At 39.0% G+C, this 72,089-nt stretch overlaps 1 protein-coding gene and 1 long non-coding RNA gene across 3 annotated transcripts; one reads left to right on the forward strand and one right to left on the reverse strand.

Annotated features, from left to right (window-relative positions):
• The first annotated feature begins 7,663 nt into the window (after positions 1 to 7,663).
• LOC143756942 (uncharacterized) lies at positions 7,664 to 24,958 on the forward strand. Its single transcript, XR_013210357.1, has 4 exons — positions 7,664 to 8,088; positions 23,335 to 23,514; positions 23,761 to 23,957; positions 24,790 to 24,958. It is a non-coding gene; the product is annotated as an uncharacterized LOC143756942 (long non-coding RNA).
• Positions 22,543 to 28,532, reverse strand: pcdh18b (protocadherin 18b). Of its 2 annotated transcripts, none has more exons than XM_077247821.1 (4): positions 25,789 to 28,532; positions 25,358 to 25,413; positions 24,880 to 25,040; positions 22,543 to 23,916 (listed from the first exon to the last, which is right to left on the reverse strand). In XM_077247821.1, exons 1-4 carry the CDS (start codon positions 28,279 to 28,281, stop codon positions 23,174 to 23,176), a joined length of 3,453 nt encoding a protein of 1,150 aa, XP_077103936.1. In that variant the 5' UTR covers positions 28,282 to 28,532; the 3' UTR covers positions 22,543 to 23,173. The 2 variants fall into 2 exon arrangements, with proteins under 2 accessions (XP_077103936.1, XP_077103935.1); XM_077247820.1 differs by having other exon boundaries at positions 23,102 to 23,916; positions 25,358 to 25,446; positions 25,789 to 28,531.
• Positions 28,533 to 72,089: the final 43,557 nt, after the last annotated feature.

A 72,089-nucleotide genomic window follows, 5' to 3' on the forward strand; every position in this document is an offset into this window, starting at 1 on the left:
AGGGACACATTGGTGTCTCGCAGTGGATTCGAACCCGGGTCTCTCAGACCAAAGGCACGTGTCTTATCCACTGCGCCATCACCACCCCAGTTAATATTTTTGTAGTTTTAATATAGACTTCATTGCCACAAATTTCAAAATATATTTATTGTTTGAATTGGGCTGCAAATTTTGCAATGCTAATACATTGTAATCCTTTTTAAATGTTGTCATTGTGGTGTATGCAGGGGCTTATTGCACCTCAGATTTTGGACAACCAGTAATTAACATTTTTACCCAGGAATAAAAGATAAGCCTACAGTTCATTTAACACATTCTGCATGTGTTCTATCATTATTTATGAAAAATTCAGTTACATGACAGCACATTTGCAACAATCATTTTATTCTTTTAATCAGTGCTTTTGCTTGTCCTGTTTTTCACAGTCATCTAGACATCACACTTGCAGCCTAAATCAAAATTTAATGACAGCATCAGTCAATCAACCAATCAATGAAGCAAAAGATTAACCAATCACTTATTTTCTCCGTAATGGGACAGGCTCAAAGCAGGAGTACAGGGGATCAGTTCTTCGTAACGAGGCTTTAATGTTAGTCTTAATGAAACCAGGTAATTAATTGCCTCACGCAGATCACACATACACCCCAATACCCCTTGTCACATGTTCAAACGAGATGGATTCCTCTTTAGGCTGCACTGCTCTCACTTAGGGGGAATCAATGGCCTGTTTTCATTTTAATTAAAAAATTGAAACAAATGTTTGCCTCGCCAGCTGTCTTTACCTCCCTCGAGTCTCTGCTCTTCTTCTTCTGTCTCGCAGATTCGAGCACATAATAAAAAGACTCGACAGTCGAAGAAATACTTTGTGTCCTGTTGCCAGTTTCCTAAACTGAAACAAAGCACCCAAGAAGGGAGACGATGAAACTGTGATTTTTTTAGTATTACAGTCTGATGTGAATCAACGATGCAGCACTCAAGAACAGGAATTCTATTAATGGCATTATAATGAATCTGTTAGTTCTGCAATCTCAGGACACAGCAACATTTTTTTTTTTTTATGTAAAGACAATCCTTAGAGAGATGCTTTAGTCATTAAATATTGCTTCCTGAACGGGCTTCCCTGTAACATTGATGACCACCGGTTACCCTTACTGGTATAGACAATAAATACTGATGAAAACTTTTATTTTATTTTACATTGTCAATAATAATGAAGACAAGACAAAAAAGTACACATCAAGAATGATTTTTAATTAAAACATTCTGTTGACTAAAATATAAACTAAAACTTGGATAATGAATAAATCATAATGAAATTTTAAATTAAAAATGTTTGAATGTTCGGACATCAATTTTGCACTTTCAAATATAATTTCCGTCAACTAAAACTAGATGTCATTTTAGTCCAAGTAAAACTTTTTTATCATAAGAAAAAAAATGGATAAAAAAAAAATCTGCAATTATAAACAAAAAAAGTACAAGAGATATTTGTAAGTAACTGAATTCCTCCTCAGTAGTCAGTAATTTTCGGTTATTTGCCATCTTGCCACACAATTCGCAGATATATTTTACATTCCAAGTAAAAAAATCTGAGTGATCGCAGCCGGGTGCCCCCAGATTGAAATGACTGGCTTGAACTGAGGCGGTTGTAACACAGTGAGTGTAATTAAATGATGGCTGGCTGCATCAATGGCCAGGAGAGGCTATTAGATGCACTGCTTAATGCGAGTGGGCAAATCCAATTGGCGTATTGATCCGGCACTTACAGATCTCAGCAGCTTCACATCCTGACCTTCCTTTCATTCTCGGACCATTACAGTCGCCAGGAAAAGATTTAGTACTGAGAGAGAGAGAGAGAGAGAGAGAGAGAGAGAGAGAGAGAGAGAGAGAGAGAGAGAGAGAGAGAGAGAGAGAGAGAGAGAGAGAGAGAGAGAGAGAGAGAGAGAGAGAGAGAGAGAGAGAGAGAGAGAGAGAGAGAGAGAGACTGGAGGACAGGAGGGAAAAATGACAGGTATTGGGGACGGGTAGAGAGATTAGTGGCGCAAGATTAGAAAAAGAACCCATGAGAGTGAGAAAGCGGCAAACAAACAAGAATAGTGAAACCGAATGAGTGATTCAACCCCCTCTCACCCCGGTCTGGAAATCAATGAGCATTTCGGATTGGAGAATCACTAAATGTAGCAGTGCCACACTCTCGCAGGTCGTTGAGCCAAATGAGCCCCAGGCTTTGAAGATGGAGGGCCGTGTCCTGAAACCAGCAGATAGGAGCCAGAGAAGGGACTTATCAATACCGTGCATTTTGGGACTTTCCGAGGGTGGTCAGGGTCAGGAGAGAAGAAGGGACCAGAGCAAATGTTCCTCATCGATTTCAGACACACTCACTGGAATAACAGCAGGGCCCCAGTCAGGCATAATTATACTAGCTCATTTTCTCCTTTCATGCTGAGCATTTTGTTTGGTCCTGTCTGTTGTTTTCTTTAACCTGTCATCTCTGTCGCAGAGATTGGGTTTCCTGAGGGCAGATGGGTAGATCGAGGTTATCTATATCAGAGCGGAGTGTCTGCTTAGGGGTAGCTGTTATTCCCCAAGGACAATGCCAGACACAGGCACTTATCAGATTTTTTTTTTAAAAAGTAAATGGTTCCATTTTAATAGAAACAGTTTAAAGATATATTTTTCTAATGGAATGATAAAGTTTCTTTATAGTATTCTGTGTCATTTTTGCCTTTCTAAAGGGTTATCCAAACATAAAAATAAATTGTTTCCAAACAGGTTTCCTAAACACTTTTTCCCATCTACCATTGGTCAGGTCCCAAACTCACACCATTGGTTGAAATACTTTTGCTATTTTTGGTGGATCAGGATGTTCAAACAAATAAACAGTAAATTTGAATAATGTATACACTCTCTTGTTTAAACTTTTGAGTGGAATAATTTGGCTTACTGAAGAAAAAAAGTATTTTAACATTTACAATTCAAAGGGATGCATGCATTTAACTGGTTTGTTTAATATTTTACTGCATTAGCTGTGTTTGACAGATGATTATCAAAGAAGCCACATTTTTATTTGTCAGAGTACAATGGCCACATATTCCTCAGCTTACTCTGGGAATTGAAATTTTGACCTGCACTTCTTGAAGACCAGGAGCCTGACAGTTTAGAAAGAAAGATAGCGAAGATACTTCTTTATTCTCTTCTCTCTCAATGTTCCCTCAATCATTGTGAAATGTGTAAGGAGGGCAGCAGAAGTCGACAGAGGTCAAAACGAGAAGCAAAAGAGGAAAAAATTGAAGGGAGGGAGGCAGAGCAGTGCATGACTAAATTAATAAGGAATAAGAAAGAGAGAGCACTTCTCATCACGCCTTTCTCTTCTCTCTTTTTTACTCAACCACATAGAGTGTTCCTCACAGCAACTTGACACATACTCCCTTTGATTCTTTTCTCACCCTTCCATGCCATAGACAACCTTTCATGGAGTGGAAAAAGATGAAAAGAGAAACAGATAAAGGAATAAAAAAATGGCTGGTATGAAGATAAGCTGATCTAGAGACGAAAGAGCACAGAGGAGTTCAATCACCATCTCCTCTAGTCTGAATTGGCAGAACATAGATGGACGTGTGCGTGTGTGTGTTTGTGTGTGTGTGTGTGTGTGTGTGTGTGTGTGTGTGTGTGTGTGTGTGTGTGTGTGTGTGTGTGTGTGTGTGTGTGTGTGTGTGTGTGTGTGTGTGTGTGTGTGTGTGTGTGTGTGTGTGTGTGTGTGTGAGAGCATATTTTGCTTTCATCGCTAAATTCATCTCATGAATGTAAGTGTAAAGAGAAACCTCACCATGATCAGTTTACATTTATTCCTCAGCAGATGCCTTTACCCAAAACAATTTACAAATGAAAAGTGCACAAAGGGTAGTTAGGCAATCAAGTATGGAAGTCTGTTCCCACCTTAGAGTTTAAAAAAGTAATTGTGACTACATTTCACTATTGTGATTTTAATGCTCGCAATTGTGACTTTTTTCCTCATACTTGTAACTTTATTTCTTACAACTGTAACTGTGTATCTCACAGTGGGACTTTAAATCTCACCGATTTGACTTTACCTCTACAATGTGTCTTTATTTTACACTTTGACTCACAATTACCTTTATTGTTTTTGTTTCTCTGAGGTGAAAATAGGGCTGCTGGAAGAGGTGTGTCTTAAGTCATTTTATTTTGAAGAGTGCAGTGTTTGTTCGGGTGAAGGTTGGGTGAGTTCCACCACAAAGGAATAGTGAGTGTGAAGGTTTCGGAAAGTGTCCTTGTACCAGGCTGCCACAGTAAGCATGTGTTTTCAGGTCTTACATAAGTCGTGGTTGAACCATGGGAAAAGAAAGTGACCTCACTTTTCCACCTTGTGTTTTTCACAGTGTGTCTTACACATTCAGTCAAATGCAATGTACTACACATTACCCATTACCCCCTGTGTCTACACAACCTCAGAAATCATCTTTCACATTACTGAAAGCATGCAAGATTAATGTGTCATCTCCTGGCCTTCATATAAAACCATATGAATGAACTTTAATATTAAATAGGTTTGCCTTAGGGAGATGAACCTCTCGCTGCTTAGTTTTTCTTATATTCTCTCTCTCTCTCTCTCTCTCTCTCTCTCTCTCTCTCTCTCTCTCTCTCTCTCTCTCTCTCTCTCTCTCTCTCTCTCTCTCTCTCTCTCTCTCTCTCTCTCTCTCTCTCTCTCTCTCTCTCTCTCTCTCTCTCTCTCTCTCTCTCTCTCCCCCTCCCTCCCTTTCTGATGACTTATAGCTGTTACAATGTGAGAGCCACTTTAATTTGTCCAGTGTTCATGGTGCCATACATTCAGAAATATGGCTTCTCAAAGAGGGGAAAAGCATTGTGGGAACATCATGCACAACACAATGGTGACAGTTAATTTGTAACCCCCTTTGCCTCATGCTATTAAATGCAGACAGTGTGCCTCCTTCCAATAAGGCTTTTGTTTAATTAGTTCTTCAGGTTATCTGAAATTGTATGAATTTAAGATTCAGAGGATACTCATGAATTAGGTCACCTCTCAGCACAAAGGCCTGCAGGACTTTCTGCCCTCTGAAAGCAAAGATCAGGCTCTGTATGGAGGTCACTTATTGTACCCTGTCAGATGACAGAATGATTTATTGTAGTAGCCATTCATTTAACCAAATATGAGAAAATGTTATATTATTTGTTGGATTAGAGTGCTTTGTACCGTTTGACACTCATTTAGCTACTATTGATTATGAATAAAACGTATAGTTCACCCAAAAATGAACATTCAAAAATTAACACATCATCATGAAACTTAAAATCCATATATCACAAGGAAAGAAAGTCATGTTTGGAATGACATGAGGGACTAAAACTATTAAAAATAATTTCTGTTAATTGAAATAAAATAAAATAAAATATCAATATTAGATGAAAAACTTAGAAAACTTAGAAGAAATGTGCTGTTAAAGAGTTTGAGAATTGCCATGAACAAAAAAACAATAATAATAATCAAATTGAATTATATACTAGTGGTGGTGTGTGGATATGTAGATATGTAGGGCAATTAACATGTGCAATACAAAACACTATATATGTATTTAGCACACCATAACACTAATTTACATTCCCTTACATTTGTATATAACATACCTGTACATACCTGTACATATATTTTGTATTTTTATATTTGTATGATCTGTGTCTTGTCGCTGTCATTCTGCCTGTGCTATGGAAGCTTCTGTCAACAAAACAAATTCCTTGTATAAAATACTAAACATACTTGGTGATAAAGCTCATTCTGATTCTGATTCTGATTTTGAAACACACAAGGTCATTGCGTTTGGGAAATACAGATGTAGTGCCTTACTAGAAAATTTACCTGGCAACTTTATAGCAATTCTCACAGTCAAAAATAGTGGTATATTTTTCTGGTCATATGATTTTGTTGAGCAATGAGGTGACCCGATCCACATAAAAAAAGAAAAAGAAAAGAATTTTTGATGGGTTAATAAAATGAAAGGAGTTTTAATCTCATGTGAGTGTGCATATTTAAACACATTATTTATTAAGGTGTAAATGAAGGGGGAAAAGATTGAATGCAACTTTAAAACACAACAGTGATAAATTAATAGATACCATCATATTTTCTAAGTTGATTAATCACAGTAAATTAAGACATTTGTTTTGTATTACAAGTTTTCTAAAATATGTTTAAAATTTGCAAATGAGGTATTATCCAGTTAAATATGCACTATTTTGCATGAATGTTCCAAAAAAAGAGAATATGAATACTGGATAAAGTAAGGTTAAAAAATTATTGTTTTATTTTGCTGACAAAGTTTGTATAGGCTTTTACACAGGGAATTTGGGATATCTCGTTTTTACACGCCATAAATCAAAAATATTGTCAGCAACCAGAAGAATATACATTTTAACCATATTTTCATGAAATAAATCTAAAATGTATATCAGGTGAATGTGTTAAATGAACCTCTGTAAAAACCTGAAATAAAACTGGAAAGTTTGCTGTATGTAAGTGCTATACTGAAGGATTTCTGCAGGACAAAAAGTTCATTTTGAGAAATAAATATGTGTATTGTGAATGAAATCTAAATAATCACTTAAAAGTGTATTTTGGATGTTTTCTCTCCACTAGTCTATGGAAGCACAATAGCCCAACATTTCAAAATTGACCTGTGACCAGAAAAGAAAAAACGGTCTCGGTTACGTATGTAAACAAAGTTTTGCCTGTAGTGCCTTGCCCTAAGAATATTTTGAACATATAGTATGACATGTAGATTTCTAGCATCATTTGTCAAAGGCTGAAATTTAATATTAATTCCTCTCAAAACATGAAAACTTTATTGATGAACAAATGAATAATTTGAATTTTACAGGAAATAACAAGTGAAACTTACGGATGGCTTTGAGTTATTGTGGCAACTGTGTTTGTTTTAGAAACTTTGTTCTTTGTCATTCCTCTGTAGTTGAATATTAGGTGACAGATAAGTCATTCATTCTGACATAACTAGACCACACGCCAGACTGACACATTCAGCACTGAAGAGAGAGAAAGAGAAAGAGAAAGAGAGAGAACACACAATTCCATAATCCATACATAATTAACATGCTGCCTGTAGAAATATTTGAATATTTGTATTATATTTGAAGATAAGTTTGTACAGCCAAATCAAAGCAATCTGTACAATATTACCTTGCCAAATTGCACCGTGCAATATTTGATATTACATATTTTTGTTCATGCTGCATGTCGAGACACTATCACTAATCCAAATGTCATTTTCATGAATACAGATGACTAAAATTAAACCTTGCACACGTATATCCCCACAAAAGCCTAATATTCTCCTCACGGTCTGAATCAGTAACTGTTATACCAGGTAGGCTACAGTATACAAGCAATTCTCTAAACCCTTCTAGAAAATGTGATGTAGCCTCTTGAGGGGGTCGGTTTATCCTGTGTGCAAAAAAACTGTGAATAAATACATGTGAATGCACTAAAAATATGCAGTCCATGTCCATGGAGAGAGACATGGCTGGCTGACATATCGGGCAGCTAGCATTAACTGTCTGGTCTGAGAGAAGAGGGAATATATCTGAAACATAGGGGTTTGGGTTTAACCACGCTTTAGTTCCCACAAACACCGTAGGCTATGTCCTTTCCACTACGCTGTGATTAACGGTTACTACTCCTGGCTCGGGTTAAAAGTGTGTTAAATGTGCCGTTCGATTGCTCTGTTGTTATCCGCAGGTTAAAGCACATCTGCGTTCCGACTCTGGAAACCTTGTAGTGTGCCGTAGGCTAACGGCTCTATGGAGACGCTCACTGAGCAGAATTATCACAGTAAATACAGACGCTGAATTTTTATTGTCTCATTATGATGAGTCACCGCCTCGACTGAATAACGGACGATCCGCGTAGCGTGAATGGGCAGTTTAAGGACACACTTTAATAATGCTAGCGTCATTATGAAGCGAATGTTCTACAGATCATCACTTTTACTGAATTACAGATAAAAATCACCTAACCTGAGGAAATAAAATATCAGTTGCAAGGTGAGTAGCGTTACACAATCTTTTTGTTTTTAGCTCTATTGATCACACTGTATTTTTCTAGGTCAGCAGTGGCCAGGGTTTCAGAAATAAATACAATTAAAATCAAAAGGATTGTTAATGGACACACTTGCAAACAAGACCGTTGCTGTCAACAAAGATAAGTGTTCATTTTCACTTCAAAAAGGGATTCTGATGCCAAAAGTACACATTGGGACCTTAAGCTTTCCCTTATTCATTTGTTAAGACAGATTTGAAGCAGCTGAATATGTTAGCTTGCTAATGCGACGTGAGGAGAAAAGGTAAATACAAGTGAACAAAGAGCAGGGCCCTGTGAGGCCTCCGCAACCTTCATTCGCCTTCTTTGTAGTGGTAGTTTGAAGCGAATATTCTTTAAAATGGGTAATAGAAAGTTTGCAAAGGCACTCATTGTTTGGGTTGTGTGTCATTTCTAAATAAATGTTTACCCACGCAGCATAAATATATCTAAATAAATGTGGTGGTTCTAAATTTCACTCCATGGTGCCAGTTTCTTTGTTTTGTAGCATAAATATTCAACAGAAAGGCATTTTTAGATAAATAAATTGCTAAATTGTTGCAATTAAAAGAAAAAGGTTTATTCTCACCTGAAATACTCCTGAAAATATGACATTTTAGGCTCAATGTGTTAATTTAAAATCAAGAAAACATTTACAGCAAGGCGTTAACAATCTAAATGTATATTCAATCTCATGACAATTTCCAATGCACTGCATTTTGTATATAAATTTAAGATTTTAAATGCTAAATCTCATCATGTATGTTGTTCTGAACATAATTTTTCAACTTGTGATGTGAACTCATATTGCCAGGTCTAATTATTCTGTAATTGCGTTTGTTCAAATGAGCTGCCGATAACCAGTCACTAGGACTGATGGGAAACATCCTTTTTTTCTATCATTACTCATTTGCCTTCCTCCCAGTTATTTGACTGAGGCGATGCATGAAGGTGAAACAAATACACACACGCAGACTTACAAAGCCCACCTCAGCACATTTAGCTCCCAGTCAGATTTCCTTTGATGCGGTTACAATTCTGAGATTTATACATGCTGAATTTCACTTTAGGGATCGATGAACTATGTCTCTCTCTATTTTTCTATCTGCCTGTCTATCTATGTACATGCACTCCACAGTCAGCCATGTGAAGAGCTTTGCTGTACAGGATACGAGTGCAAATTCATTTCCCTCAATGTCTCTGCTTTTGCCAGATCGCTCAGGGGCCACTGCCTCGCGAAAGGCTGTTGTGGCCCATCAATCGCCATTGCTGATCAGGGTCACTGCGGTCAGCAAATTTGTTAATTTTGTACGAGACTAGAATGTGATGTGTGTTACATTACATTTGAGGAGAACCGCAAAAGTGCTAAGCTACACTTCATCTCTTCTAGGGCTAGGACTAGGGCTGGCCACAATACTTCGTCCACATCACAAGATACTTTTTTCTCTTGCCAAACATCGAGGGAAGTATCTCCTCGCATGGCGTATCCTACCTTGGACATAGGTAACCTCAATGCCCCCACATGCGTCCTCCATTGCCTGGAGAAGCGGCATGCGGGCATAGGGTTGGTGATCATAAACTTAACAGCACCAGGCTGAGAAGACTCAACGCTATCTCACGACCAATTCGTATGAATTTGTACGAGTGATTAAAAAGTGGCTAATTCGTATGAATTCGTACGATCTCACTCATACGAATTTGTACGATTTGTCTAAACCCACGTGATGGGTAGGTTTAGGGGCGGGGTCAGGGGTAGGTCATTCGTACAAATTCATACGAATTGGGCAACGCGTAAAATATGTACGATTTAGCAAAAATCGTACTAATTCGTACGAGTGAGGTCGTATGAATTCGTACGAATTAGCCACCTCGTAAAATTCGTACGAATTGCCGTGAGATCAGGCTGGACGAATTCCTCTATAGGATTTAGAAAAGGTGAATATGGGGGTAGGTACAAAACTTCAAATTGTGGATGAGTTGCAAACCAGTTTTGGACCAGAACAGCCTGCTGAAAACTAACATTGTCCCATATACTGTAACCATAAATCCAGCAGGCTCCTGATCTGGATCAGGGACGAGCATTGTGTAAATTAATTGCATCCAGAAAAGTGAGCATATGGCCAGTGTTGTACGGACCCAGTGTGGCATTGTGATGGAGGACCCCGTTTTGAGTGATGGCAGCACCAGTGTTAAATTTGGCAGCCATTTTTGATTTAGTCTTAGTCTTCATCTTTAGGCGTAAATGCTTATTGGTCTTAGTCACATTTTAGTCATTTTGTCTTTCCTAGTTTTAGTCTAGTTTTAGTTGACGAAAAGTCTTTTGCATTTTTTGTCAAATTTACGACATTACTTTAAGTCAAACTGCAGGTACCGACTTGAATTTTGGATGTTATTTTATATGTAGTATTTAGACAGAAAATGACATTATAAATATTCTCGCTAGGTCAATTCAATTAAGCTTATGAGAAATTTGAGTCAAGGTAACAGGCTGTATTGACATTGCACTCTTTAGATGTAGCACTTGTGCAATTCTATATATCCCTTTTCCTACACAGGGACAATTGTGTAGGAATTCTCCCATCTAGCGGTGAAATTGTATTTTGCATTCAAACGAATTGTGCTATTCAGCGCCTCACTTTTTCAAATGCGTGTTGCATCTACGGTAGCTGTAATGTACCAAAAAGCTATGACAGGATGTCTTCTGGTGCGTTCATGTGCTATGGTAATTATGGTAAATACCAAAAGCCGACGTGGAAAATGCACATGAACACCCCCCCATGTGGTATTTTCCACTGGGCACCACGTAGAATATTTTGATGCACGAGTTGCCGAGATGAGGTAACCTTTGACCTTTTCAAAATGGCGGAGGGCAACGCGAGAGTCGTGAATGTTAAAAATATGTACTATTCATGATCTAGAAAATATACAGCATATTTACCGTTTGAGTTTTGATAAATCATCTTCTTGCTGTAGCAGATGACTTAAGCATCTTTGCATCTGATATCAATAATTTTCCAAGTGTACCTGCTTGTTGTTCACCTGATGAATTAGTTTCTTACTATAACAAAAATCTTCACACTCTCTTGGACACCCATGCTCCTATGAATCTCAGATCAGTCTCCTTCACCCGCTCAGCACCCTGGTTCACTCCCGCCTTACGCCTTCTGAAATCTCAGGGCCGTCAGCTGGAGCGTCTTGCTAATAGAACTGGACTCACCATTCATAAAAATATGTACATGGAACATGTCAATTTGTATAAGGATTCCCTCTCTTCAGCTAAATCTGCATATTACTCTCACTTAATCCACTCTAATCATCATAATTCTAAAACCCTATTCTCCCTCCTCACCTCCATTACAAAACCTCCTGACTCTCTTCCCTACCTTATGCAATCCCAAGATTTTTCAATAAACTTATGTCTTTTTTTGTTTCCAAAATTACAGACATCCATAAACACCTGACCTCCTCTGGAGCTGCAGCTTCTGGAGGCAACTATAACACCCCTTATCCATCCCCAACTACTACTTTTTCAAGTTTTGACCTTCCCTCTGTTCAAGCCATTTCGGACATTATTCATAAATCTAAACCCTCTACATGTCAGCTCGATCCACTTCCCTCCACCCTGGTTAAATTCTGCTGCTCTTCACTTGCCCCTCTCATCACTGAGATTATCCACTCCTCCCTAAGCTCCGGTTCAGTCCCCCCTTCACTCAAAATTGCCTCGGTCACACCTATTTTGAAAAAACCTGGTCTGGACCCCACTAATTTTAGCAATCTCCGTCCTATATCTAACTTACCCTTCATATCCAAAATTCTGGAAAAAACAGTCGCTTCTCAACTTCATAATCACCTCATGTCGAATAGCATCTACGAGCAGTTTCAGTCTGGCTTCCGTCCCCTTCATAGCACTGAAACCGCACTCATTAAAATTTCAGATGACCTTCTCATGGCTTCTGATTCTGGGTTACTTTCAATTCTCATTCTTCTGGACCTCACAGCAGCTTTTGATACTATTTCTCATCCCACCCTCCTCAGTCGATTATCATCTATTGGTATCACCCACACTCCCATAGCCTGGTTCACTTCATACATTTCTGATCGCACACAGTTCATACAACTAAAAACCCAGAAATCCGTTACCTTCCCCGTTTCCACTGGAGTGCCCCAAGGCTCTGTATTGGGGCCTCTCCTTTTTATTATATACATCCTCCCTCTTGGCCACATCCTCCGTAAACATAACATTAAATTTCATTGCTACGCGGACGACACCCAGCTGTACCTCTCTACTAAACCATCCTCTTTACTCCCACCAACCTCTCTTACCCTCTGTCTCCAAGAAATTCACTCTTGGTTTTCATCAAACTTTCTCAAACTGAACAGTTCAAAAACCAAAGTCCTCTTGGTGGGCACACCTCACACCCTCTCCAAAGCTAATAAAGTTTCCATTACCATTGATAACTCAACTGTCCTTCCCTCCCCTCAGGTTAAGAGTCTGGGTGTCGTCCTTGACAGCACATTATCTTTCCACTCTCACATTAATAGCATCACCCGGTCAGCCTATTTCCACCTGCGTAACATTTCCCGCCTCCGTCCCTCTCTTACTCCCAAAACCACCGCCATCCTGGTTCACAGCCTCATCACATCTCGGTTAGATTACTGCAACTCACTCCTGTTTGGCCTCCCTAATAAGTCGCTCCAGAAGCTGCAGCTCCTACAGAACTCTGCTGCACGCATGATTACTCAGACCCCCATTTTTCATCATATCACTCCCATCTTGCAACAACTTCACTGGCTTCCTGTCAAACAGAGGATCATCTTTAAAATACTTCTCATTACCTTCAAAGCAGTTCATAACATGGCTCCTCCATACATCTCAGATCTTCTCCATTTAAACATCCCTACTCGTTCACTCCGATCCTCTCACACCTGCCAGCTTTCTGTTCCCCCTGCTCGTCTTGTCACAATGGGGAGCTGGGCGTTTAGTCGCTCTGCACCACATCTTTGGAATTCTCTCCCTCCAGATCTTCGTACCATGGACTCATTTAATCTTTTCAAATCCAAACTCAAAACTCTGTTGTTTAGACAATCATATTCCACCTGACCCATATCACCTTAATGTTGTCTTGCCAATTTTATTGATTACTGTTTTAATGGTTCTTTTTTATCTGCTTTGTACAGTGTCCTTGGGTGTCCTGATAAGGCGCTTTAAATAAAATGTATTATTTTATTATTATTATTAAGCAATCTAAAATAGTTTTAGCTAAACAACAGGTCTGGATCTCCATCTTTTTACCACATTACGACAACAAAAGCACTTGAACGCAACACACTGGTAAATACAGTTCACAAGTGGAAAATATCATATTTTCCATAGCACGTGAACGCACCATAATAGCACTTCGTCGAGTTTTACATTTTTGTAATCTCCGGTCACGTTTCCTTTTACGTTCAATTTTGGACTTTTTTGGCAACGAGGATTTCTTCTCCTGTGGCTCGGCATATGTATGGTCCGCCATTAAAAATAACAGAGCAATGCTTTTAAACTTGCTGGGGGAGTTTCACTGCTTTCAGTTACGTGACGCTGGCTCTGAACGAAAAAAGTACTGGCCTAGTACTTTTTGACCCTCTCTGTTATTATAGTTTTTCAAGATGGCGGAACTACATGGAAGCCTCCGTGGAACTACCCGTCCCATGTATATAAAGATAATAAATTCTTTGTTTACGAGGATAAGTCAGATAATTGGCAGAGGTGTTTGTACACCATTGAGGACATGTTTATGAATAAAAATGTTGATTTTAGATAATAAAATACCTAACAAACTACGTATTGTCCCTTTAAAGGGTAACTAAACACTAAAACAACTGTTTTTAGTTAATGATCTGTAAGAATGGAGCTTCATAAATGCTGTTCATTGATTCGAGTGCATTTTTTGACATTTGGGTTTAAAGTGTTTTAATTATACAATATATGGTGTAAAAACGTCTGAGTGCTACCCTCTTCAGGGTGGACGGTGGCTACTGCAGTTGAATTTTCCTATTGAAAGTTGAGGTACCCTCTGACGTCAAAGGGTACCAGCTAACCACGCCCTTGCCTACAGAGAGATGTGTCTCATGTGCACGCCCCCCCTCCGCTGGCCTCTGCCCACTTCTCCAGCATTTTTCAAATATTGCCAGTGGGTGGAGTCAGGCTCTGACCTGGGGTTTAGTTACCCTTTAAGGGACAATATTTGCCCTCTTTAATCGATTTTTCCATTTCATTTTTTACTTTTATAAATACCTTTAAAAAAATATATAATGCTTTAAATAAAACAATGTTCAATAAATATTCAATGAAAATACAAAACGTTTAATATTAATAAAATTATTATATTAAAATCACCAGTAGGTGGCGGTAACTCACTCAATGAACGAATGAATGACTCGATGACTCACTCATTAAGACAGTACGGAAGCAGGAATTTGTGAACGAATCATTGAATCTCAAGATTCGTTCAAAGCCACAGATTATTTCACGAATAACCGCTGTGTGCTGCAGTTCTGCTTAGGCTTTCGTGAGATGGTTCTCACTGCGGAACATGAAATCCACGGGGAGGAGTCGGATCCAGATCCAACTCCTCCCACCTTACATACGCCTAAACCTAGCCAGCTCCGCCCCCAGATCCCTAAACACACCCCTAATCCCTAAACCCAACCCTAATCCTACCCATCTCCACCCCTTGGATCTTGATCCGACTCCTCCCCGTGGATCTTATGTACTGCATTGAGGTGCTACTGGCTTTCGTTGCGAAATAGAGCAATAAGCATTCTGAAATACTGTTTTAAATTTAGTACATCAATTAATGTTACCCTTTTGTTTTTTAACTTTTTGTCCAATGCATTACACCGGCACAAAGATCCCAGCACCGCCAATTAAGCAAAACTAAACAAATGGGCCACCGATGTACGAGTGTTATGGGCCGTTTAGACAAAAAACATTTTTTTTTATTTTTTTAACAGAATTATCTGTATCAGCCCAAAAAGCACGTCGGCCCACCAGGCAAATGCCCGGTATGCCCGATGGCCAGTCCAGCCCTGGTCTCCTCCTTTATTTGACAAAAACAAGTGGTTTTGGTCAAGTCTAAATTTTTTTAAACGCATTTCAGTCTCGTCTTTTTTTCCCAACAATACTGCATGTGTTGATATAGTCACAGTTATCGTTTAATGACATGGGTGTCGTCTCTCATCGTCTTGTCTTAGTCAGGGAAAAAAGGTCGTCAACGAACATTTTTTGTAATAGTTTTCGTTAACGAAATGAACACTGGGCAGCACACATATTACCCCAGGCTGTCCAGGGACATTATTAATTGCCCTCTGTCCTATTACATTTCTTCCGTGGCGCTTGGTTTCGGTAAGTTGAATCCAACCTCATCCACATAAATAAATTCATGGCGAATTACATGGGCATCCATCTCCAATACGTGAGCTTAGAATTATACAGTTCTATCTCCGTTTAGGGTAGTTCTGAGATATTGAGCATCAAAGTTTTTAAATTCCTACTGTTTTGTGAGATGGAACCTTTTTGTTTTATTAATAACTACTAACAATTTTTTTTTTTTACAAAAATAACACCACACATGCATTAATAAACACCTAATGGATAAGATTATGTCAAAAACTCAATTTCGACCAAAAGTGGAGATAGAACCATATAATTCTAAGCTCACGATACTCTCTGTAACAGACAAAAGGATATACATATGAGTAAATATAGTATGTCTGAAGTACTGGAAGTCATGTCGCAGATTCTTGACTCAGTCAGAGTTTCTCTGAAATGGCACTTTGTATAGTTGTTTCATGGTCACTTGGTGCCGTTGGAGGATGTGTTGTATGGTCGACAGGCTTACAGCATTGATGTTGTTATGGTGTCATTATTCAAGATTTGCTCTCTTATCTCTCGAATCCTATTTGCATTGTTGGCCAAAACCATATTTAAAATTACAGTCTATTGTACATCTGTAAACAAGCATCCTTGTCCTCCATGATGACTTTGCCTTTCCACTCTGTTCAGAATTCAAACACAATATGTGTTCAGCATAGGAACTGTAAACAATTTTAAAAAAAATGTAGTACAGCATGATAGCCAACCCCATTCATTCAATGCAGTGCAGTAAATGGATGGCTTAGAGTTACAAATGTTTATGCAATGCTATGCAGTCATACATATTTTACAGTACATTACTGTAATGCTAAAATAGTCATTAGTTGCATACCTGTTCTCATTTCTGAAGGTTCGAATTATGGACACCACGGTAAATCGATTCAAGTTGGGCCGGACTCTCAGTCCAGCCTCTCTCATGGTCAAACCGTGGTTGATCACATGATCAACAAGTGTTGCCCTAATCTCATTAGAGATGGCTCTCCTTCATTCTCCTCTTTGCCCTCTTCTTCCTCTTCCTCCTACTCATCTTGCTCTCTGTCCATTGTTGGCATCCATTGTTCAAAACAGGTAATCTGACCTTTGACATGCAGTATTTATAGGCCTATACTACAGTAAAGCAGTGATTGGTTTGTGATCAGTTAAGCAATTAGCCTAGTGTTTGCACATGTGAGGAGTGTGTGTGTGTGATATGGTGAATAAGTGTAGCATTTTGGTTGGTTGTGTTTGGAAAAGTAAAGCAAGTCACTTCCTGTTAGATTTTTGTGTTTTAGGTAGAGAATTGTGTGTAGTGTTTTTTAAAAAAGTGTTTTATGCAATTGAAACCTGAGTCAAAGGCTGAGAAATAGCTTATGGTTTTGGAGAAAACAATGGTTTTGGTGTGTAGTTTTGCACTTTGAGTGAGAGGTTTCAAAAATTGTGTGACATCAAAAGATTGTGTGTATATATATATATATATATATATATATATATATATATATATATATATATATATATAATGAAATACTACTACAACTGTAATTTATCCCTGTGACTGAATTTTCAGCAGCTTTTACATTTTACATTTGTGAAAACCCCTTTTTTCAGGTTTCTTTAATAAAAGTTCAAAAAGACAGCATTTATTTGTGTGTGTGTGTGTGTGTGTGTGTGTGTGTGTGTGTGTGTGTGTGTGTGTGTGTGTGTGTGTGTGTGTGTGTGTGTGTGTGTGTGTGTGTGTGTGTGTGTGTGTGTGTTTGAGGTTTGTTTACAATGTTTGGTGTGTTGCCTGCGTATGATATGCACATATATATCTTTGAGGTTTGTTTACACTGTTACACTACGTTTTTGGATTGTGGAAGACTGAAAAGCATTAGCTTGTCGCTCATTAGGCTGAATAACTTTGTGGAATATCACCTGTCATCCTTCTCCACATCAAAGATTAACAGCTGTCTGCCTACAGGCCACAGCTCATGTAAAATAATGTAAATTTTACTGACAGTGAGAGACATAAAAATTACCTTTTAATATGGACAGAATTGCTTTTTTTATTAATATGTGCATATTATATCAATAATGCCTTTTTTTATAGAATGACCACATTGATTTTGCTATTCAGCTTCCAGGGGTCCCATAGATCTCCATGCGGTTGGTCTGCGGTGCAGCTTTATATTTTTTAATGAACTGATAAGAAACCCAGCCAATGGTAATGACTGACTGGATGTGCATATTAATGCAATGTCAGGCATAGGGAAGTGAGGGCATCTGTAGAAATAATGCCATCTAGTGGTGAAAATCAGCCCCAGTGATATCAGAAATACACTCAACACACTTTTGTCAGTCAAACATACTGGTGTCAGCATATATGCTGGCATTTAACTGTACATGCTTTAAGGACGACGAACAATAATGTTTGTCTCATGAGGTCTCAGGTCATACAGCTGTGTGCTCAATTAAATGCCGATAAATGCATACATACATAACATGTGTTACTGTTTTGTAAGCATATAATCATTTGGAAAAGACTTTCCATATGGAATCACTGAATGGACATAGAGCACAACATTTTTGCCTCTTACACTGGCATATACTATTACACTGTCAGAAAACAATATGCAAAAAGTCTACCTTTATTGGTGCACCTTTGTATGATATCTACCCATAAAAGGTGCAGAGTAGTAATATGTACATTATCTGTACCCTGAAGGTATTGCTATGGACCTTTTAGGTATAAATGAGATACAAAGATGGCCCTCTAAGTTTACTAAGCTCTTGTACCCCTAAAGGAACAAAGAGAGAGAGAGTACCTGCATTAATATTACCAAATTTAACTAGCTGTAAATTTTCAAAAGATGAATGCAGCTCTAATGTCCAGTGACAGTGTGCAGAAATGGCACAATGATAATTCTGATAGAAGTTATCATAATTATCTTTAAATTAATGATCATAACTTTTATGTTAAGAAACAGAGGTCGGAAATGAGTATGTAACCAAACAATTCATCAGTCTGTTTATCGTAAAAGATCTTTAAACACACATGACCCCAGAAGCTGGAATGGAAGACGCCACAACCTTTCTTGCTCAAGAGCTCCGAATTAATATGCACACTTATTAGACAAGAATTAATGAGCCAATTTAAAATGCCAAGTATGTTCTAGTTCATTTGATGGAGAATGAAAATGGCTGTATTCAGAAACAAATGGAATATAGTCCTGCTGTAAATGACTTTTTTATATATATGTCAGCCACTTAATCTGATGTTATTTAAATATTGCATTCTGACTTTCATGTTGAAATATATTCAATATATAAACTGGTTAAAGGGACAGTTAATCCAAAATTAAACTTTTGTTATTATTTATCTTCATGCCATTTAAACCATTTTAAACCTAAATGACTTTCTTACTTTTGTTGAACATAAAACTATACGTTTTGAAGAATGCTCCAGCTGTGTTTTTGCATATCGTCGCTGCCTGATGAAACTCACGTATGTCCAAAACGGTTACTTTTCAGGAAGTGAAAAAAACACTGTAATTCAAAAGCAGTTGAACATAGCGGTGTCATACTTGGTACGGCATCTTTAAATGTAACCATAGTCTTGCCAGTGTAATGATATAATCCACATTTGACCAAAATCGAGTTTAAATGGACATACGTGCATATTTTACAGTAACGGTGGTCGATACGCGTTCTTCCGATCATTAATTAGAATGACCAAATCGCGTTTCATATTGACAGATGAATAAGCTACGCTCAGTTTATTAAATAGCCTACGTCTCAGTTTATTAAATACGCTCAGTTTATTAAATTTCTCTTGCAAACTATGAAGGGACAATGAATCAATACACTCATTGCTGAACCCAGGGCCGGCGCGTGCTATGTAGACTACAAAAAAATACAGCCATTTCTGCTTTTTTCTTTTAAACAAAAAAACAAGCTGCACCCTTTTTTTTACATTTCATCTTTCATTCCGAAATGAACGAAAAAGTACACCGACCCAACATGTATTAGCCTTTTTACCCGTAACGTTATCAATGTAAATTAATCTCGTTTTTCTTTATTTAAATTTCGGGGTTTTTTTCTTTATTTAATTTTCGTTTTTTCTTTATTTAAAATCCGTTATTCTATATTTAAATCTACCTTTTACTGTGTCAGTAATTCATTAGTCAGAAAAATATTAGACTACCTTAAAAGTAGACTATTGCTTAAGTTAATGTTAACATCTTCACAATAAACAGTGACAATTACTTCGTCTAGACCATTTACCGGTAAATAACAGTTGTGAATATATTGCGAATATATAATAAACTTGAACAGTTGTCAAAAACAAACATTTGCTGATACTTTACCTCACAGAGTTATTCGGCTATACAATGCTGAGCTTCCAGAGACGCGAGATGCCTCAGGGTGGGAGATACGCGGCGTGATTGACAGCTTTGACACCAAATGGATATACGTGAAAATCAGATGACATGATTTCACAACTTTTCATTGGTCCTTTAGATAATGTGACGCATCCTGTATACGGAAATGAACCTGGACATTCTATCCGTCGAAAAATCTCAAAATCGGCAAAATGGACATACGCGGTATATCGACAGCGACGATATAATCAGTCATTGACAACATTGACTTTCACTGTATAAAAACACAGACATTTGTTTAAATATATTATTGTATGTTCCACAGAAGTCCATTGATAGAGGTTGTGCTTGGGTATACACCTTGAAAGAGACACAAGTCAGTCATTGGCACTTCCAGACCATTAAACACACCAGCTCATGCCATTCTTGTAATTTTTCATGCTTTACTGAAACGCTGGCTGGCTACCAAAAGTGTCATTTATACAGACAAAATGCACAATTGCACACATACAGTGGAGCTCTGGCCAACAGCTGCACTGAACAGCCACAGATGTTTTGGTGTTTTCATAATGCATCATGGGAGAAAGCATTTGGTCATAAAATATGTTCCACCTGAGAGATACGAGGGGAGAACGAGAATGGCAAAATATAGGAGCGAAAACAAAATTATGTCTTTGTGTAATTTTGTATTTTCTAGGAAGCAAATAAGACTAAACCTATTTTAGTCGCTAAAAGACTCACAATCCCCCACAGTTATTGCTGCTCCTAGATCACACACACACACACACACACACACACACACACACACACACACACACACACTCACACTCACACACAAAGTGATAATGATACGAGACTGTTAGCAGACTTATCCTCAGGACTTGAAATGATGGAGTAAGAAGACAGGTGTATTTTTAGAGGTAGAGACATGAGAGATGAAGAGGAAGACGTGAATTTACACTCTCAACTCCACCGCAAGCTAATCAGAAACTCACCTCAGTAATTATGTCAATTTACCAACCTGCTCGGTGACAAGAACTCTCGATAGTGACATGACTTTGTATGCGATGTGTGTGTTGTAGCTTGGCACGTTTTCCCAGATACAAAAAAGGCACAGCAAATGATAGATGTAAAAGAGAAACAGACTAAATTATTCATTTAAAGCAATATAAGTTTACTGTACAATTGAATTACAATGCACAAAATATTGTAAAATTAGGCAGATTAGGTCAGTTCGGTGTCCTTAGGGCTACAGCACACAAGTAAAGAAGTTACAGGATTATGCATGTGTAATAGTGTATAAAGAGAGTGAGAGTCTCTATGAGAGAGGGAGATGGAAAGTAGCATAGTTTTTTTTTCTCTCTCTTTCTTTTCTCTTCACTTTAAGCTGAAAGTCAAGGCCAATGTATGTCAAAATGAGCTTTCAGAGAAGTTGTTATTTTCTTCCTTGAGCTACTCAAATAGGAGGGGCAAAACAATCTTGATTTGTTTGAGTTTGGACATTCTTAGCTTACAAAAAAAAACATCTTACATTCAGTGAAATCCTTCTTTAAATGTCATGCATTTAGTTTTGTATATTTTCAACACTTATGTTACCAGGAAAGTAAACCTGTTTATTGAGAAATTGGGTGAAAAAGGTTAAGCTAAATTATGACTCTAAACTGTTTATCAGCTATTACTTGGGTAATTGTAACAAAAAGATTTTACAGCAGTAATTTGCTCTGAAATGTGTGCTATTTCACAAATTCACACTGACAAATAATCAGGTAGAGTAGAGAAAATACGTATTTTTAGCATTTAGAACTTAGGTGAGGCCTCCTCTCGTGTTGATTGGAATCGGATAGATCATTTGAAAAAATGAGAAAAAATAGAAAGTGTGTGTGTGTGTGTGTGTGTGTGTGTGTGTGTGTGTGTGTGTGTGTGTGTGTGTGTGTGTGTGTGTGTGTGTGTGTGTTTGTGTCTTTTCATGCTAGGTTAATTTTATTTTTAGGTAATACTTTATTTGAGCTATATGTTCTCAACAGCAAAAAAAAAAAAAAAAAAAAAAAAAAAAAAAAAATTAATCAGGATACTACCAAATGCATCGCATTCGTGGAATATACCAGGAACACTGTGGCTGCTGTTCTGCTATCCCGCCTCTAGGGGGGACAAAGTTAGACTAGTTAGAACAAGGAATCTAATTTCTCCTTCAGTGATCACACTGTGAAATATACTTTATTTTGCTTTAGTGGCATATTACTCACTTTAACTTTATATTTTTGTTACTTACACTCGTATATTGAGTACAAAAACAAGTATTGTTCTCTCTTTTCTACCTCACTTATCTCTGTGCGCATTATTCTTACTGCTTGCACCCTTTCAATCATTAATGAAATATACGACTCTTTCAGTCGGTAGGGGGCGCTCATAACGAGTGCAGCGTAAATGAGAGTGACTAAAAATGGCATTTTCCCCTTGCAAGGCTCCTCTCCAGACCTGTCTATGAAGAGGAGGAACAAAACTGCACACTAACATTTTACTGGATATTTCAGGAACATAAAAACTAAATGGAGAAGCACATACTGTAATTTACTGGAAAACAATTGTATGCCAACATAGGCTACTACTTTAAATATATCAATATAAACATTGAAACTTTAAAAAAAAAAAGTCAGTCCAGAAGTGTGTTTGACATATCTCCATTTCTCTTTATTTTGTCATTTGTTTAATGTAAAACAGAAGTTGGCACAAAGTATACACCATTATAAATACCACTCCCACCCCTAAAACATGCTTTCAGTACATGTCCCACCCCACCAAATAACACATACTCAATAATATTCATGTACTTATATTATGCTCATATTTAACAAGACCACTGAAAAGAGAAAGATAAATAAGAAATAAGAATAAATAAGAATATTTACATCAAGGCATGTTGATCTTGATTATTTTTCCAACATGCATATATAAAAATAGAAATCTGATAGCTTTATGTACATTTTTAACTTAGGTATATACACATATATAAATATAAAGACTACAAACTGTATTTTTAAAATACAAAGATAAATACACTCACATTGTGTACACTGTGGCCCAAAACCAGAAAATACAAACATCATTTGGATAATTAGCATTCACAAAACACATTACATCCAGAAATGCAACGTTAATGACAATTGCAGGTCTCTGCGTTTTTTCTGTTTTTATTTTCATATCTATCTTCAGATTAGTATATATATATATATATATATATATATATATATATATTATATTATATATATATATATATTGTAGAGAGCGAGAGTTTAGTCTTTAGCTTTGCCTGACATCTTGAAGGAGTTTGTTGATTTCTGCAACCAGCTCGCTGGCGTCCATAATTTCGCTGCGACTGTCACAGCGCTTCCCGTGCAAATGACCGAGCACAGACTCTAACTCATCTTCCTCATGATTCTCCGGAATTTCTTCCATTGCAGGGAGCCATTTTGAAGAGGACGCTGTTGTTGCCATAGGAGCTGGCAGAGGGGAGGGGAGTGGAGCCACCAGGGCAGTCATGTGACTAGCAGGGGCGTGGCCATGTCCAGGATTTTGAAAGTGTGTATTAGCAGCCCAAACAGCCACGTTCTGCTGATAAGTGGCAGGGCTTGGCTTTCCAGGTAAGTGGCCCTTCCTTCTTTCCAATGATCCCACCCCTGCAGCACATGTTGTTGCCTTTTCAGTTTCATTAGTCTCATTGTAATTATCCAGCGAGGAGGGGAGGAGTCTCTGGAACACGCTGTTCATTTCAGACAGCAAAGAAGTCGTTCCGCACAGGTCTTCCCCATCACCTGCCTCCCCCTCTCCCTCCTCACTCTCCTTGCCAAATGTGGAAAAACTCTTCTTCCTCTGTGTTGACTCGTCAGATTGTGGTGCTTTGGGGGTGGCTTTCTGCTGGGGATCTTCTCCGGGGATGTAGAGGTTACTACGATAGTCAGATGAGGCTGGGGAAGGCAATGGAGGCATCCAGCACTGGTCAGAATGACCGAGGACACGACACTCTTCAGTGCACAGCTTCATCGCTACAGTGATTAGAAAGAAAACAAAAGCATTAATGGAAGAGGTTGGTTAATGATTGCTGTTTCTGACACAACATGCAAAGACTGCACGCACCCTTAGCTAGTCAAATACATCAATTGGAAGCCAAATGACTAAACAAATCTTTCCAGTTCCATCCGAGCCAGCTTTGTTTTCTAGAGACTTTGCAAAACAAATCAAATATGCCAAATTATAGCGTTCATTGAACATGTTCGGCATTACTCATTCATGTTCTGGGGCTTGATTATAGTGCAATTAATTTTGAAAGGCCATTTATAATAGATCTTACAGTTAATAAATGCCCAATCTGGTGCATTTGCAAAACAGGCCCTCATTTAGCCCACTCTCTCATGCAGAGAATGAATGATTAAACAATCTGATTTACAGAAATCTATGGTCCATCCCTGTGCACAACCCAGTTCATGTTCTAGTCACATTAATGATTGTATTATAGATCAAGCATGTATTTTTTCCATCAAAAATCAAGTTGTTCTCCAACATAGTTGTAGTGTTTCAAAGGTTGATGAAGAGATACATTGTAAATGTTTAAAACGGAGGTTAAAGTCGCAAGTGTGTGTGTGTGTGTGTGTGTGTGTGTTTGTGTGTGTGTGTGTGTGTGTGTGTGTGTGTGTGTGTGTGTGTGTGTGTGTGTGTGTGCGTGCGTGCGTGCGTGCGTGCGTGCGTGCGTGCGTGCGTGCGTGTGTGTGTGTGTGTGTGTGTGTGTGTGTGTGTGTGTGTGTGTGTGTGTGTGTGTGTGTGTGTGTGTGTGTGTGTGTGTGTGTGTGTGAGAGAGAGAGTAATGCTGTCCAAAGGACAATTGCATTTCTTTGTTACATTTTTTTTGTAACTTTTTAAAGGTATGCCCAAATGTTGTGAAATCAAGGCCTGGTATCTACAGTCTCGTGAGATCTAAAGGAGTCATCATCAGCATCTCATCTCTTGCTTACTTGGATGCAGTCTGTGGTGTCCATCAGGAGTGAAGAGCTCACTGAAGCCTTCTCCAAGAAGAGGAGACTCCCTCCCCATCTCACAATCACTGTCTCCTGCCTCACTATCCCCTCGTCCACTGTCCTTCAGGCTGAACTTATCCATCTCATTCAAAGCATACCTAGAGACAAAGAATAAAAGAAATTTGCTATTGCAATAGCTTTGACTTTGCTACTTTATATCCACTATCATACTTTTTTTTTAATTGGTGGTGTGAAAAAAAGAAATGGGCCTCTTAAGGAGGGAGCAGTTTATGCATAAACAAAAAAGGCTTTATTCAAAGGGCAGTTGACTTGCTAACATCATGAGGCTGTCATGTATCATCAGCATCTGTTACTAAAGTACTCCAGGGTGTCCAGACTCTCACGGACTAGAACTTTGAACCCTCTGTAGGACGGTCTGTTAAAGGTGGCAACAGGCTGAAGTGTGATTGGTTACCTGTAGCTCCGGGTGTATTTGTTGCCACGGAAATTGGGTCTGGGTTGGTACTGGCCCTGATGAAGTATGGACAGAAGCTGTGAGACTTGCTATAGCCAAAAAGAAAAGGAAACAGGGCGGGGAAAAAATAAAGAAAGAAAAAAAATGGAAATAAAAATGAATAATGGCAGACCAGACAGCAAACCAACACAAATACAAACAAACCATGGTAGTGATCGGGTGGAGAGGGGAGAGGATTGGTGGGGTGAATGAGGGAATGATAGATACGGATGGATACTTAAGCATGATGAAACAATCTATGGATATTCAAATAAACATGCTATAAATAAAACAAACATTGGATATTGTAACAGGTTTAGGGGGAATTGAATAGGAATAAACAGGGTTCACTTTGAATTCACAAATAGTTACTGAAAACATTTTTTTTTTACCTCGACGGGTGGTGTGGCATGAGCAAGCTCTAGGGCAAAGTTCTCTGGCACGTGATTGGAGGAGATGGTGACCAGGCTGTTGAGTGATTGGCGGCTGTGGTGGCTCTGGCGACTCTCTGGAGCAGGTGAGGCTGACGGGGACCGAGGATGGGCCCTCACAGGCAGGGTCCCATTCACAGTGGGGACCAATGTGATATCGCCTTTGTGGATCTGCCGGGCAGGTTTTTTGGGATGGTTCTGGTAGGTGGACTCAGCCACTCTGCAGTTATAAGAATGTCTTGGGTCCTTCTGCTCTCTCGAGCACCTGGTTGCGAAAATCACCATGACCTTGAGGAGTACGCCACAGATGACAGCGAGGGAGATGATGATGATCGTAGACTCATCTAAAGCCGATTGGTTGTTTATGTCTGAAGGGTTCAGGGAGTAGCTTTCTGGATAGTCCCGCAGACTAATGTGCAGAACAGCCCTTGCTGAGAGTCGATTCAACGCACCTCTGTCTTGTACTAGGATTGCGAGATCAAATCCCTCATGCCCAGAGGCCTCAACACTTCCGTTGGTTCGTAACTCACATCTGCGTGGGTCAATGACAAAAAGTCCTTCATCATTACCACCAACTATGGAGCAAGTCAACTCGCTGTTGGCCCCTGCATCAGGATCTGTGGCCTTTATGATTGTCACCAGATGACCAGGCTCAGCATGCCTCCATAATGGCACCTCAGCTGTGTGGTTTATTAGGAGTGGAGCAACAATGATGGGTGGGTTATCATTTTCATCTAGTACAGTGAGGAAAACAGTAGCGTTGCTGCTCAGTGAAGCTGGGCCTCCGCCATCCCTCGCTTGCACGGTGAACGAAAGACGGCCAACTTCTTCCCGATCAAAGCTTCGGAGTGCATACACAGCCCCGTTTGATGGGTCAATGGTCACATAGGTTGAAATAGAGCTACCCTGAACCTGGCTCTCCACAATTGAATAGGTCACCTGACCGTTAGAGCCCAAATCTGGGTCGGTGGCCACAACTGATGTCAGGTATGCCCCCGGTGAATTGTTCTCAGACTTGAAGATTTCATACCGGCTCTTTTCGAAGCGAGGAGGGTTGTCGTTTTCATCCTGTACCTGTACTGTGAAGTGTTTAATGGTGGATAAGCTTGGCGAGCCGTGGTCTTCAGCAATCACCGTCAGGCTATATTCAGAGCGCTTCTCACGGTCCAGAGAAACATTTGTGAGAATCATGTAGTTGTTCTCATAGGTCTTCTGCAAGCGGAAATGCCCGTGGCCATGAAGACGACACACAACCTCACCATTTAGTCCTGAGTCGCTGTCATCCACACGCACTAATGCGATGAAGGTATCGACAGGGGAGGCCTCTGAGATGTAGGCCACCTCCTCTTTGCCCTGAGTCATAAGGTTGATGTTGATTTTTGGCTTGTTGTCGTTGACATCAACCACTTTGATGATTATCTTACAGTGGCCTGGAATGGAGTTAGGACCCATATCCTGGGCCTGCACATCTATTTCATATGAGGAAGTAGTTTCATAGTCAACTTTCTTAATTAGAGTGATGTGGCCATTATCTGGATTCATTTTAAAGGTATCTAGGATTTTGGGTGGCACGTGGCTGCTGAAAGAATACACTATTTTGCCATTATTGCCTTCATCTGGGTCTGTGGCATTCAGGTCCACCAGTAGCGTGCCCAGTGATGAATTTTCTAGGAGGTTGACCACATAAGCCTGTTCGTCAAACGTCGGGCTATTATCGTTGGAATCAGATATGCTGATTTTAAGCAGTGTTGAGCCAGATTTCGGTGGCACGCCAGAGTCTGACGCTGTGAGTTGTAGTTGGTAGCTGGACTGTGTTTCCCTGTCAAGTTCCCTCATCACAACAAGGTCTGCATACTTTGCGCCATCCGTTCTCGTCCTGATATCGATTTTGAAAAAGTTATTCCGAGTGAGTGAGTAGGTGTGTAGCGCGTTTTCCCCGACATCCGGGTCCAACGCGCTATCCAAAGGGAAGCGCGTGCCCACAGACGCGCTCTCTGATATCTCTATGGGGATTATGGCGCGCGAGAACTGCGGAGCGTTGTCGTTGATGTCCAACACTTCCACTTGAATGTGAAACAACTGGAGGTATTCCGTGGGAAGCGTGATCACGTCGAACTCGATAGTGCAGTTTAAGTTTTTCTCGCAGAGCTTCTCGCGGTCGATTTTGGTGGCGATGCTAATCTCTCCGTCCTCCTCGCGCACGGAGAGTAGAGGGGTGCTGCCTCTCTGCATCGCGCGGAAGCGCGGAGACACGGAGCTCGGGAGTTTGGCTAATATACCGGCTACATCCTCTTTCAGTCTGGCAATCACAGTACCGACTCTCTGCTCCTCCAAAACTTTATATTTTAAAGTCTTCCCTGAAACACTGTGCGCCACGACCACCAGAAGTATAAGTTTCAGAAGCATCTTGCAAAACAGTACATTCCTGTCGCTGGAGTATTTAGTTGTTCCCATTTTTGAAGCCGTGCGCAAAGTACTTATTCCGCACACAGAGAAAACTGGCTGGTCGGTTGTTCGGTGTAAATTAAAACATGATAAATCCTCAGATGCAAATGGAGTCGAGGAACCAGCACTTCCCCTCTCTGTGTGTTTTCAGCGCCTCGGAGAAAGCATCAAGTCGCGGTATTGGTGCTGCACACATCCACTTTCCTTTTCGTCTGACTGTGTGTGAGTTGGTGCGCGGGTGTGTGGGAGGCGCAGCTCCTTGTGTGTGTGTGTGTGTGTGTGTGTGCTCTGTCTGTGACTCTGAGAAAACTGACTGGCCCCTTGCAGCCCACCTCAGACTGTGTCCCCCACCCTCTCCAAACTCCAACCTCCCCTCCTCGACCCACGGCTGTACATTCATGAAAAGAAAAGAAAAGGCAATGAAGGAAAGAAACAGCAGTGATTGAGGTGGAACTGGCAAGCAGATCTCACCATGAGGAGGATAGATTTTCAGAAGTGTGCCATAACAATAGATAAAAGGACATTTATTCAAGACCAAAGTTTCTTGAGTCACCCTTGCACACTTTGGGTTCCCACTGTAGAAATGTTTTCATCATTACAAGACATTTATTTTCATCTATGTAACTTATAATGTATGTCATTAATTCATTTCCAGAGTTTCCGTTAATTTTTATTTTCCATTTTACTTTAATTAAACAAGTGGTCGATCCCTGCATGTTGTCACTTTGACTTCACTTTGATTTTATTTGAAAATGCAGAAACTTTTACAGTGTTCTAATATTTAAAATCGTATTTATTGCACCAATCATTTTATAATCTTGAGTAAGAAAAATGGCTATACATAAAAATATATGCACTATATAACCAACAATAGCCTGTAGGTATACTATAGCTCCCAGCGAATTTTGTAATAAAATGTCTAAACCACAGCTCGAGTTCTGATGGTAACTGGAGGATATCAGAGAGCATATCAGCGCGCTATTGTGTCTCGCTGGAGTTTGCGCGCGTGGCGAATCGCGGGCTGTGAAAAGGATTCCCCCAACCTCCCTTAACCCGCAGTCAATGTGATTTCTCACTGAGGTCACACTCGGCCCCCGTGCACAATGCCACTTTACGACTCACCATCTCTGATTCTGCCGCATTAGCATCATTATGCGCGTTCACCCACACAAAAAGCAAGCATGAGCTTCTGGAAGTTTCACGGCCATCTGGTTCAAACGTCCAGAAAACCCAAACCACTATAGCCTATAAGTCAGTCCTGCGAGAAAATAGCATTTAGCGACACACAGCTAGAATTAGTGGATTTCACTGTATGTTTTTTTATTAAATAAACCCATTTGAACTTTATTTTAACGGTATCTGATATTTTGCGCGTAACGCATTTGCAGTTCACTCACACAATTGAGGCGCACGTACAAATAGTCTATTTAAACACTACAAAACATTCAGTAAGAGTTTAATCGAAGGCTTAATGTTTGCTGAGGCGTTCTGATCAAATAGAACGTGTAGCCTACTCTATGGAGATGCACCGTGAGAATGCATTGAAATTCGGTCCTGTGACCTGTGGCTGTCCATCTGTCGTGGGCCAGCTGAAGTCTGAAGCTGTTCTCTGCGAAACTGCTCAACACAGCCGTGACCCTGACTACAGCCCATCAATCTCTGTTTTTTTTTTTTTTTTTTGTAAGCAAATGCAATATTTTAGTTCGTTTTTTCTGTATGTAGTAAAGACTGTGCCATCATATTCAATTTGTCATTTAATGGTTGTTCCCAGTGGCCAAAGCGCAGGTGACAGCTTTCTTAACATCTAAACCTCAGGCGTTTGTCACACTCATAATTAAAGTTACATATTTTACTCATGCAAGTTACTGTTTCTTATCCATTCGGGAAAGTTTTCGTGTGAAAGTCAACCTCGAAATGTAATTTCATTACTTCTTTATCAGGTTTCATGCTCAAAAAGGGCGAGTCAGTGCGTTTTAAACAAGTGGGTGGTTTCTTCACACGCCATATAAGGGGAAGACGCATGTGCTCAAGCAGATGCGCATAATTAAGTTGAGATGCTAATCACATGCTATGTACATACTAGAATTAAGTGCATGAGATAGGCTAGCTAGCTCTGAAAAAGAGTAGGCATATATATATATATATATATATATATATATATATATATATATATATATATATATATATATAAAACCATATTTTAAACTATTGATTGAAATTTGTCTTTACGTTTTTAATTTTAAAAGTCGACAGGTGTTACTTTGTTCGTAAAGTGACCAAACAGTTGAGTGTAGTTAAGCTATAATCAAGTAAATATTTTTACAGCAGCAGCCCAATTAAGCAAACATGGCAATAGGCATATATAAGCGGGTGTTGAAATCTGGCGGCGTCATATGTCCTCATCAGATGGCTTTTTTTTTCTTTTTTTTTTTTGTGGACATGGGTTTGAGATGCATTTTCAAGCTGTGGTAGTAAAGTCACCCCGGGCTGGAAGAGAGGGAGGGGGCGTGGGGGAATTAACTTTGTCATTGAAATGAAAAAGGATCGCGCGCACAATGGAGCATGGCAGGTGGGACGTAGCAATTCGCAATGGGGCCGTGGAAGCCGTGGAAACTCCGCGGAGGGAGGAGGGAATCACGGCGGAATGCTCCGGCGCCGCGGGTCGAGAGGGCACCGTGGGTGTTTGTAAAGGCACGCGAGCATCTGCCGCCTGTGTGGCAACTAATCTCCCTTCCTCCTTATTTCTCATACCGAGCTTTCTTTGCTCTGTAACCGTCCCTCCCGTATTTCACTTCCTCTGTCTTTCTCTCGGTTCGTGGCAGGTCATAATCATTCGGCAAGTGCCCTTCATAAAACCTTTATTAACGCATGTCTTACATTTTGGGGGTTGCGTCCAAAGAAGAGTTGGAGATTTACGCAATAGGACACACATTCTCGAGACATAAGGTACGCACACGTGCGTTTGTTTAGAAATAGGCTAGTTTGTTGATCTCGATCATTCACTTTCTGTTTACACTTGAGCAAGATATATTTCTTCCACATGAGTCATGGAGAGAAGTCTGCCCTCCCACAATATCCATGTTAACTCTTAAAAGGGTCCTAGTACAAACCAAAAAGCTATTTTGCCATTTTGTTTAGATGTCATAGAATAAGCCTTTACGTTCCAAACAGAACTTTATTGTCTAGTTATGTGTGCTTGTGCATGAAATAATCCTTCCCCATCCCATGTTGTTCTAAGCCTGTATGACTTTTTTCCTGAGGGGGATTTTTATTTTTATTTTTATTTTTTAAGTAGTAGTAGTAATAGTTTTACTGTGTTTGTCCATGCAATGAGATCAATGGGGTTCAAAACGACACTGAACCGCACAGATTTGTATTATATTTACAAAAATGCTGAGACCTTTTTCAAAATATATTATGTATCATGTTCCACAGAATACTCTATGAACTATCCCTTTATGAAATGGTTCTTGATAAAAAAAAATTAAAAGGATGTTGGATGAAATTCCCTTTTAATTTAATTGTTTGCAACTCAAGGCATTTCAAAGAGTTTGAAATCTTTTGCAATGCTTTCTGCACTATGATATGTGCCATTTCTAGAAAGTATAATGGAAAAGTGTGCTGTCAGCATTTCGTAGTCAGGGAATACTAAATTGCGGATGGTTTTATCAGCTCATCAGAGATGTCTGCAAAAATCTGCGCTTGTAATTAATTAGCTTGACACTAAAAAATAGATAATGCTCTTTATCTTTGGCTGTTTAAGAGTGCAGTATGTAAGTTCATTTGACTTTCCTCTCTCCTATTATCATCATCGTTCAGCACCCTCTCACACATTCATAAATATTTTATGTTTTTGGTGAATTGGTGGCTAATATGAATTCATACAATCTCATTTGTACATTTTCCGTTTACACACAACAAACGGTTATAGGTTTGGGGGTGGACCTTCATGCTTTCCATACAAATCACATTGTATCAATTCATATTAATTCATCAAATAGTTATGTTTTCTCATGAGATGGGGTTTTGTTTGAGTTGTGCAATGGCCATAGGCAGTGTAAAATACCAACAATAATGCCAAAATCTTCTTTTGTTTTCCACAGGAGCAAGAAAGTTACACAGGTTTTATAACTACATGAGGGTGAGTAATGATGACAGAACATTTTTTGTTAATATCTCAGAATTAAAGTATAAATCTAAAAAGGAAAGGGGAGTCCCACATTGGTGATTAACCAAAAAGACACTGAGATCCAACATTTAGAGAAGCAGCCGTTTGATATTCAGTCAAACACGGCTCACATTCGCAAGCCACAAAGACGTGAATGTTCTGTTTTCTGATTTGTGTCCTAAAAAGACAGACCAAGAGTGTGTCTGTGCAACAGAATCTGTGTAAAAGGCCGATTCCCGTCCGTCTGGCAGCTGTTGCTTTGTCACCTGATCACTTGTTTTTGTAGCCGAATGATACCTTTCTTCAATCTGCATGCCACTAACCTACGCCTATATCTGATGTCACATTCATAAAATGCTTGTCTGTTTTTATTTTAGAGTTCACAAAACACCGCTCTTCTGTTTTTGATCATTGCAGCTCGGTTGGCTTGAACAGATTATCTGATTTCAAGAAGCAATTCACTCTCTTTTGCTCCTTCAGCTGATCAGAGAGCTGCTTATTGACAAATGGAACCTCCTTGCTCCGTGTTTTGTGTTCAACATGGAGGAATAACTTGTCTTTTTTGTTCAGAGCCTTTTTCTGAGAACGACTCCACAAAACATGACAGTGTCGGAGATGGGGGGAAAAACAACCTATTGTTCGTTCTTCTCGACACACTTCTTTTCTCGGAGAGCACAAAGGCACGCACACTTCTGGGAGCATTGGTGACTTCGGCGCATGTGGGGGCTCAAAGGTGACATATTTCAGAAGGGGGTTCATTCAGTATGCTATAGATTTAAAGCCTCCTTCCTTTCCCTCTTCCCCTCGCTCAGTCTGCTTGGTTTGGCAGATGTGTGGGGGTCTTTTTTGGGGAGCCTGGGACGGCAGCGCGCCACGTGTTCACAATGTCAGCCTGATTTCTGTGGAAATTCTTATGAGCGAAGGATCACCTTACACAAAGAATCAGAGCCACTTTCTCTCCCCGCTACTTTCCGACTCTCTTTTTCATACTCTCCCGTTTCTTCTTCACACTCTCTGAATGTTATTTTTGGATTTTTTTTTGCAGTTTAAGACTCTCGCCTAGAGATCTGCACCCCCAGATTACACTTTGTATTAAATTAATATCTTCGGTGCTGCAGGTTTAAATGTGATTTACAAGGGAAAGAACATATTGTTCCACCCTAAATGGATCAGAAAACTGTAAGTTTATCAAATACGAATGAGAAATACATACTTCAACGGACTAAGAAATAAAGTAACGCATTCCTAAGGCCTTGCAAATGATAAAAGCATAGAAATTCCCACTTTACGGCCTGTGACGGTTTCCTGTATAAAAGTTCTTTATGGTAAGAGCCAGAGAGTGACAGAACCCCCTCTGAGTTAAGCCAAGTAACTCCATCTCTCCTCCTAATGTGTTCAATTAAAACTCCAGACACACACACACCTATAAAAACAGAGAGTGTGTTTATCTTTCTGGTTCCAATGGAGGGTAAAGGGGATAATTTTATAGCTAGAGGAAGTGATCGTCTGCCGATTCTGTCTAATCCAAACACTGTATAGCTTCGGATCAGCTTAAGAGTGCATATGTGCCGACCTCAGCGCTCATTCGTCGTCTGTCTGTCCATTCATAACATTTATGCATTATTCCATCTATCTGTACAAGCATTCTGTGGATTTAGACGGAAATCCGTGTCTGTTGCTTTAAGGCTTGAAAATCCAGGAAAATATGTGTCATTGAATACCATGTAGATCCTGCTGTTGCTAGAGTCTAACTGGTTTTTTTTAAGGCAGCTATGAAACTGTATTAGGCAACATACTCTCTTTGTTTGATTTTTGAAACTCTTTGTGCTTATATAAGTCTTTTCACAGTATCATTGGTGAAGCACATACATTTCAATATAACTTTTGTATATACTTTTTTTGTCCATCCAGTCAAAGTCAGTGGCATTCATTTGTACTGTAAAAGTATACCTAGTTCTGCTTTTCTTAGTGCTAATATGTGGTAGTAGTGTTATTTTATTGTTGTTTATATACAATTATAGTATTTATTAATATTTATATTAGCTTTAATATTTATATTTTATTAGTTGTTGATGTTTTTTTAATTCCATTTAGCTTATTTTTATTTCAGTAGTTTTAGTACTTGTTGCCATGGCAACATTTATTTTCTTTTTAAAATCTAAGTGTTATATTTTATTTCAGCTTTATTTAAATTCACAAAAATATTTTTAAAGTTCTATTTAACAATAACAGCAGTATGTGTTTTTTTTTTATGAATGTCCACAGTGCTAAAGATAGAGCAGATAAAGTAAACCAGAAGCTTTAGTTTGTCAGTGTAACAGTATTCACTTTAAGACATTTCAGTGCTCATTAAAGTTTTAAAACCCTAAGAGCCTTATCACATTTATTTTTGCAGTATACTTCTCATTCATAATCCAAAAATAATTGCCCAAAAAGAAAAAGAACATTACATCACATTAGCCTACTGTGGAATGTGGGGTCTTTACAATCCTTTTAGCGCTAGTCAATGTTAGCATGATTGTTAATTGTTTAGCTAATGGGCAATTAGATTGAATCAGAGTGTGGGCTTGATAATTAAGAACAGCTCCAGAAAGGCAGCTAATGATCTCTAGTTTCTGTAGTTTTTAGGCTTTGTTGACAGTCGACTTAAACTCAAACAACCCCCGAGTCTCATCACTGTAACTAAAGATGCGGGGGAAACACATGAGAGAATAGAGAAAGAAGTTGCGTCTTTGAATAGCTTAAGAAGTAAACATGTGGCACTAATAAGTGGGCCGTGTGGGCTCTGGCCATCAGTCATTAAGCAAGGTCGTTAATTCTGTACGCCAGGTTTAAGATTGATGAGCTGGGATGGCATTGTTTAAGCGCTAAATTTGTTAAGGGGCTAAATGGCTTGGGGGATTCATTAATTCTGTCCCTGGTCAGCACATAGCCACTCTGAGTACAGTGTGACTTAAGGCCACCAATGACCAGCCTAGGAAACATAGTTTTCATAGTCCGAGGCAGGCTTTTCTTTTTTCTAAAATGTCATTGAAGCGTGGAGCACAGCTAAGTATCCTTATTTGTACCTTTGCTGGAAAAGTTCCATCGGCTTCCCATCTGAGTGCCAAATTAACCGACTCGCATTCCATGTTTTTAATAGAAAACAAGTGGCACACTTTGGTTTTTTCTTTGTTGCAGTGGTCACATTTAGCAACCCCCCAGCCCAAAACACACACGATCCCTTATGCCAGCCAGTGATTTAACGCTTATCCAGCAAGCTCCCCCTGCAGCGACAGAGGGCATGCCATGAGAGAGGCCCTCTGTGGGGGGAAGGAGCACCGGACCGGAGTGCTGACACTAGTGGCTGTTCACATGCTGATGGTTCTTTGTTAGGGGACCAGGCAGGAGGTCTCCTTCAGGACCCCCTCCCAATCTGACACACTTAGTAACTTTTGTATTGGCCTGGGCCCTTTGTCAGACTTCACATGACCTTTGACTTCCCACTCAGCCGCCAATCAGACACCCTGAAAGTGAGGGGACAGCAGGCTGGAAGAGTCAGGAACAAAAGCTGCGGAATCACTTCATCGTGCACACACATGAACCGCAGCTCTGACGAGATTTTTCATCATCGTGGTCGCCATCTCTTTTGTCAAGCTAGCTTTTTGTCAGGCGAAATTCTAGTCGTTAACATGAAGGATCTTGAAACAGCTTGTTATCCTTTGTTATTCTCCTCAGTGTAAGGGAGAAACAGTTTAATTTGAACAGCAACAGCTACTATATCTCATATATGTGCTGCTTTGGGGTTCAATGTTCACCACTAATAAGCTTGTGCACTTTTAAACACCAAGTTAGAGATGTTTCATGTCTTTGTTTGTCAAATGGGTGATAGTAATTAGCAGTCTCAATGCTGAAACATCATCTTTGAAAATCAATACAATTCTGCCCTCATCATTAGTCATGCTACTCAAATAGTTTTTATAGTTTTCAATAATTAATGAGTGTATTCTTAGAGGTTGACTTGTTGTAGTGGAATTACAAGGACAAAAGCTTCTCTTCATAAATATGAGAAGATCACATTTTGTAATCTGTATCTGTATCAGTTTTAATGCGCTTTATTGGCATGACTAATAATTGTGCATTTGTATTGCCGGATTTGAGTGGCACACAAAGAAAACACTGAAAAGCCAAAAATAGTGCAGCATAATGTGCCTCGTCTCTCGCTTTCTATCTCAGAGGCAAGCTTTATTGGAAAAGCTGTGAAAATGTACAAAATTGCTAAAGCTTTCAAAGTACTTACAGCTATTGCACATGAAGCATGATAAATGAGATATAACAGAAAATAGAATATGAATATTTCCAGTTATTGCTCAGCAAAATCAGAGAGTGTTGATTAAAGGAGATGAAAGGAATTCTGTAACAGGAACAAGAAAAAAAATAACAGAGTGGCTCAGTTTTCACTTTTCTTTCCCTGCCTTGAAAACAAGCCTAACAATGGAGCCCTTGTGGCCGACAGAAGTGCAATGATGTATCAGTTTGTCTGGAATTAAACGCTTTTTCTAGATTCTCTATTTTCAAAGCGCAGTAATGATGTGAGAGGGAGCAGTGGGAGGCTCTTTGTAACCTCCCTTGAGGATGAAGAGATGGAAGATTACGGTAGTGTGGGCTAACATAAAATCCACTTTCATAAATGTATGCAGTGCATTCTCAGACATATAGGGCAATCAGAAAGTATGCATCAGTGGCTATTTAGTAGTTTATTGTGGTACTATTGTTATAAGCATTTAACTTGTGGTATGTATCATGTTCCGCACCATTTGTGCTATGGGCATAAATGATATTTAAATGCTTTACTGTTTGTTTCACTCTGCTTGTCTGTGTTTGCATGTTCTACAGTCTGTGCAGTAGTGTTTTTTTTAGCGACTCTTTCTTCTGGTTACATAGTTACGCCAGTAGGTGTTGGCTAATGGCAAGTCCGCCACTCATTGATTTTGGTTCATTCAATTGATTCATTAAAAAAAGATTTTTTTGTGTAGTTGAGTTGTTTAGGTGATTAATTTAAGAGACTACAACAACAACATCAGCTGGTTCCGTGTGTCATACATCATTACGCCGTTTCTACATCATTGCACATGCGCAAAACTTTCAAGTTTCGGTTTATAATCCGATCAAGTGTTTGTCCTGTGGAACAGATTAGGAAAGGTTTATCCCACCCGTCTCAAACCGATTGAAATTTTAAACGGTTTTCACTCCGATTGAGGTGTAAACATGGCATTTTCATTCGGATTGGACTTTTTTAAAACTATTGTAACCGGAATACAATGCTCAATGTAAACGCACCTAATATGTTAGCAAATAGCTGATTTGTTCAAATACGATGAATTATTCAGGAAATAAACACTATTGTGTGTTGATCTGCGTTGCATTCGTAATTTTCAGGAACTGTAAATTGCAATACTGTGTTTGAAATATATGTTGCTCTATATTAAATGGATAGTTCACCCAGAAATTAAAATGCTGTTATAATTTACTCACTTCCTTGGTATTCCATACCTTACCTTCTTCTATGGAACACAAAAGGAGATATTTCGAAAATCGATATAAAAAAAGTGAAGTATTTTATTTATGCAATGAAAGTCAATGGGGTCCAGTGTTGTTTGGACCCCTTTAGATTTGAAATACCTTATTTTGTGTCCCACGGAATAAAGTCAGGTTTGGAATCTAGGTTGGTGAAATCTAGTATATTAGTAATGTATAATGCAGGGATAATGATCTGAATGGAGTTGCATCATTTCAGCTGTGTGAATATCTAAAAGCTTGTTTTTCATTGTATCTCTCTCTTTCTCTAGGGTACAGCAGTAAGTATCCTGTCAGTCTTGCACGCCGTAAGTTCAGAAAAGCCCAATCCCTTCACACATTCACGCACACACACCCCTCCCGTTCCAAACGGTGATAAATCAATTCCAGAACGCCCTCCTTGTCTCCAGCTCACTCAATCACTCACTCAGGCACACAATCACACACAGACACACACACACTGCTCAAAGTAGACTCTACCAATCTCGCTCTATCTCCCTCTTCTTGTCTCATGTGGCCCTTGCAATGCACCAAGTCCCATGCTTGCCATATGGTGGAGAACTGAGAGAGGGTTGCACAGTTCCAGATTTCTGTGTGTGTGTATATATATATATATATATATATATATATATATATATATACCAACCCACAGGCTCATGAAAATTCACTACGGTCTCAAAGGTGTTATTTTAAAGTTCCTCACTTGTTTTTGTTGCATCTGTTACTATGCTGGGAGGCTCTATCAGATCGATTTTGGTTTTGTATGTTGTACTGTATTTCATTCCTTAAATGAATATTCAGGCTGAATCGATGGTATTTGTTTACCACAGCATGTTGATTACCATAAATTAGTTGATTTGGCACTTTATTTCGATGGTCCACTTTAGGCGTTCGACTAACTGTATGTAACTTTGCAACTAAATGTCAACTTATACTACTTACCCAAACCCTAATCTAACAATCTACAGTCTACTAATATTCTAATTGTAGAATGTTAGTGGACATGTAGTTTGCAAAGTTACTTATAATAGCTTATACTTGGACCATTGAAATAAAGTGTAACCAATAATTTTGACTTGTCCCTCATTTTCACAATAGAAGTGGTTGGACCAATTTTTTGAGGATTTAAAAGCCGAAATGTGAAGCGTACAATTTTATAAAAGCACTTAAATGAATTCCTTTGTAAAAATGTGTATATTATTTTTACATCAGTTTTAAGGTTTTAGGCATTGTGGCCAATTTGTAAAAATGGGTATAACTTTACAAAGAAAATATTAGTAAGCACTTATTTCCCCACACTAAAAACATTTTAACATGCATGTTCACACCATTTTGCAGTACTTTTGAAACACTGGGTATTTTAGCATTTGCGGATTGGCCCTATTCACTTTTATTAAAAGTATTCCACTGTAACACAGACTTCAGCTTTTTTTTTGGGGGGGGGGGGGGGAGTCGGACAAGACGGAATTAATTGAGCTTAAGTTGTAGTGAACTCAAAATATGCCTCTGTTCCTTAGTTTGTCTTAAATGTTTCAACTTTTTTCTGCATTCGATTTATCATGAAAAAAGTACCATTTTTTTCTTCTTTTTTTGTAATGATTTGCATCGGTTGCAGTTATTGGAGTACACACACATATGTCTGTGTCTGAATGTGAGCACACGTGCTTATGCGTTAACAGGGTCTCCACAGGATATTAAAGGCTCTTGAATCATCTGTCCAGCTGGCGGACCCACTGGTACACACACTTTCTCACACATACACACACACAGACACACAATTGCAGTTCACAGAAGGCACTCTGGCTCGCAGCCTACAAGCTGTTTAGGGGGAGGCATAATTACAACACTCTACTCTCCTCCAGTCCAGTCTCTGGGCATCCATAGCGAGGTCTCTCTGAACACATATAAAGAACACCAAGAGAATCTGCTGCAGACTCTCTGCTGGAAACTGCAAACCCAAATGTCTTCAGACGGCATCTTGGTTATTTTTCTATCCCTCTCACTCTCTCCAGCGGCTTACATTTCTCTGCCATTCGATGTTTTTCTTTCTCGCTCACATCTGGATGCATAGTGGGGTAGTGATGAGTTAGAGGGGGATATTTTCATAGGAGTGTTTGAAGATGAACGTTGTCTGGAAGCTGTATCTCATCTCCTGGTATTCCCCACCCTCTTTTCCTTAAACCATGAGCGGACCATTCCACTCTATTCTAAACAAACCCAAGCTCTCCTCTGTCTGATGGAGAACTATTAACTCTTTTTAGTCCTTTCCTCTTTTCTTCTTTCTCATCACTTAAGTGGTTCCTATAAACATTCAGTTCTACCAGGGGTGTTTTATCGGAAGAGTAAATGAGAAAATAATTGCAAGAACAGAAATAATACAAATCACAAATTTTTCCACAAAAAAAAAAAAAAAAAAACATTTTCAAGGGGAGGAGGCAGTGTCTCTTTTGTCTCCTTTGAGCTCATTGTGTTCTCATTGAGATACCAAAGTGTGGCATGAAATGGGGGGAGGGGCGAATAAGGCACTGTGATTGGCTGAATACCAATGTCAGTGCAATAGTGCTTTTTTGCCTAGTCATTTTTGAAGTATTTTACAAACAGGCTTTGATGTGACTTACTTTTTAATAAATAGTAGGTTACTATAAATGATACAATATTATATTATAAATACTGTATTATAGTATTTGATGAAAGTATCAAGTGTACAAAAATGTGTAACATTAACAATTATTGTGGAATAATAGAAGTTTATTGTTGAAAAATAGAAGCCACTCTTTCATTAAATGCATGTACAAATGCTTACTTTTTCTCCTACATCCCTTTCTGTATGTGTTTATCTGTTCTTTGCTTTTGCTGATGTGGCCGTTGTGACTGATGTAATGAAACAAAGCTGTGTATACCTGCGTTTGTCACAATAAAAGAAAGAATAGTTGGTGTATGTTTTTAAAGGGCTCTGTTAGTAATTAAGATGGTGATATGCTAAAGGCTGAGTTATTGGCGATAACTAATAATTTATATGCGTATAGACCAAAACAGACTTATACAGGGATGTCAGGCACCCTTGGTGACCCAGGCTATATCAGGCATAAAAAAAAGAATATTCACTAGTTTTTTTTATTTATTTAGTAGTTATTTATGTGAGTGTAAAACAGTACAGAATATAACCCTATAGACCCTATAGAATATGTAATATAGAATAATAATAATAGGCCTATAGGCTATTTTTCTGTTTGATTGATTGTTTTTATTAATTTATTTATCCATAAACGGTAGTCCAGGTCCTGCACAGAGGTTAGATAGCATAAGTGTCCTCTCTTAACTAAACTAAAAATCATACGATGCAACGCCGTTTGCTTCAATCAAAAATTCGGTCCAAAAGTCTTAAATGAAATTTGCCTTGACATTGCGATAGCTGACACAGTGAAGAGACCTGAGACTTGAGGTCTCCATATCAATGCACTTACAATATTATTTTCAGCTTTTTCCAAAAGATGACAATTATTAATATATTATAATATGTTATTTTTGAAGTTGCAGTAAAAAAAATCACTTGACTCAAAAATCGGATTGAGCATATGCAACTTGAATAAGCATGAAGCTTTTTATGCTCTCGTTTTCTCGCTCTTTCTCTCTGTCTCTGATTTTCAATGGCTCATGTCAGGGGCCCACAAGGATATTGTGGTTTTTCTGCTGAACTCAACAAAAAAAAAAGGTTTACTTTCTGCGGGCCATTGTGTTCGTGAGGTCATGTGCTTGTGCATGTACAATGAAAGATAGAGAGAAAGAAATAGCAAACAAAAGTAATTGATGGCACATCTGTAGATACTGATTGGTGATACCATTTGTCTTCCCCTTCTGTGAGATATAGCTCTGACAAACATCTACCAGCTACCATTCCTTTTTTCCAGAGCGACCAGCGCTTGCTCTTATAGAGCACCCAAGAGCACATGTCCAAACAGAGCCAGCTGTTGTGCTTTAGTGCAGTTATATTTTTGTACTGACATGGTACCACTGCTTACCTTCTTTAAATAAAGTTTGCAGGGATTTTAGGATCATTTTTGTGGTCTCATTGCACCATTTGGTTTCTGTTTTGGTTCAGCAATGGAATGCATTCCCCAGGCCTCAATAAAATTTGATTAGTTCCACTTGAGGACCCAGTAGTTAATTAAGTTTGGGTTGAATCTAATATAAGAATGACTATTTAATGGTATAGGGCCATAAAATAAGACTTGCATTGACATCAAAAATAGCTCAGAGGAAAATTCATTGTCTTCCTTGTTCCTTGTCAAGGCCATGGAATGAATCAAGGAATACAAACAGTTTTCTAATCTTTACACAGTTTAGTTGGAGGGCAGAGTAAAAATGTACTGCCAATGGGAAAAATGCAAAGCATGTGAGAGGTGAACCATTGGTAGTATGGTAGAATGGAGGTACTCCCTTTTTTCTTTTCTTTTTTCTTTTTCTGCCTCCTCTCTCTCAAATATATATTTGACCTGACCTCCTTAGTTGATTAATATACTTAGCTTCCTAATACTAAACTGTGTTAAAAAAACAATTGTGTGCTCAGTATTCTGTTCGCTTCAGGTGAGGAGTTGAGTTGCTGCCTATGTAGTGTGTTCCAAATTGATCACTTATTTTTTCCTTTCTTTTTTTAACATTTTCAGTTAGATCTTCCTTACGGCAGCTGTCTATGAAGGCAGTAGACAGCAAGGCAGGCACCGAATGAGGAACATGATGAGGGGAGGAAAAAGATTAGTTGCAACTTCTTTTCATACAACTGTGTGTGTGTGTGTGTGTGTGTGTGTGTGTGTGTGTGTGTGTGTGTGTGTGTGTGTGTGTGTGTGTGTGTGTGTGTGTGTGTGTGTGTGTGTGTGTGTGTGTGTGTAACACTCTGTACCCTGGCAGTGGAGTGGTCAGGAAATGTCATTTTTACCAGTAGTGGCTATTATAACATGCCATCTAAAAATACCTCTCCGCCTTTGCCTGTCTGAGCAGAAATACACATCTGCTGCTACTGTGGATTCAATAACAATACTACATGAATCTGTGATTTTGTATGTTTCCTCATCACACAGATATATAATTGCATGCGGAAGAAATGGTGACTGGAATATCATGCTCTTAGATCTGTTAAAATGGAATTATTTTGACTTAAAAAGCTCATTCTTTATATGTTGTTTGCCGGAGCATTAGTCTCTTATTAACTTAACTTAACTCTTAACCACAGTGCTAACCTTCTAACCACAGTCTAAACATACATTAAAGTATGTTTTTGTCTGAAGTCAGCTACTTTTGTGGGTGTCACTTTAGCGTTTTATATATCAGAGGTTGATTTTTATTAAACCAAACAGAATTGTCTCTGTTATTTTTTCCTCACTCTTCATGAAGGTCACAATAAAACTGTCCAAAACTAGTTTTAACCATGCCTTCATCCTTTATTATTACTTTTCAAATGCCCTTTAGTATTTACCCTTGTATTAGACCCAGACAATCTTTTAATCTGAACTATTGACAATCCATCATAAAAAATGAATATTACATATTTGAATTAACAGAGAGTGCATCAATCATAAATCATTTTAACATTCATTCCGTGAAAAATAATGTTTTTTTTAACTCAAATTGCCAATGTTCCCTAAGTTGTTGCGTCATTTACACAATGACCAAAATTGTCCTCCAATAAAGTTTAATCAAAAGTGGTTACCAAGGAGACAACAGTGGCATTGTAGAGCATGCTTCAGAATAAATATGAGACATTTAATGTGTAAAGAAAGCAAAGAAAAATCAAGGTAAACTTCACTTGTAAACAGAATATTTTTATTTTGTCAATGCAGAAAGTGTGAAAACATTATAATTGTGTATTATGATATACTAACTATGACACTTACACTTTATTTTAGGGTGTCTTTGTTACACTGTAATTATACATTTACATACATTTACAATTATAGAATTATATACATTTAGGTATTGAGGAATATTAGGTATTCAAGTACTTAGAATTAGGATTAGAGTTTAGTTTGGTTTAGGGTTAGTTGCATGTAATTGCTATAGTAAATAGTAAATAAATTGTTTAAAGGGCTGAAACACTAAACGTGTTTAAAGTGAGTTTATTTTCTCCAAAGAGCCGAAAGTATCCATAATTGTGTGTGTGTGTGTGTGTGTGTGTGTGTGTGTGTGTGTGTGTGTGTGTGTGTGTGTGTGTGTGTGTGTGTGTGTGTGTGTGTGTGTGTGTGTGTGTTTGGGAGTGCAGAGAGCTCTGTGTTGAATAAGAAAGACTTGAAGATCCTTTAAATGGCCTCTGTACTAAATTCAAACCGGCCTTCAAAAGAACCGATAGACATGAGAACGATAGACAAGAACCGATGTGTGTGTGTGCAGTGCACGTGTTGTAGAGTCTGTGCAAGTTCCTGTTCTGTCAATGAGTCATTTTTGTCTCTTTCTGCCACTCAGCCTGTCTCTCTTTTGCTTTGCAGAATTAAACGACAGAAAAAGACTGAGAAAACCTGCTGCTGTCAGATGTACCTGTGCTCTCCTGTGAGTGGAGTCTTGCAGTGTGTCACTGTGTCTCTCACTTTCCCCAACAACATCTCACCCGGTTTTATGGAGCTTTCTTCAAAGAGTGTCACACTACAGGACATCTGCAAGACACGTGAAAAGGAGGAACAAAGCAGGAGAATGAATAAGGTACAAGACAACAAACTAAAGAAATAGGAATAAATGACCAACTGATAGAGAAAGCAATATGCCTATACAAAAAAAAAGCATTTTGCTGCTTACTGCATACTTTGAAGTATACACTTAATCCAAATATTCTGAAAAGACATGATCGCTGTATATGATGAACGGATTTAATCTAGGCTTTTATTGACATAAAAACATTGATCAGCGAACATACTAAGTAGAGCATTCAAATTTGTTAAACGGACGCTCAAGAACATTTGATTGACACGCAAGAACCAATGGGGTTCATTCTCACGTCACGCCAACAGTTGAGCTTCCTGAGGAAGAAACAGAAAAGAAAATGGAGAAAATTTGCTGTAGCTGCTGTTCGTAACATTTCAAGCAAACGATAATCAAGTGCATTTGATCTGATATGGAGTACAAGGCTATATAAAGCAATCGTGTCTCTTCAGAAGACTTGGGTTAAACTGCTCGATTCATTAACTTTATTTTACGTTCTCTGAACATTTTGAACTGTCAGAGTTTTGAGTGAACAGACTTTCAATGGAGGGACAAAACTCTGTTTTGAAGATGAATTAAAATCTTATTTATTTTTAACAACATGAGAGTGAGTATTGATAATACATTTTTCATTTCTGGGTGAACTATCCTTATCTGCTTGCTATTTAAAAAAAACAATACATGAAAAAATGCATTATGTACGTATTATGTACAGTACGGTGGCAAGTAATAAACAAACTGCATAATCATTTAACAAAACGGCTTACAATCACATTTCAAAGATGAAGTTCTATCAGTGCAATGCATTGTGGGATAGCAAATGCAGTAGACCTAGGTTTTCTACATGCTTCAAAACACAAAATGTATTTCCTTTTCAAGTAGTTTTTCAAAGACAACATGTTTGTTGAACATATTCCACAAAATAGAGACAAAGGGAAAAAAAGCTACTAATTCAATTAACACCACATTAAATGTTGCAATAAACTATTTCAGGCACACCACTATCATCTGTTCTTGTATTTCTGCGTGACCTACCTTTTGTTTTTGTGCAATGATATACAGAGCTCAAATGTCACAGATGGCAATTAAACTTTTGTACAAGATTGTTCCACAGCAACAAGACTCTGTAATTAATAATTAAGAATTTTTGCACATAACACTTTAGATGTCTCAAGTACAATGAGCTAGAACATCTAGAAAAAATAATTTAATGATCTTGGAATAGATGTGCACAGCAGTTTTGTCCTTTTGCCTTATTGAAACGAAGTAAGACATTTTGCTAACTTCAAAACGCTGCTGGTAGATGCTGTAACTTATCTGGGTATTCTAATAAAAAATATAATTTTGTTTATTTTGCAAATTATAATCTAAAAGCAGATCAAACACTCTCTCTGTTATGTTATTTAAGTTCATACACTACCCAGATGCAGTGGATTGAGAAATGGTTCCATACTTGCATCATTCTTAACACCACTGTGCTTGCAGGGACACCAGCTCACCAATTTAATTAGTCCGCCTGGCTAACATCATGTTCAAGTAACAGAGTCCAAGCGTAATTGGCTTGAGGGTAGCAAACAAACAAGCAAAACACAGCTCAGCATTAGCCATCTGATTCAATTGTTTAATTAGGACATGCATTCCAGTAAACACAAATTTCTCAGAGGAACAGCCATAACACGTAGCTCATGCTAATCTACCGGTGCAGTCTAACAGACTATTGCATTCTACTCCACTACTGACCTTCTACATTCTATTGGGCTTTAAGATAAGTTACTTTAAGCTTTATTCAATATAACTATACTTGGGCATTCAGTAATAGTTCTCCAGCCAACAAGTTTAAAGGAATAGTTCACCCACAATTTTTTTCGTCATTTACTCACCGTCAAGTTGTTCCAAACATGTATGAGTTTTTTTCTTCTGTAGAACACAAAAGAAGATATTTAGAAGAGTATGGTTAACCAGACAGTTGACAGCACACATTGAATTCCATAGTATTTTTCTTTCTACAATGAAAGTCAATGGGTGCTGTCAACTGTCTGGAGACCAACATTCAAAATATCTTCTTCTGTGTTCAATAGAAGAAAGAAACTTATCCAGATTTGGAACAACTTGAGGGCGAGTTTTTGGGTGAACTATCCCTTTAAGTAAGCATAAATAATTGTAGGACTATTGTTAGGAATTTAACAGACTCATTATGGTTGTGTCATGGTACAGGTTATATTTGGCAAATGTGGTTGTGTGGATGAACCTCACAAAAATGTAATGCACAAAAAAAATGAAGCTTCTTTTTATGAATTCTTGACATTGAGTTGTGTGATTGTTATTTTTTTTAAATACAGTTAAGGGCATTTGACCCTCCTCATTACTATTATACAATTTGATGTTAGTTTCCTTCTCAATGATAATTCTGAATCATTAGATTCATCAAAACAATAACATAAGTAGCATAATAATAATAATACATTTTTTTTATTTAAACTGTTTTGTTTTAAATTTTTGTTGCATGAATTGAAGAGAGAACAACAAATACTATGATGTGCCATTTTTAATGTATTTATTTATATATTTGTATTATGTTGTGTGTGAATAAAATATAGAATTAACATAAATAGAATGAAGAAAGGGATGAAGAATTGCTGATTGATTGATTTATTTACATGCATTAGATATCCTAAAGGAAAAGTTCAGTGTAAATGTGCTGTATCAAATCATTCACTTATACAGAGAGCAATTCAGCTGGGCCTATTTACATGTCTGTTTCTCATTTAACCTCCACAGGAAACCAAACAGAGGAACATGTGTTATTGCTTTCCCCGTGTCTCTCTTACGACAACACTTGCGTATTGATTGCCTCTGCATACCTCTGTCTCCTCTCTTTTCTCAAGAGATCAACACACAAGTAGCTTACAAATAATAGCAAAGTATTTGTGACCAAATTATATAAGATAGCGATAAACTTTGCCACTGAAATGACAAGAATTAGTCCTTGTCTTTTAATTCAACTTAGAGTTTGTGTCAGACAAAACCAATTGTTAGAGTAAAAGCAAAGTTAAACAATGCATTGCTTTGTGCTGTGTTTTTCTCTTTTGTGTAATGAATTCAACCATATGAGATGCAGCTTTTGCTCAAATGGTCTTGGAAAGATGAGAAAAACTGCTTCCAGCATGAATGAGAGAGACAGAGAGATGGATGGAAAGATGGAATATTAATACCACTAGCATAGATAATGTGGCTAATTACCGTGGCAGAGACTGCAGCCAAGTATTATATTAGAAACGGCACTAAATTCAGAGACTGCACACACACACACACGCAATTGTGCACGTTGATGCTCGGAAAGCACTGCCAAGGGGCCGATCACATCTAAGGGTATGCGATGCTCCCAAGCACATCTGTACAAAGTTACAGCACATTTCCACACCACTGCGATTAAGAACTGTCAGTCAGTTATATGTGTGTGCACATTTTTACAGTTGAAAAAAATAATGAATTGTGCAAAGTCAGCTTAAATTCTCTCCATGTTTTGGACCAAAACGTTCTCTTTTCCAACATGGAAACTAGATTTAGCATCACCAGGTTTTATTTTATTTTTTCACACTTTGTCTAGAAGTACTAAGTTAGGCATGTGGATTATTGTGTAAGGGTGAGCATGTATATTATTCCTCTTCAAGAACCCATTTCACATTCAATGTCATCATGTTGACTCACTATACACCATCTTCTCAAAAATAAGAGAAATAATGAGGTATATTTGTGAGAGAAAAACAGATTTGAAGAGTTTAAACCCATATTTTCCCTCCAGAAATCTTAGAAGTTATGTAGCTTTTCCTCAAGCTTACAAGAGAAAGGCTTGCATGAGCTCCCACAAAGTTTCCTCGCAGATACCTTTTTGAGCTACAGCTAAAATATAGATATTAAAAACTCCTTGGCACTGAAATATTCAAATGCCTTTAGCTAGCCAAAAGAACATCCTACTAATATGTTTGATTTTTTTTCATGTTTAAGAGGCAGGATCTGAATAATTGATAGCTGCTTTTTAATGACCTGAAGATAATGTGCTACGGGAGCGAAAAGAGGCTGAATGTAGGCGGTAGAGAAATGTGGAGAGGAAAGGTGGTCAGAGAAACCAATGGGGATTGTGGGAGGGGGATTTAGGCCTGTGCATCAAAATCTCTTTGTAGATAGAAGACGACCCCCACAGCACCATGTATCCTCTCCACATCTCAGAACTTGATGAAACCCAAAAGTAGAACCGTGTGGATTGCAGAAAGTTATGCTTTCATGTAGAGCACCCGTAGCAAAGTGCTACAAAAAGACTTTGTTGGTCGTAAGATCTGTTTGATGGAAAGGAACAACATTATGAAAAGTTGACAAGCAATGTGAGCCCTGAATTTTTATTAGGGTTGGGTGATATTTCAGCTGAAAGAAAATTAACAAAACAAAGGTAAAGAATTCCCTGATTAACTAGTATTGTTAATATGGTGACATATCTTAGTAAATTTGAATGAATTTGAATTATGTGGATTTTTCTGGAGTTGCTCATTCATTAGACTCGATGTATATCTTTGTCTAAGTACAAGCCAAAATCAGAAAACCAAATTTAAGGGCTGCCCTTACGAAAAATAAGTTTATTCAAGTATTCTATTAGTATACTTCTCAACTAGAAATAAGAAAGCATACTTTCAGTCTACATTTTATATACTCAGAAATATACTTAATATTACACTTCAGAATACTTGACTTATACTGAGAGAAAAGTCCAAGTATATGTGGCCTGTCACAGTCCTCGTCTGCACCTGTCTGTCCTTGTCTGCACTACACTACCCAGAATCCTCCTTGTCTCCACACCTGAACTCACTCCCTCACTTACCAGCCTGTTCCTCGTTATCATCATCTGTGTCACCTGTCTTCACATCATTATGGTTCATTTGTCTCTGTATTTAGTTTCTTCTGTTCAGTCTGTCTTGGTCGGTTCTCGTCTATGTTAACTGGTGTTTGCATCCGCTCTGTCTACCGGTACCTGTTTGTTGTTTTGATTTATAGTAAAGTTTATTGTTTATTTGAATTCCTCGTCTCCTCGTGCTTCCTGCCATACACCACCCGTGACAGAAGAACCGACCAAGTAAAGAGTCAGCATGGGAATTCTTCTCACCCCGGTTAACCCAGCTCACTCTCCATTCACCCCAGCCGATCGTCTGGTCCATTGTTTTCAAGACGGTAGCCCAATTGAGGAATATGTGGCAAAATTCCTTGAAATATCCCACCTCGTGGACTGGACTGACGATGCGCTGAAGACCGTATTCTGGTGTGGTCTGGATGAACCTTTGTACCAGCAAGCTCCAGCAACGGCAAACCCAGGTTCGTTTGCCCGGTACCTAGATCATGTGCTGTGGTTGTGTGGCTCAACCTTCACCATTGGTGAGGCGGATGACATTGCCACACAATCACCGTCTCCAGCCATCTCCATCACGCCAACCATCAAACCAGCCACCGGATCGGTATATGGACGTCCAGGACTGGTTTCCTGCATCGCCGATCCCCCACTTATATCAGCACGTGCTGCCAGGAAGGCCATAGTCCCAGAGACCGTCCAGCCAGAGACCGTCCAGCCAGAGACCGTCCAGCCAGAGACCGTCCAGCCAGAGACCGTCCAGCCAGAGACCGTCCAGCCAGAGACCGTCCAGCCAGAGACCGTCCAGCCAGAGACCGTCCAGCCAGAGACCGTCCAGCCAGAGACCGTCCAGCCAGAGACCGTCCAGCCAGAGACCGTCCAGCCAGAGACCGTCCAGCCAGAGACCGTCCAGCCAGAGACCGTCCAGCCAGAGACCGTCCAGCCAGAGACCGTCCAGCCAGAGACCGTCCAGCCAGAGACCGTCCAGCCAGAGACCGTCCAGCCAGAGACCGTCCAGCCAGAGACCGTCCAGCCAGAGACCGTCCAGCCAGAGACCGTCCAGCCAGAGACCGTCCAGCCAGAGACCGTCCAGCCAGAGACCGTCCAGCCAGAGACCGTCCAGCCAGAGACCGTCCAGCCAGAGACCGTCCAGCCAGAGACCGTCCAGCCAGCTCTGGATGACGCAGTGCTACTTGTGGGATCCATGGCTGTTGTGTGTGTGTGGGCAGCACACACATTCATTTCAGCCCATGAACCCAGCCCTGAGCTTCCTTCGCCGCTGGTCCAGTCCAGCCCTGAGCTTCCTTCGCCGCTGGTCCCGTCCAGCCCAGAGACCCCTTCGCCGCTGGTCCCGTCCAGCCCAGAGACCCCTTCGCCGCTGGTCCCGTCCAGCCCAGAGACCCCTTCGCCGCTGGTCCCGTCCAGCCCAGAGACCCCTTCGCCGCTGGTCCCGTCCAGCCCAGAGACCCCTTCGCCGCTGGTCCCGTCCAGCCCAGAGACCCCTTCGCCGCTGGTCCCGTCCAGCCCAGAGACCCCTTCGCCGCTGGTCCCGTCCAGCCCAGAGACCCCTTCGCCGCTGGTCCCGTCCAGCCCAGAGACCCCTTCGCCGCTGGTCCCGTCCAGCCCAGAGACCCCTTCGCCGCTGGTCCCGTCCAGCCCAGAGACCCCTTCGCCGCTGGTCCCGTCCAGCCCAGAGACCCCTTCGCCGCTGGTCCCGTCCAGCCCAGAGACCCCTTCGCCGCTGGTCCCGTCCAGCCCAGAGACCCCTTCGCCGCTGGTCCCGTCCAGCCCAGAGACCCCTTCGCCGCTGGTCCCGTCCAGCCCAGAGACCCCTTCGCCGCTGGTCCCGTCCAGCCCAGAGACCCCTTCGCCGCTGGTCCCGTCCAGCCCAGAGACCCCTTCGCCGCTGGTCCCGTCCAGCCCAGAGACCCCTTCGCCGCTGGTCCCGTCCAGCCCAGAGACCCCTTCGCCGCTGGTCCCGTCCAGCCCAGAGACCCCTTCGCCGCTGGTCCCGTCCAGCCCAGAGACCCCTTCGCCGCTGGTCCCGTCCAGCCCAGAGACCCCTTCGCCGCTGGTCCCGTCCAGCCCAGAGACCCCTTCGCCGCTGGTCCCGTCCAGCCCAGAGACCCCTTCGCCGCTGGTCCCGTCCAGCCCAGGGACCCCTTCGCCGCTGGTCCCGTCCAGCCCAGAGACCCCTTCGCCGCTGGTCCCGTCCAGCCCAGAGACCCCTTCGCCGCTGGTCCCGTCCAGCCCAGAGACTGGTAATGACTCTGTCACTCTCCCCTTTAATTTTTTTGGGGGGGGCCATAGGCCCTCGCCGTGGCCGCCCGAAGGGTCCTCACCGCCATGGCCGCCCGAAGGGTCCTCACCGCCATGGCCGCCCGAAGGGTCCTCACCGCCATGGCCGCCCGAAGGGTCCCCACCGCCCTGGATGCCCGAGGGTCCGACAGCTCCACCCTGGACGCCCGAGGTTTCGTCTGCTCAGCCACGCCCACGTCCTGCTCCGCCCTGGCCACGCCCACGTCCTGCTCCGCCATGGCCACACCCACGTCCTGCTCCGCCATGGCCGCCTGGTCCATCCTGGAGTCCATCCTCATGCACCCGGTCCGCCTTCCCGTCACGGACTCCAGGATGCCCACCCTCCCACCCCTGTTCTAAGGCGTCAGGTCACGCCTACCGGGAGGGGGGAGTAATGTCACAGTCCTCGTCTGCACCTGTCTGTCCTTGTCTGCACTACACTACCCAGAATCCTCCTTGTCTCCACACCTGAACTCACTCCCTCACTTACCAGCCTGTTCCTCGTTATCATCATCTGTGTCACCTGTCTTCACATCATTATGGTTCATTTGTCTCTGTATTTAGTTTCTTCTGTTCAGTCTGTCTTGGTCGGTTCTCGTCTATGTTAACTGGTGTTTGCATCCGCTCTGTCTACCGGTACCTGTTTGTTGTTTTGATTTATAGTAAAGTTTATTGTTTATTTGAATTCCTCGTCTCCTCGTGCTTCCTGCCATACACCACCCGTGACATGGCCTATACTTGTACTCAATCTTTTGATCGAGTTATACTTAAAAGTATAATTAAGTATTCAAAATATACTTGGCTTGTAGTTGTTAACTCTTTTGTTCGAGTAGCCAATTAAATATACTTTTTATATAGTTATATATAAATATAGTTTTTCATATACAGTTTTATGAAACTTACATTGTTTGAAAATATTGATTAAAATATTGATATAAAACAGATATGTTTCTAATTCTGCATATCTGAATTTTTGTGTAGGCTAGCCCACTGGTAGTGTACATAGGAATTTACTTTAATTCTACTTTACTCTTTCCCCACCATTGACTGAATTTTCCAGCTATCCATGTTTTCACTGTTATACGGTAGGAGGCGCTATGACACATATTCTAGAACAGAATCTCTGGATCAAAACATAGGAGAAGAAGAAGCTGAAACAAGTGATAAAAGATTGCTCAAGCAAATGTAAAATAACGTGATCATCAAACATTAAACAGTATGTAAGTCAAAACTGCTTAATGTTTCCAAATGAAATGAAGCATTACACATGAAGGGAAAAACGACTGTGAAGCTTTGGGGGTTTTGGACTCGATCTACTCCATCTGTGTTTTGATCATCGTTCTAAATCTGATCATGGCGTATCTTTGACAGAAATTAGATGTTTTCAACTTTTTTGTATAAAATTTTGCCTTTATGAAATATATAAAGCTAATAAAATGATTTTAAAATTAAAGTACAGTTAAAGGTATTTTTCAAGGATAAAAAAATAACATTTGAACATATAGTATAGGCCTACTGCAAGTGCAGAAATAATATATAAATAGTAAACTATAAGAATAATGTTAAGTTCACTTAAAGAAAACTACAAGTATGATGTTAAGTTTGCTTAAAGAAAACTTGTAGTATAAAACTACTAAACTAGTGGTTTACTGAGAGTATACTTCAAAGTGTACTTTCATAAACAAAAAATTTGCTACAAGTACTAAAATAGTAAACTAGTAGTATACGCATAAGTTTACTTGCAGTACAAATGAGAAATGTAATTATGAGCTAGTTTTGCACTTAAAGTTTACTAATGTTACACTTATAGTACACTTAAACTTATACTTTTATTTACTAAAAGTAGGTCAATTTAGTCCCAAGCGGTATTAAAATAGTACACTTACAAGTTTACTACTAGTACATATTGACATTAGTATACTTACTACATAATTATACTTAAAAATATACTTGAACATTACTTAAGTATAGTTCAAAAGATGAACTTGAAGTATACTTCTTTTTCGTAAGGGCATGTTCATACAGATAATTATAACTATAAAGATAACCATAATGATAACTGTATTAGCGTCCCCACCAACAAACGACAACATTCTGTTAGTTCTAAGAGAGCGCTGCAGGTCTGTCGTCTGCTGCGTTAAATGCTCAAGCTCTTTAAAGCGGAATGGATTTTGATTGGTTGCCAATGTTTTTATCTTTCATGAGCTGAAAAAAAAATAATTCTGAAAGTGAGTCCAACAATATTGTTTCTCTGAGCCATTATAGTTGAGGTGTGAACTCTGCTATTCTTTTACATTTAGAATGATATTTAGAACTATCTTTATCGTTATCATTATAGTTATCGTCCTTGGTGTGAACGGACCTTGATCCATGCCAGTTTTCCACCGACGGGCTGCTGGTGCCAGAGCTGGAGCAAAAAAATCCATTTCTAGGCCAAAAGGCTCCACACATTTCTGAGCCACACAGGCCCAGTCTCAACTAGTCTAAAACCGGGAACATCTGATGCTGATAAGAGGGATAATATCTGCTGTTTAGAAGTATCGAATGTAAGAACTGATTACAATTCATGTATTTGTTGCATCAAGCAGCTTGTGATTGCATAAGGAATGACTTTGAATGTTAAAATATATTATTAAACCTCATTACACTTATCAGTGACCATGAAGGACTATGCTTCTTTGTCATCAGTTGATGTAAAGTGTTGGTATGACATTGGAGATATACACATAAATATAGAATGGGTCTTGATTTTTGTCCTTGTACTGCTATGCATTTTCTCCTCTGCTGCACAATCACAGATGACCTTCACAATGTTGAATTATTGAGAGATTGTCTTGTATCTGTTCATCTGCCAAATCTCTGTGGTTTAACAGGCTTTTCAGACCATTGAGAAAGTCTTCCATTGTGTAAATCACGCTATTGGAGCAACCAAGCTTTATTATTCTGCAAGTTAATAATTGAATACTACACGGTAGCTGCTTGACTTATTTGAGGGAGGGGGGTATTTAAATAAATCTCTAAACTGACATGGGTGACCAGACCCAGAGGGAATGATGATAAGTTTCATTAACGGTTGTCACATGTGCATTCTTATTTGATGCCATATTTTAGTATGGAATCCTGTACTAAAAACTCAGATAGAGTTTTCTGCACTATTTATTCAATGCCACTACTGAATTTACAGAAAACAGACAAGTAGTCTGATTACAAAATTAATTACCATATACGCCAATTTAACATCAACAATCACCAGATTACAGTACGTCACTTCTCAGAGATTGAGTGAGTCAGTTCAATCGGCGAAAAGGAGAGTTGACCAACGGCAACAGACGCCAACATGGGTAACACACTGATTCAACAAAACCCGATGAAGTGTCTGTTGCTGTCTGTCGGTGCCAGTGTTGCCTTGGCCTCATGATCCGGTTCTGTCAATAGTATTTTATAAAAAATAAATGAATGGAATATTTAGCCACATTTTATGGTTGTTTTTATTATTGCCCGACATTATTGCCTGTGAAAACGTATTTTGAGTATTTTGAACACAAAATAATTGTTTTAATATGTTTGAAATTATCTCATTGTAATTAGCGATGGAATTGCATTTCCATCATTGTTTTTTTTTTTTTTTTTTTTTTTTTTTAGAACCATTAAAGAATCAAAATCATTGAGACCAGAACCATTAAATGTTTTACAATTGCCTTTAGTTTTGAGTCAGATCCTTTTGTAGAGTGAGAATATGTGGTAGTTGACATGGAAGATAAAGAGGATGAGAGGTATTGCCCAGCAGTGATGAGAGTGTGAGAGTGAGGGCTGAAGGAGGGAGAAAGAGGAGAGCCGGTCAGCGCTGCCGGATCAGGGGAAAGAAAATTAATTGAAAGCAGCTGTTATACTGTGTTTCTAATGCCTGGACTGGACTGAGTCAGCAACATAGAGAAAGTCACCCAAGAGAGAAGATAGAGACAGACAAAGAGACAGGTAGAGAATTAAACAAAACAGTCAGTCATACAGTTCCAATGCCAAGTGTGTTAACAGACTCTGACATGGGCAGTATAGAGACTTGCGTGCCAAAAGGATTTTTTTGTTCATCTTCAAATACACCAAGAGAATAAATTTGGAGGGGAATATACAATTGTAGAAGGAATGCAGGTAAGGGACATGAAGATGGAAGATTGTGGAAAGGAGGGGAGAGAGAAACGGAGAACGTGGAAGAGATAACGTGCAGAAGCCAGTTCATGAACGTACATCTGCTCTTGTCATGTTTATCCCCTAGAAGCAATGTCAGAGACTGACAAGCTTCTGAGAATCCCATGTCTGTATAAGCTTCAGTCTGTCAGCTATGCACACACAAAGAAAAGCAAATTATTCATTTAAAGGTTGAGGCACTTTTGAGTGCGTTATTTCACAAAAAATCACTGATTGCGCCTTTATTTTCACAATATTCACCGCCTTTAGCTTGGTGCAATTAATGTTTTTTTTTTTATTAAGTTTGTGTATTAGTATTTTTCAGTGAATCTCTCTGCAGGTTACATTGTTACACCAGTAGTCTTTATTAGCGAGTCGCTGAATCATTCAACCGATTCTATCAAAAATGCTAATACATTCAGGAACAATCGCAACTTCCTCTTTTGATAGTAATTACCTTATGCCGTGTTCTATATAGCATGAATGTGTGTAGTATAAATATGCGTACATGTTTTCTTAATCATGTGACCTACCAGCGTCAGTTTTGCTTCACTACCATTCACAAATCTATTGGATAGTAAAATGTCTATCAATGCTTCACTTCAGTATTGCGGCAGAAGTGGCAAGTCTTTCGAGCACTCCTTCCCCATACTGTTTTTTTTATTTTTTTACCTACTATAAAGTATGGAAGTTATGGCAAGCAGGGCGAAGCCGAGGGGTGTGAGAACGGAGCGAAACTGTTGGGGCGAGTGATAATGAGTGTCTCCTGCGCACCACACCTGACGCGAGTCCCACGGAGGAGCTCCGGAATGATAAAGAGAAGTGATGACATAGAAGGACTCGTTCATTATCACTCACACCGCCAGCCTCGCTCAGTTCTGATGCAGCCACTGTCTTTATGAGTGAGTCAATTAATAATTAATTTAAACAATTAATTCAAAAACAGCTTCAATCAGGAATGAATCACAAGTGACTGTCTTAATGAGTGAGTGACTGTATCATCCATTGAACAGATTCGATCAAAAACACTCATATATTTTGGAACGTAACTAATTTGTAGCACAATGGTTGATTTATTTTTATTTTTATTTTTTTGGAACCACTTGATTTTTGCATTAGCAAAAGGAACTGGCAATATTGTGTCAAAAAAGTAAGTTAATCAGAAAAAATCTAAACTTTCTTTATTGAACTAAAACAGCAAATACATTTCTAGTGAATTCCCCAAATAATTGTTTGCAAAAAGGAAAAAGCAAAAATGTCAAATGCACACACACACACACGCACACACACACACACACACACACACACACACACACACACACACACACACAGACACACACACACACACACGCACGCACGCGCACGCACACACACACACACACACACACACACACACACACACACACACACACACACACACACACACACACACACACACACACACACACACACACACACACACACACAAAGATCCAACCATGGCCAGCACATCTAGAGCCAAAGCCAGTCTCTAAGAGGTTAAGCCAAAGCGAGTGGATTGGTAAAAGGAAAAAGAACAACAGAAGGAAAAAATATAAAAACTGCCTATACAAGTTTTCTGAAAACTGTGACTTAAAAGAGAACACATTCTCTTTTAACCTCTGAGGTTTCTCCATTGCCCCACCTCTTGCTTTCCATGTTTCCATCTTTCATTGGATGCACACTAAGGCTGTGCATTTGTGTGTATGCACGGCTTGCCGTGAGTGCATGTGGTTTCAAAGCAACAGAATGTGATGAGGCAGCTCTTTGTTCAAAGAGAGGATGGAGAAGTGTGTGTGTGTGTGTGTGTGTGTGTGTGTGTGTGTGTGTGTGTGTGTGTGTGTGTGTGTGTGTGTGTGTGTGTGTGTGTGTGTGTGTGTGTGTGTGTGTGTGTGTGTGTGTGTGTGTGTGTGTGTGTGTTTGGGAGTGCAGAGAGCTCTGTGTTGAATAAGAAAGACTTGAAGATCCTTTAAATGGCCTCTGTACTAAATTCAAACCGGCCTTCAAAAGAACCGATAGACAGAACACACCCAAGGAAACGTGTGTCCAAGAAAGTTTGAGGCAGTACAGTCATTTGTACATTTCTGCCAAAAAAAATAAATAAATAATAATAAAAAAAAGATTACAACAAAACATGAGTGAAGTATAAGCTCAGAACTGTGAGTGCTGGTAGCTGTCTGATCAGAGAGGGGGGGAGGACTTTGGTGAGTTGGTCTGAAGGTCAGTAAAACACAAGGGAGAGAAGAAATAATGGCTTGGCATGAGGAAACTGTAGAACGACTTGCTGCAACAGCAGAAGAGAAAGACCATCTGAAAACAAAGCACGATCAAGTTGCTGCATCTTTAACAAACACCCTCACTAGTAGTTTGTGTGCTTGGATGCATGGTATGAGTGCTCGAGGAAGAGAGAGAGAGAGAGAGAGAGAGAGAGAGAGAGAGAGAGAGAGAGAGAGAGAGAGAGAGAGAGAGAGAGAGAGAGAGAGAGAGAGAGAGAGAGAGAATCATAGGCAGAAAGAGAGGGTTGTTAAAGGAATAGATCATCCAAAAATGAGAATTCTGTCATCATTTACTCCCCCTCATGTTGTTCCAAACCAGTAAGACTGACTTTCTTCCATGGAACATAAAAGGAGATGATTTTGAAGAACTGCACTAGTTGCTATTTTTCCATGCAGTTACAACGAATTAGGGCTGAGGCTTTTAAACCTTAAAAAGAGATAAAAGCACCATGAAAGTACCTTTAAAGTATGCACGATAAATTACATTAAAGACATTTTTTTTTATATATCAGTATCAGTCGACATTGGATATACAGTATATTTGATATATATATATATATATATATATATATTGGATCACCTTTGCCATCATTCATTTTCATTCGAAGATAATCTTTAAAACAGAAATAATTTAATGAGATGGATCAATGTAATCAAATCTCAAAATAAATGTAAATTTGTCATACTTTACATTATAATGTTGTAATTCGTGTGTAGCATATTAAAATAAATTATAATTATAAATTATAAAAATAATTGCAGCATTTTATTACATATGAAAATAAAAAATGAATAGAATTGTATTAATATTAATACGAAAATAACTATCATTGGGCCAGTGAGTAGAGAACCAAAGTCTGATTTGTTGACAAATTATTTAGACTTTTTGTGAACAGGATCAGGTCATTCGTAGAAAAGTTTTAAATAGAAATGATCAGTCCATGAATCAGACATCACGCTTCTCACTTAAACATGTCAAAGACATGTACAAATTTCAGTAAATAATGACTTAAATTTTTGTTTGCTATCACATGACTTCAGAAGATTTGGAATTTAGTGCATGTGTAATATGGGACTTTTACTGTGCATTGTTATATTTTTGAAAACACAATCCATTATACATTGTACCTGCATGGAAAAGACCATCATTCACATTATCAATATTTTTTTTTCTTTTTTGTTTTGCATAATAACAAAAAGAAAACTGAAATAAAGGTTTCCGAATCAGTGATAGATTGTGTGTATGTATTTTTATTGTAAATACATACAAATATAGTGTGTATGTATTTTTATAGGAAAACTGAAATGAAGTTTTCCAAATCAGTGATATTAGATTGTGTATGTATTTGTATTGTACTTACCCTGTAACTACATGGAACAAGAGGGTAACAAGCAGCACTTTAATTTACGGCCCGCAATGTCACACTTACCCTGTAACTACATGAAACAAGAGGGTATTAAGCACCACTTACCCTGTAGCTACATGGACCAAGACTATATTTCCCAGTATTAAAAAAAAAAATGCAATAGTTTTAGCTTTACTTGCCTTGAAACATGTAAGCCCAAACTTTTGCTATAAAAAAGAACTGTATAAATGCGTAGATGTGTACCCTGTAATTTTTAAAAAGCCTAGTATGCATTGGTACACAATTATTACAAAAAGGTATGCAGTATATGTTCTCACTAAATTGCTCCCAAATGTAAGATTGTTGTATCTTAATAGTAGAATAAGTAAACCTTAGTTCTATAATACTTACTGTATAAATATATTTTTTTTAATTCTCCTGGTTGTTACCCCTTTATTCCCCAAAAGTTACATATTGTTCTCTCATATGCAAGTACTTTATAGGTACACTATTATTACCGAAAGTTATGCTGTAAATTTGTCTTTATCACGCAGTACTTTCCGGGCTGTAATCTAAAGCGTTACCAAATTTTAATTTCTAGGTGACCTATTATACAACCCCAAATCAGAAAAAAGTTGGAACATTTTGTAAAATGCATTAAAATCAAGAATCTGTGATCTGTTAATTCTATTTAAACTTTTTTTAACTGGCAAAAGTACAAATAAAAGTCTTCCAATGTTTTCACTGACCAACATAATTGTATTTTGTAAATATGAACAAATTTTGATTTTGATGGCTGCAACACACCCCAAAAAAGTTGGGACAGAGACAAAATAAAAGTGAAAAGATTATCCAAATTAGATTATCCAACTCTTTTGAAACAGTCCACAATGAGCAGGTGAGGGTATCGTGTTTGGGTGTAAAAGTGGTTCTCAGTCTTTTTAAGCAAAGATGGGTCATGGCTCATCACTTTGTGCCAAATATCAGGAGAGACTTGTCAAACAATTAAAAAAATCACATTTCTCAATGCAAGATTGCAAAGAATGTATGTCTTTTATCATCTTCCATTCATAATATTGTCACAAGATTCAGGGAATCCAGAGAAATCTCAGTCTGTGTTGGGTAAGGCAGTAGACCTCTGTTGAATGTGCGTGACCTTTGAGCCCTCAGATGGCATTGCACAAGATACCATCATGCTAATCCGTTAAATACAGACACATGTGCTCAGGAGTAATTTGGAAAACCGTTTTCACTGATCACAGTCTGAAGCTGCATCAAGAAATGCCACTTAAATCTCTGTTACGCAAGGAGAAAGCTTTATATCAGTTATATGTGGAGATGCCGGCGAGTTCTCTGGGCCTGAGCTCATCTCAGATGGTTTAGAAGAAAGTGGAAATGTGTGCTGTGGTCAGATGAGTCCCTGTTTCAGCTTGTTTTTGGATAAAAATGGACACCAAGTTCTCAGTCCCAAAGACGAAAGGGACCATGTTGATGAAGGGACCAATGAAGGAGACTATGTTAATAGGAAGTCAATCCATAGCATCAATGTGCAGGTGACAATAGATTTTTTGGGTGCTAAATGTTTGGGTGTTTAAACCATTAAATCACCCTCATTACTGGTCCCCACTAACTAGGTAATATGTGGCCAAGAGGAACCCAGTGAACCCAGTAGACCAAAGAGATGGCAGGGTGGTATGAGACATGATTTGCCAAAATCACTTTAATTAAAACCAGTTAACAGTCAAGTGTTGTTCATTGTTTCTTTATTTCCTGTAACAAAAGACATTTGTATTTATTGCTTTAGATTTCATTCAACAAAAAATGACAGATTAATGTTCACATATGTTTCCCACCTTAAGCTGGTGCTCCAGCTAATTAATTTCAAGTCTGACCTTTTTTAGGTTAAGCCTTTTCTCCGCCATTTGAAGCTGTATAAGCTCCATCTCCATGTCACTTTTTCTGATTTGCTTTTGAAGGTGGACCTTGTACAGTTTTATGGCAGGCAACTAGAAATACTGAAAAGACTTTAATACAAACACAGACCAAATATTTAAATGAGGAAGGAGAACTGCAGAACATTTCTTACACTGCTAAGATTCTGTGTGGAGGTAGATGGACCCTCATCTGTATTAAAATCTCCTGCCATATTCTGTAAAATGACAATGTATTTATTCTCTTATGTAAAAAAGGGGGAATTTCTTCTATGCATCATACCTCTATGGGCCTCCCCACATTTTCTGTTTCTGTCACAGCAGAAGTGGTCTCTCATCATCATCCTACAGTGAAAATAAGGAAGGATGCTTGGTCTAGCAAACAGAAACCTTGAGACAATAATCACTTAGAACTGTGACAGAGTGTGGTGTTGCAGGAGGATCCAACAATACAATGTGGCCATCAGCAACTGCAAGATAATTAAACCAATAAGATAATCATGCATATTCAATACTCAATGTATATTCTTAAACAAATACAACTAATAAAGAAGGACATTAGGAACATCTAAGTACTAGTAATAAGATTACAGTATACAGCATATGCAGTCAAAGCAGCATGCATACTGCACAAGTGAATCAATGACTGTAAAATGAATTCAAAATGCCTTTTTAAAATGGTGACAGTGTTGATGATTTTCTTTATTAAAACACTGACAAAAACAGTAGGTAAACATAATTATTATCAATAAACATAAGTATTAATATGGTACACCTACATTTTACTAAGCTACTTGTCTTGAAAACTAAATTACATTTAATACTAAATTACATGGCGTCAGTAACAAGTTTAGTAAGTTTAGAAAATATTACCTTGCTGGAGAATATTTTTGTGTTTCATTTTGACTTGGCTTACACTTCTTCTGGCTCCAGAAGGATTACACCTGATAAAACAATATACTAGCCAATTATGCGCATTACTACTGTAATATTAAGAAATGTATGGAGGCCAACAAGTAAATACTTGTCTATTTTTACTACATGCCCCCAAAGAATTTTTGCGTCACAAATTACAAATGGGGTATTTTCCCATATTTTTGTGACTCACAAGGGGAAAATACCACATTTATAATTTTCTAAACTCACGCATTTACTCTGTCCATTATTATTTGCCAAGACAACTTTCTTTTGCTGATGCAGCAGTATTGCTTTTTTGGGGTTTTTTTTTGTTATAATGGGCTTATAATCTTCATATGCAAGCATTAAAACCTCCAACTCATTTTCACCGAAGTATCGTATGTAGCTCGCTTTTTTTCTCCCTTGGTTTCCATGGTGAATCCTGAAATCGGCGATCCATTGAAAATGTCTTTATGTACTCGCCGTGCCCGCGCATTAACTCTGGGTTACCAATAGGAGGTTGATTAAACTAACATCTAACATAGGTGTTTTGGAACCGACATACCCAGAGTAAGCAAGTTTGGGGTTAACCAACCAAGAGTTCAAGGTTTATCTGACGGTAAGTTAACCTTGCTTTCTGGAATACACCCCTGGGACGCGAAGGCATAATCATGACAACACAGTGGTAAACATGTCTCTGTCCCAACTTTTTTGGGGTGTGTTGCAGCCATCAAAATCAAAATTTGTTCATATTTACAAAATACAATTATGTTGGTCAGTGAAAACATTGGAAAACTTTTCTTTGTACTTTTGTCAGTTAAAACAAGTTTAAATAGAATTAACAAATCACAGATTCTTCGTTTTAATGCATTTTACAAAATGTCCCAACTTTTTCTGATTTGGGGTTGCATTCAAATGCCCTCACTAGTAGCTTGTGTACCAGGCTGCACAGTGTACATGCTTGTGAGTGAGAGAGAGAGAAAAGGGCTGTTAACAGCCAGAAATCTGCAGGCTATCAACAACTCTGCATAGCCTCTGGGGAGTCCCTTTGGAAATGTAGTGCTTTGGGAAATGCACTCAAACAATTTATTTGGGCTCAATAAAATTGGTGAGGAATTTGCCCAGTATACATCACATACTCACTTCCATCTCTTCCCCGGCAAAGCAGAGGGAAATTAAAGCGTCAAAATAAATATCCATAAAATTCGAACGCAAGCCCTTTTGGTGATTTGTGAATCTTGTGAATCTGTGATACCCAAAAGAATGAGAGGGAAAAGAGAAAAAAGTGTGTGAGAGAAAAAAGAGAGAGAGGTCCTTGGATATTTATACACCACTGACTGAATCACATTAGTTATGGCTGCCATGTTTTTATTGGAGCTCCTGCCGGGCCAATCTAACCAGCGAGGGCCCCTCTTCCCATCTTGGTCCCCATCTCTACATCTCTCTCTCCTATTTCTTACAACCCTTAGCTCAGGCACTCAGTTAATGATGTGTCATTTCCTGTCATTGCTTGTGCTGTGTGTTAGAGTCTTGTTAAACTCAGATATATGTGAAATTCAGCTGAACATATGTGCCTCAGAAAATACTGTGAAGGTTATCATGAAGTTTTATAACACTGTAGAAAGTTTCTAATTTCATCTGAAAAAAAAAAATATATATATATGATCCAAAAAATCCCTATCTGCTTGTCTGTGTTTGTGTGATGCAGACACATTGTCAGTGCTGAGGATTTGGAGTTGTTCCGCAGGTTACCAGTAGGTGGCGACAAGTGACTTCATGAGTGAGTCATTAAATCATTAATTTATTCACTCAACTGATTAATTCAAAACACTGGTTCATTCAGGAACAAATCAAGTTGACTTTTTATGAATGAGTCATTGAATCATTAACTTAACTGATTTGCTCAAAACAATTTGAATCAGTCATGAATAAAACACCATTACTGTGTGTTTCTCAGATAAGCTACGGTTCGGCTTTGGCGTCATTTGGAACTATTTGTGTTGGTGGAGCAAGAACAGACAATGTAACTGGTAATGTTGTAATGTGAGTTACTCTTGTTTATTAAACGGTTGCAGAAAAGCTACATCATTCGATCATGCTGCCTTTGTTGCTAGTTCTAACGTCACATTTTTGAATAAATGTTTGGACATCAAATCTAGCAACAGCAGATCAATAATATTTGGTGTCATCATACATGACTTTTAAATCTGAAAATAATTTTAAAAAAAACTAGGGATCAATTGCTGACTTTGTAAATGGTTGAGAAAAATTGGACATCATATACCAAACACCACTACCATACTTTCACATAATTCTGAACACAACACACTTACGCAGAAGCATGCTCCTCGTTTGCTAGACGTGTGACAAATTAAAACTATATGTGTTTGAAAATTGGCACAATATATAAAATTGTTAGATCCTCTGACTGGATAGAATCATAATCTGGAGCTAAAAAAATGGAGTCAGTGATCATACATTATGCAATGTTTATGTAAAATGCCAGCTACCATTGATTAAAGTAAAATCTGGGCAAAATTTGTGCAATATGTTTCAGAAGTATTTATACTTAAAGGGATAGTTCACCCAAAAATTCTGTCAGTATTTACTCACCCTCATGTTCTTACAACCCCGTAAGACCTTCATTGATCTTCGGAACACGAATTAAGATATTTTTGATGAAATCTGAGAGCTGGATCACTCCTCCATACTAGTCCATAGGCTTCTTCAGAGATTGAAACATACCGGCCTTGCAAAGTTATTAAAGACACCGTTAAAATAGTCCAAGTGACTACAGTGGCTCAATCTTAAGTATATCAAGCGACGAGAATACTTTCTGTGCGCAAAAACAAACATAAATAACGACTTTATTTCAACTATTCATTTCCTTCTCTTTGGGCCTCTAGTCAGTTAAACTAGTGTAATTGCGTAGAGCTACGTCACACGTAGGCTCACTATTGGCCGACGCTGGTCATGTGGGGGATGTGTGTGACGTACAACAACAGAAGTGTACGCTGTTAAACTAGTAACCTGACTCGAGGCCCAGAGAGAATTTTTGGGGTTTTTTTGCGCACAAAAAGTGTTCTCGTCTTTTGATAAACTTAAGATTGAGCCACTGTAGTCACTTGGACTATTTTAAAATGTCTTTAATAACTTTTCGAGCCTGGCAAGTTCAATCCCTGACGAAGCCTATGGACTAGTATGGAGGAACGATGCAGCTCTCAGATTGCATCAAAAATATCTTAATTCGTGTTCCGAAGATGAACGAAGGTCTTACGGGGTTGGAACAACGTGAGGGTAAGTAAATACTGACAGAATTTTCATTTTTGGGTGACCTAACCCTTTAAGAAGTATTTCCAAACAGAGGATGGTCCCTGGGGCATGTCCTGATTTTGCAGAGTTAGTCGCGTTCCTGTGTCAACATATTTTGTTGATCCTGGAACAACATTCCTGTCAGAAAATTGAATCATAACCATACCTCTACCCCTAACCTAACCCTTCCCATAAAATCATGAGGAAATGATTGGTGAATAACACTGATGTAGAAGCAACTAGTTGTAAGCCTAAACTTAGAAATAAACTGTTAACTTGCCCCTCAAACCTGATTGATTGATTGATTAATTGATTGATTGATTGATTGATTGATTGATTGATTGATTGATTGATTGATTGATTGGTTGATTGATTGATTGATTGATTGGAATGTTGATCCAGGATCATCAAAGATGTTGATGCAGGAACATGTCTTTGGGACACTCTTCCCTTTTTTTTTCCTTCCTAAGGAAAAAAAAATGTTCCTTAATCATTATTATTTACATACTTGTCCATTGTTGTATTGCAGTTTTCACACTGCAGTTTTACTGGTGTGATATTGCTTTAATAAACACAGATGATTCTTTTTATCCCATATGGCTTGCCCTCCAGTGTTGGAAGACATAGAAACAGACAGCTGGTTGGGCTGGTTAGGGATGAACAAGTGTGTGTCCATATGTGTGTGTTCTCTCAGCCCTTTTAACGAGAGTTTCTCCCCAATTATCCGCCTGTTGGATTACTGTAAAGGAAGCAATGCCTTGCGCAAGGGTCACAATTCTCTCTATATGTCTCCATTTCTCCATCGAATTCTTTATTGCCTACTTGTATTGCTCACTTTCTCTCTCTCTCACACCCCATTGTTAATGAACCACAATAATATTATAGACACCATGCTTCCAGACCCCCAGTTTGAATGCAACAGCACTTCCTCATGCATATGTATGATATGAATAATTATGTATATCTTAATCCAAGAAGTGTGTGGGCTGATTAAACATGCCTACAGTCTTTGAACATAGGCAATTCCTCAACAGAGCAAAATAAACAAACAGAATTTTATCGTGCACTCTGAAAAAAGGGAGAAGGAGAGAGAAGCAAAATGAAGCAAGTGAGAATATGAATGTCACTTCTTTAAATGCGTTATTTGGGGCTGTGAGAATAATAAACAACAATAAAAAGTATTTTAAATCTTTAAGTTCATGAATAATAGAGGTCTGTTTTAAACTATTTTAAGAGGAATTCTGCCTAACGACCACAGGCTAATGTCCCATCATCCTTCTCATTCCTGTCGTGCTTGCTGATTGGTCAGACATTGCACGCAGGAGGCGAAAAAAAAAGAAAAAAGAAGACACTTTCTTGTAATTGCATCAGCGTTCCTTACATTAAGGAAATTAAGAAATCGAACAAATGCTTCAGGCAAGCAGAGAATGTTGGTATCACCGGCTCGCAGCTCGCTCCGTATTCATAAAAAATCTTAGTGCAAAGAGTAGCTCCCAGTGACAAAATTCTGAGAAAATTCTTAGAAATGTGGGTGTTTACTCTTAAAATTATATAAAATTCCTAGTAAAGAAAAAAGTAATTCAGAAAGCATCTTAAGCCTTAGAAGAGGTCTTAAGGTCAAAATTGTTAGGAGTACGGACAAGGACTTTTAAGAGGCTTAAGAGTTTATTTTGCAGAGGAGAAAATGGCAGAAAGACGAAGAGGGAGAAGAAATGTGTTGCAGACAATGGATGACAGTGAGTTAATAAGACACTATAGATTAGATTGTGTAGGGATCATGTTTGTGACCGATCTTATTAGAGACACGCTTACATATCCGACACAGCACAGAAATGCCATTGCGCCAGAAATGAAAGTAATCACTACATTAAGATATTTGGCAACTGGGAAAATGCAACAATGCATCAGTGATGATTCAGGTCTGTCAAAACCTTTTGTAAGCAGAGTGATCACACAAACAATTACAGAACTTTCAGAATCTCTTATTGTGTCACAATTCAGTTTGTTTCCACTGGACATTCCCACCTTGCGGGCTCAAAAAACTGCATTTAGGGTTATACTAGGCTTCTCTCATGCTTACAAGCAGGGGGAATGAACCGTTAATAATTTGCGCTATAAGCTCCCACGTCTGCTTCTTGCCCAGTGCTGTGACAACCGGCCTAAATCTTCCTTTAAGGATGGCCTTGTGTTCATCCACTAACTGAGCTAACAGTAAAGACTGTTCCTCTGTCCAGTTGGGCGTTCTAGTCCTTCTTGTTTTTGATGTCATGATGTTTGACAAAGATGTTGATCCAGGAACATGTGATACTTGGTGAAATCACGTTCACCTCGTTCCTGACCCTCAATCTTATGTAGAGAATAATACATGTAACTTACTATACAATGTCACAGGAAAGGTTGAACATACCTGCTGCATTTTTATAGTGTGTTTTCAGTTTTTCTCAATCAATTTGGTACATTTCTCCAAACTCAGGTAACTGCTCTCAAAACATTTAACACAGTGATCTGTACACTTTGTAATTGTCCTAAACAGATAGTAAATTATCCTTCATTTCATACAAATTACAAATCAAAAGCATAATTTTCTCAAAACACTGTGCACAAAATTCCCTAATGTTATCACAGCAGTTCATACAACCAACCAAATCTTTAATATATCAGGAAAAACATTTGCAGCTTTTTCATTGGTCTCACAAAGATCACAAGCATTTTTGTACCATTTTCAAAACACAACAAACAAAACTCTGTGAATTGTTAAATAGTCAGTTGCACACCTTATGTCCTCAATTAACCCCAAATTGATATCTGATGAGTAAGTAATCCACTCAACACAGAAAATGCCAATTTCCTATTTGTTCACACAGCTGCCTTAGTTACAACAAATACAAAAGGGGCAGAGAAAAATAACAAAGAAGACGAATAAGGAGAAAAAACTATATAAAGAAGGAGAATGAGCAGTGGAAAAGGAAGAGGTTTAAGAGTGAGAGGTGGTGTACAGGGTAGAGGGAGAAGAAGAGGAAGAGGAGATGGAGAAAGAGAAAGAAGAGCTGAAGTTGTAGGAAGAGGAGAAGATAGAGGAGTAGATGGAGAAGAGATGGATAGATTGGAGGGCAATGGTATAGTGGAAAGAGAAAGAGTAGAAAATATAAGAAGAGATGGACAGAGAGGAAGAGGAGGGCAAGGTGTAACTGGAGGGAGGGGAGGAAGAAGGATAGGGTACACGCGTGTTTCAAATGAAATCAGAGCCACGCTTATTGACCATGTCATAAATCATGGTCTCTCACTGAGAGAAGTTGGGCAGAGAGTTCAGCCCAATATAAACCGATCCACAGTAGCTTCAATTATCCGCACATTTCAGAGGGAAAACCGGTAAGTAACTATATCATTCCACTTCTACAATGAGAGTCAATGTAGTCTTGTTTGACATAGGTCTAGATTTTTACAGTAAATGTTCCTGCTTGTCCAAAACATTTTCAGAATTGAAGTTAGAGAACATTCAGGTGGACGAACAAGACTTCTTTCAATTAAACAACAGCATGCCATTGTTGACATGGTGGTCCAGAACAACACCATCCGCCTCAAAGAAATTCAGCAAAGAATAACACAGGGCAATCAACTGTTCCACAATATCCACCAATGCAGTCTCTCCACAATTGATCATGTTCTAAGGAGAAATATAATCCGAATGAAGCAAGTATAAAAAGTGCCCTTTGAGAGGAACTCCGTTAGAGTGAAGGAGTTGCGATTTCCAGTTTGTTCAAGTATGTGCAACCCAATTACTGCACTTTTACTGTCAACACAAAGATATATTTTTCCTGAATTTTAAGTATGTGTCCATAAACTATTCCATGCTACTGTAAGTGAAAATATTTAGGCATATCTATGTATATGGCTGCTTCAAAGTGTGAACTCAAACTTCAGCAACAGTTTCACAGTAGTATTGACTGCAAACAATGCCATTACTGTAAAACACTAACTTACTGTATTGCACCTTGTGTTCTTTTTACTCGAGAGAATCTTGGACTTGGATAGCAGTGCAAATCATTATGAGTACCTATATTGATGAAGCAGGCTTCAATCTTCACAAAAAAAGGAGAAGAGGGAGAAAAGTGATTGGCCAGCGTGCTACAGTCAATGTCCCTGGACAACAAGGAGGCAACATCACTCTCTATGCCACAATTTCTACAACTGGTGTTGTGGCACATAATGCTGTCTTGGGACCATACAACACAGCAAGGCTCCTACATTTTTTTTAACCTCCTCAATAAAATCCTCTTTCGGCAGGGTGATCGGGAGCAAATGGTGCGGAATTTTGTAGTTGTTTGGGACAATGTCTGATTCCACCATTCAGCACTAGTGCGAGAGTGGTTTGAGAATCACCCACATTTCAGGATGGTGTTCCTTCCACAATATTCTCCTTTCCTGAATCCAATTGAGGAATTCTTCTCCTCTTGGAGATGGAAAGTACATGATCGCAACCCTTACAAACAAGTAAGTCTTCTTCAAGCGATGGAAGAGGCCTGTGGAGATATTGGGGCACAAGGATGGATACACCATTCAAGGCATTTTTTCCCCACGATGCATGACTCGTGAAAATATTTGCTGTGATGTTGATGAAATTCTCTGGCCAGATGTAATTGAGAGGCATGATCAATAAATTAATTGATTCAAAGAATGCAGTACTTTTTTTTTACCTATGTGCTTATTTGCATAATATTTTTTGTGAGGTGAGAACTCGTTGATTTACTCCTGAACTCCTCATTAAAGAACTTAATGAAAAACATGTATTTTCATTTATTTCTTTGTTTATCTTCAGCTGAATTTATCAAATCAACAGAGAACACACTTTTAGTTTTGATGTTAATATTGAATTTTAATAAATGCATTACTAGAATAAAATTCTGTGTTTCATTGTGCAGTGAATACTTGACTGTTTTGCCAACATGAGAGTCTGTTTAGTTTGCTGTGTTAACTGTTTTGAGAGCAGTTTCCTGAGTTTAGAGAAATGTACCAAATCGATTGAGAAAAACTGTAAACCTGATTGGTGTGTCTGTGTACCTGATGGCTGTGTTTAATAGATTGGCTCATAGGTGTGGTAATTTGACAGTCAGTGCTTTGGAACTGCAAGGAAGTGACTTTATGATATACTTCTGTGTCTGATGTATACAAGTGTGTTTGGTGTTTTGCAAATAGTGTGAAGCTGACAATTTACAGTTGTGCAAATCTAGCCTTGTGTTTTGCTCCTTGAGTGTAAGGTTTTGCTAATTGTGGGACGAGTTTAATTTTTGTGTGTGAGCAATCGTAAAAATAACTATAATATGGCTAGCCAGGTGTACCATTAAATGACAAATATACTATTTTCTCAGATACCCAGATGCTCAGATGCTCATCCAGATTTATCCAAAAAGTGCTTTGAAAATTTTTAAATTCCCAGAATATAATTTTAATCTCATCAAATAAGTTTATTCCATATCTATGTAAATGTTTGTTCATATGGAGTTCATATATCATGTAACTTGCTTTTTTATTTAGTTTTGAGACTGATATTGAGGTAAATTTGTGTTACCCCCACTTTGTGTTTGTGTGTTTGTGTGTGTGTGTGTGTGTGTGTGTGTGTGTGTGTGTGTGTGTGTGTGTGTGTGTGTGTGTGTGTGTGTGTGTGTGTGTGTGTGTGTGTGTGTGTGTGTGTGTGTGTGTGTGTTGTGTTATGTTTGGCTTTCAGAGCATGATAATTGTGTTTTCTGAGGTGAGCTCACAGTGAGTGCACCTGTGGGTTTTGGGGTCAGTCTGGAGCCGAATTTGTTGTATTTGGCCAGCTGAGTTTCTAATCCAGTTTAGGTATGGGTATTTGTGACCTAGTCTACAGAGCATGTGAGGTAAGAACGGTGTGAAGTGATCAGTGTGTGTGGGTCAGTCCTGGTTTCTGTTGACTTTGGCCGGATCAGTGAAGTTGGAAACCTGCCTAGCATGACACGCTAATCAATCTCCCTTAGTTATGGACCTCAAGAAGTTTGTATTTACTTTACTTTTATTTTCTACTACACTATTATTAGATATATTTTCCCTACACGTCACTCACCGTACAGTTCAGAGTATTGATGCTATTGGCATGGCTGTTGTTTTAGTATTTGTTGATAATGCATATAGTCAGGCAAATTTGTAAATCACTCTGGTGTTATTATGCTTTAGGGAAGGCTCTTACTGATTTACAGCGTTCTTCCTCCGTGCGGGCATGGTGAATATATTAAGAATTGACAA

The sequence above is a fragment of the Siphateles boraxobius genome, unplaced genomic scaffold (assembly GCF_051911475.1).
Source record: "Siphateles boraxobius isolate OS27281-9 unplaced genomic scaffold, OSU_SipBor_1 3, whole genome shotgun sequence".
Lineage (NCBI taxonomy): Eukaryota > Metazoa > Chordata > Actinopteri > Cypriniformes > Leuciscidae > Siphateles > Siphateles boraxobius.

Excerpts from the sequence above, each read along its gene's own strand:
- pcdh18b (XM_077247820.1), bottom strand. The coding sequence starts at position 28,281 with ATGGGAACAACTAAATACTCCAGCGACAGGAATGTACTGTTTTGCAAG. Across the intron at positions 25,447-25,788 it reads ATGCCACACCACCCGTCGAG|CAAGTCTCACAGCTTCTGTC; the intron begins GTAAAAAAAAAA and ends TTTTGGCTATAG. Across the intron at positions 23,917-24,879 it reads ACACCACAGACTGCATCCAA|CGATGAAGCTGTGCACTGAA; the intron begins GTAAGCAAGAGA and ends TAATCACTGTAG.